Source organism: Lathyrus oleraceus, chromosome 5 (genome assembly GCF_024323335.1).
Source record: "Lathyrus oleraceus cultivar Zhongwan6 chromosome 5, CAAS_Psat_ZW6_1.0, whole genome shotgun sequence".
Lineage (NCBI taxonomy): Eukaryota > Viridiplantae > Streptophyta > Magnoliopsida > Fabales > Fabaceae > Lathyrus > Lathyrus oleraceus.
This window is the reverse complement of record NC_066583.1, coordinates 558,046,558-558,118,646: the sequence shown is the minus strand read 5'-3', so window position 1 is coordinate 558,118,646 and position 72,089 is coordinate 558,046,558. Positions and strand designations below refer to the sequence as shown.

Below are 72,089 nucleotides of genomic sequence, written 5' to 3'. Positions count from 1 at the left end.
ACAAGTAAAAAAAGTGAGGAGATTACAGTTGAGAATGATATGGATGCTATGCTGGAAAATGAGTATGTGGCTTGTGGAAAGAAGAAAGTGGCAGAAACTGCTCAGTTCGCGCCGCGATCTCCCTTCGCGCCGCGAAAACAGCAGAACCAGCAATTGATGGAAGAGCAGCAGTGTGAAGCGGAAATGAATAAGGAAATCGAACCAAGGAAGAAGAAGAAAGGAGAGAAAGGAGTGAAGGTCAGTCCAGTTCAGCATTTACCATATCCGCACGCACCATCAAAGAAGGATAATGCTAGACACTATGCACGGTTTATGGACATATTCAAACAACTTCAAATCAATATTCCATTTGCCGATGCATTAGAGCAAATGCCGCGGTATGCAAAGTTCATGAAGGATATTCTCACAAAGAAAAGAAGACATGTGGAAGACGAAACCATCTTGCTTGATGCACGTTGTAGTGCCATCATTCAAAAGACCCTCCCAAGAAAGGAATCTGATCCGGGCCGAGTCGTTTTACCGGTAACCATTGGAGATACCTATATTGGTAATGGCTTAATTGACTTGGGATCTAGCATCAATTTAATTCCCCTATCCATTGTCAAAAGATTGGGAAATATTGAGATCAAATCTACAAGGATGACTTTACAACTAGCTGACGAGTCTACCACTTCACCTTATGGAGTTGCTCAAGACATGTTAGTGAAGGTGGACAAATTCTTGTTTCCGGTAGATTTTATGATAGTAGACATGGATGAAGATCGTGAGGTTCCTATAATTCTTGGAAGACCATTCATGAAAACGGCCCGAATGATGATTGATATTGATGATGGACTAATGAAAGTGAGGGTGCAAGATGAAGAGGTAGCCTTCAATCTTTTTGAAGCCAAAAGGCATTTCAATGGTAAGTGTGAGTTTTTCCGAATCGATGCCACCAAGGAGGAACCAATGGAGATCGCAAACCAGGCTCATGTTTCTAACCCATCAGAGAAATCTCTTATCGGAGTCTACAAAGTTTCGACCCAAAATGAAGGAGAAGAGATGGAAGCAATGTTGCATGAACTAGAATCTCGTGGAGAACTTGTTTATCATGAAGAGACAAACGAAGGCTTGGATATGACAAAGGAAGTGGAAGAGCCAAAACTAGAGCCAAATTTGAAGTATTTGTTCTTGGGTGATGACTGTACTAAACTGGTGGTCGTTAGTAATACATTGTCCACAAAAGAGGAAGACAAATTGATTCAAGTGTTGAAAAAGAAGGAGGTTGTCAAACTATTGGAGGCCGGGATGATTTGTTCTATCTCCGATGGTGAATGGGTGAGTGTTGTGCAAGTAGTTCCGAAGACGGGTGGTATCAGATTTTATCGAAGGTTCATCAAGAACCTCTTGAAGACAACAAAGCTCTTGAGGAAGTTGCTCAACAAAGCCGGATCGTGAATACCGTTGAACCGTCGAGCTCTAAACGACGTTAAACAAAGCGCTTGTTGGGAGGCAACCCAACATTGTAAGTCTACATTCTAATTTTTTCTGCTGTGTGAGTTTCTGCTGTGTTAAATTTTGAAAAAAATTGGGTTCTGTTTTTTACAGTTCGCCCCGCGAACTGAATTCACAACTTCAGTTCGCGCCGCGAACAAAGTTCGCCCCGCGAACAGTGAATGGCAGAACTAATTTTTTGAAATTTCCTTCAGTTCGCCCCGCGAACTAAAAAAAAAACTTTTGTTTTATGTCATTTTCGTTTCATTCCTATTTTCACAAACTTAGGAGATTCTTTCAACAATCTCGTTGCTCCACTTCCAAACCTCTAAATTTCAAAACTTCTCCTCTTCATTCCCTTCCTAGGAGGATTTTGTTGATTATGATAAGTGGCCTGAGGGCAGGCCAAAATTGGGGGGGGGGGGGGGGGTGCAGGAGGTGGTGTAACCCATGGCGATGAGTTGAAGGAAGATTGAGGAGTTTGTTGAACTTTAGAGTTTGGCTTGATAATTGCATGAATACTTTTTGAGATGTAAGTGTGTTACAATCAAATTGGTTTACCAACATTTTTTGTTTAATTGTTCTTACTCTTAAGTCAAGCTTAAAGCAACCGAGAAATGATCGCAAAGAAAGAAGCATAGGACACCTCGAGTGGTGATGATAAGAAGTAGTGTCGGTATTTCAAGGTACACTTTATCGCTTTCTAGACTTAACATGAGTAGTTTGATGGTTTGTGCAAATTTCATATCATAAACTCATTTAAATGTATGTCATCTTTGAATCAAAATAGGACTTAACCATTTGTGAGGAAGCTTTCCATTGTACACTAAAAAGCGGGAAACCGAGCATTATTTTAACTCATTCTTATCATGCTAAATCATGCATCAATCCATTTTTGTGTAAAAATTTTGAAAATGATAGAGGCATTGTTTGTGAGAAAAACCACTTGACCTAAAAGTTTGAATCAACTAACCTTGTGAGGAATAATCCTTAGTTAAACCCCTTTGAGCTTATTTTAGGATTCATTTGATTGATCATTGTAAAATCAATTGAAAATTGTGGAATAAATGAATCCTAATTTCTTTCGTATCAGTTGAAACCTCAAACCGAGTTGTTTGCAAAATTTTGCCTTTTGCTTATGTCTAAGTAGGGAGCATTATTGAATAAATTTGGTTTTGGAATCTAAAGTTGGGGAGAGTAAAGTGAAAAGTTGATTAGAAACTTGGAAAAGTGAGTTTTTATGAAAGGGTGAAAATTTGAAAAGAAACAAGAAAAAGAAAATACCCTTGAAGCCATAGAGCAAAGAAAAAAAGTAAAGAAAAAAAATCAAAGAAAATGCTCATGGTTGTGTGGATGTAATAAGAAAAATAAAAAAAATAGGGATCAAAGAAAGGGAAATTGTGTAGAGTTGAATGTTTGGGAATGCTCCCCTAGGATAGGCAACTTTGTTGAATTCTCTTAATCATATCCTTTCTTGTAACCTAAGCCACATTACAACCTTTGAAAGACCTCTTGATTCTCATTTTTCACATGATTTGGTATTTGTTGTGATAACCGCATGATTTGAGTTGTTGTTGATTTAATTGCTTGGATGAGTGAAAGTAACCCTTCATGTTATTCATCATTATTATGATGTGTGTGTAAGTTTGATTCAATTTTGACATATTTGGCTTTGAATTCCTTGGAATGATTTTTGCACTCAACCATTTCTCTTATTCATGTTTTGTCGAGAATTGAGATAGGTGGATTGAGAAAGTGCCAAACACTTTTGAACCATTTGAAGGTCCTTGGTAAATCCTTGCTTCGATCTTTTGTGTCACTGCTTTGGTTGTGAGGGTGGAAACTTTTGTTTAGGGACAAACAAAATGCTAAGTTGGGGAGAGTTGTTAGGGACCAATTAGTACTACTTTTTATATCATTTTATTGGTCCCTTTTACCAAGTTTTGATGTAATTACACACTTTTTATTCTTATTAATTCGGATAAATGCAATTACGTTTAATTTATTTTGTTTTGAATAGTTATTTCACATTTCTATTAGTTTTGTAGAATTTTTGGATGAGAAAGCTTTGGATTGCAGCATCATTATTTGGAAGATTTTGGATGAAACTTGCAAAGCAAGGAAACTGAGCCAGCTTCAGTTCGCCCCGCGAACTAGATGAGACAGCATCAGTTCGCCCCGCGAACTTTGTTCGCGGGGCGAACTGAAGCTGCCTCAGTTTCCTTGCTTTGCAAGCTTCATCCAAAATCTTCCAAATTATGATGCTGCAATCCAAAGCTTTCTCATCCAAAAATTCTACAAAACTACTAGAAATGTGAAATAACTATTCAAAATAAAATAAATTAAACGTAATTGCATTTATCCGAATTAATAAGAATAAAAAGTGTGTAATTACATCAAAACTTGGTAAAAGGGACCAATAAAATGATATAAAAAGTAGTACTAATTGGTCCCTAACAGCCCGCTAACCGTATCACTAACGGCGATACCGATCGGTTGCTGTTGTTATTGTTGCTGCTATCAAACTGAATCACTACCCGCTCAGGGGTCTTAAACACTGGTACTATAACATTGACATCATTTATGTCCCTTGACTGTTGAATCTGGATTACGTTCTCATTCATTAACCTCTGGATATCTCTCTTGACGATTGAACACCCACGGGGGTTCACACTGCAGATTGCACAACAGTCGTGGTCGTGTTCACAATCACTAATCGTACACAGGGTCTTGTGCATTTCTACCAAAGATCGACGAATACGCCGCACATCAAACACTAGGAAACTCCCTAGACAACCATTTACCATATTAATAGAGGGATTACCATGAGCAAGTAATGGGTTAGCTTTTACATTCGGCGCATGGTCCTCAAAGAACACCATCTCACTCTTCACTAGCTTCTGGACCTCGTATTTCAACGGGTAGCAATTCTTGATATCATGACCAGGAGCCCCTTGATGAAAGGCACAGCGAAGTTCTGGCTTGTACCACCATGGAAGTGATTCTGGAATTTGCGGTGGATTTCTTGGTTGGAGTAGGTTCTTGAGAACCAAATACGGATATAACTCGGCATAGGTCATAGTGTTGGTGTAAGCCCTAGAGGCCAATACTTTTGGTACTTGTATCGAATTATTTATTAATTAATAAAAAGGCTTTTTCTTTATTATGGTTGATTAATAAAGTCCCTGGAATAGATAGTCCGTTTAATGTATTAAGTGTGACTGAATCATGAGAGCACATTAAACATAAGGACACTATTCTTAAAGTATCCGTAATCGAGCTTTAGTGTGAAGTGGGATAACATTAAAGCATTAAGACTATTATGTTTGTAGACTGATGATCACATCTCATGGATCATGGATAAAGAGTTATCAAGTCTTAAACATAGGTATGAATATTATGAGTAATATTTACACCGGATTGACCCGCTATGAGAATACTATATAGAAAGTTATGCAAAGTGTCATAAGTTATTCTCATGGTGATAATGGTGTATACCACTCTTCGACCTGAAACCATTATGGATCCTAGATGTAGAGTCGAGTGTTTTGTTGTTGATCTAACGTTGTCCGTAACTGGATAACCATAAAGACAGTTGATGGGTACTCCACGAAGCATGCTGAGGGACATGAGTGTCCTAGATGGAATTTGCCCATCCTGCGTAACAGGATAAATGTCTATGGGCCCAATATTGAACTGGACAAGGATGACACGGTCTATACCTTGTGTTCAATATAGACATAAGGGCAAAGGGGTAATTATACACATAATTATTATCACAGGAGGTTTTGTCAGATCACATGACATTTTCGTGTCTTGGGTAGCAGTGATGTGTTGCTAGATACCGCTCACTGTTTATTATGTTAAATGCGTGATTTAATATAATTGCCAACGTCGCGAAAACCTACAGGGTCACACACAAAGGAGGGATTGATGAGAGATAGATTAATTAAGGAATACCGTAATGAATGGTGCCCTTAAGTAGAATACGAAATATGGTAAGGTACCAATTACTTAAGTGATTTTGGCATATTATGAGATATGGGCAAAATGCACTTAAGTGGGCTTTTTGGCTTGAAGCCCACACAAGTGGTTCTATAAATAGAACTCTTGTGCAGAAGCATTGTATGGGAATACAACACAACTAAAGAGTTGAAATTTCGTATCTCTCTTTCTCTCACTCAAAGCCTTCATTCATAACAGCTAGTACTGCGATTGAAGGAATCCGTTCGTGTGGACTGAGTAGAGACGTTGTCATCGTTCAATGTTCGTGATCGCTCCGTGGATTTGTATCCAAGGTTTTGATCGTTACAAGAGATATGCACCAAAGGTTTGAATTTCCACAAGAGGTAACGATTCTATCACTGATCATGCCATTCGTAAGGATCACTAAATGGAGAAATTTTAAATTCCGCTGCGCCTTGGATGGCAATTCTCCTTCAGTGGTATCAGAGCCACTTACGAAACCATGAATTTGATAACTGTTTTTTGTTCTGTATTAATATGATTAAAGACAGAATGAATCAAAGATTAAATTGAGATCGATCAAGTCATATATGTGATATATGTAATCCTGATGCAAAATACATTATATATGATATAATGTTCTCGTTTCGTTCATTCAAACACTCAATGGTTGTTTTCCTTTGAGCGATCAATGGTCATTTGCTTCTTGATCCGACATTAGTATGGTGAAGCAATGACGTGTTGATCAATCATACTGAATCAACAATCGAGATGTGTTTGACGGTCTGAAATTGGTGCATCAGGGTTAGTGACGGCACAAGGGTTGTGTTGTCAGAGAGTTATGCGATTGAGGTTATGACTGCACAAGAGTTGTGCTTTCTGAACACCTTTTGGAACAGTGTTAACCGGTTAACGCAATACGAAATAAAAAATTTGAGATTTTCAAACAGTGTTAACCGATTAACGCTTTTGGTTAACCGGTTAACGCAAGGCGGAAAACAGTTTTCCAAGAGATTTTCAAACAGTGTTAACCGGTTAACGCAAGGCAGAAAATAATTTTCTAATAGTTTTTTTAAACAGTGTTAACCGGTTAACGCATATGGTTAACCGGTTAACGCAAGGCAAAATTCACCCATTCGGCTAACTCAGTGCTTTAAAAGTATCAAGTGTTGATGCGAAAAGCGACATTGATTTTAAATGAATTGTTCATTAAAATGTGGTGATCGGTCGTCGAGATTTAATTTGATTTTAATTAATTAAAGGAATTAATAATAATAATAATAAAGTGTTTATTATTGTCTTGTGGTGATCGGTTATGGCCTTAGTTTTCCTTTATTCTGATTTGGGTTTTAAAATACGACCTGCGTGTCGTGCCTCTCTCTTAATCTCCCAAATGTAACTTCTTTTCTCATCTCACTCCCTCGTATGTAAAACGAGTTTCTTTATGTAATGTAATGATATGAAGAAATCAAAGAAGTCAGTGCCAAAGGAGGACAACCTTGAAGATCTTGCTTGGAGAAGCTTAGATCATTGTTAGGTTAGCTTAGGTTCTCTCATTGGCTTGGGAGAACAATTGCGCTAGGGGCCATAACTGTTTCATTATGTATGTATGCATGTTGATGCATGTGAATGTATGTTGATGCATGTGAGAGACGGTTTATATGATAAACAAGCCGGTGAGATCAAAAAAATTGCAATTCCCTCAAATTAAATATTAAGTTTATGCTTTCCAAGTTTTAACACTCATCAAGACTAGTAATGGATAATGTAGGTTTCGCCTACACGAGGTGCATGTTCTATATTAGTAAGGTGCGATGGGATGATTGTAATATCCAACTGTTAAAACAATGGGTCAAACTTAACTAAACAAATTATAATAAGATTATATATGTTTAGAAGCAAGAGTTGGGAATAATCCATATGATGGATTGGAATAAGGAGTTATTCACCCAACTGAAATTTTCGAGAGTTATATGAGATACAATTGGAAGGAGTTCCTACCTAAATAACCTAGTTTTGTGTAATCCGCCTACGCGGACTTAGAACGAAGTGAAATATGGATCTCGACCCACTAGAAAATCTTCCAACGGGATTTTCCGAATTAGATGATGAGGGTCATTTGTTTTGAGTAAAATAGTGGGAGCATATTTAATTAAAGGCCTAATTAAATATGTCAATGATACTTATATTTTCATTAATCCTTGTGTAGATTACCATGACAACAAACACCTCTAACAACATCTTGCGATCAACCCTTGACAAGGAAAAATTGTCTGGGACAAATTTCCTGGATTGGTACCGAAACCTGAGGATTATCCTCAAACATGATAGAGGGAAAGGCAAGGAAGTTGCCAAACCCAAACCCACTAGTGCTGCTTTAAAGCCTAGTGGAGGCATAGAAAAAGAAGGCACCTGCTTCCATTACGGTAAGACCGGACACTGGAAGAGGAACTACCCAAAGTACCTGGAAGATAGGAAGAATGGAGTAGAGACTCCAACTTCAGGTATTTTTGTTATTGAAATTAATTTATCTACTTCTGCATCATGGGTATTAGATACTGGATGCGGTTCTCACATTTGTACAAATGTGCAAGGACTAAAAAGGAGTAGAAAATTGGCAAAAGGTGAAGTCGACCTACGAGTTGGTAATGGAGCAAAGGTTGCTGCCTTAGCCGTAGGAACTTATGAATTGACTTTACCTAGTGGTTTAATAATTCAGTTAGAGAACTGTTATTATGTACCTGCAATTAGCAGGAATATTATTTCCGTTTCTTGTTTGGACAAGTTCGGTTTTTCATTCATAATAAAGAACAATTGTTGTTCAATTTATTTGAATGATATATTCTATGCCACTGCTCAAATGAACAATGGATTATATGTTCTTGATCTTGAAATGTCAATTTATAACATTAATACTAAAAGGATGAAACCCAATGAGTTAAATCCAGCTTACCTTTGGCATTGTCGATTAGGCCACATAAATGAGAAACGCATTTCCAAACTCCATAAAGATGGACTGTTGGACTCTTTTGATTATGAATCATATGAGACATGTAGATCTTGTTTAATTGGAAAGATGACAAAGTCTCCATTCACAGGAAAAGGTGAAAGAGCTAATGATCTTTTGGCCCTCATACATACTGATGTATGTGGACCACTGAACATACCAGCTAGAGGAGGTTTTCAGTACTTCATCACATTCACTGATGATTTCAGTAGATACGGTTATGTGTATTTAATGAAACACAAATCAGAGTCCTTTGAAAAGTTTAAGGAATTCAAGAATGAAGTACAAAACCAACTAGGTAAGAATATTAAAACCCTTCGATCAGATCGAGGTGGTGAGTATTTAAGCCTAGAGTTTGATGACCATCTGAAAGAGTGTGGGATCCTATCCCAACTTACTCCTCCTGGAACACCCCAATGGAATGGTGTATCTGAGAGAAGAAATCGAACCCTGTTGGACATGGTCCGATCCATGATGAGTCACGCCGATCTTCCAAGCTCCTTTTGGGGACATGCGCTATTGACATCAGCTTACACACTTAACTGTGTTCCATCCAAAAAGGTTGATAAGACACCATATGAGATATGGAGTGGTAAGAGACCACATATGTCTTACATGAAGATTTGGGGTTACGAAGTTTATATGAAACGATAAATTTCAACTAAGCTTGAGCTCAAATCTGACATATGCTTATTTGTGGGGTATCCTAAAGAAACAAGAGGGTATTACTTCTACAATCCTTCCGAGGGCAAAGTGTTTGTCGCTCGAACTGGAGTTTTCCTAGAAAAAGATTTTATTTCCAAAGGAACCAGTGGGAGGAAAGTAGAGCTTGAAGAAATTCAAGAATCATAAAGCATCGATACACCTATAGAGGAATTAGAGCAGGAAACACAAGTGGTTGTGGAAAAGCAACCTGCTCAAGTAGAACAAGACCAGCGTAGGTCAAGCAGGATACGTCACCTACCCGAGAGATATGGATATCTCATAACATATCAAGGTGATGTATTACTCATGGATCAAGATGAGCCTGTGACCTACCAAGAGGTCATAACTAGTCCTGAGTCTGAGAAGTGGCTAGAAGCCATGAAATCTGAAATGGATTCCATGTACACAAACCAAGTTTGGACCTTGGTAGAGCCTCCTGTAGGAGTTAATCCTATAGGATGCAAGTGGGTCTTCAAAAAGAAGACTGACATGGATGGTAAGGTACATACCTATAAGGCAAGACTGGTTGCAAAAGGATATAAACAAATTCATGGTGTTGACTATGATGAAACCTTTTCACCAGTTGCAATGCTTAAATCTGTTCGGATTTTACTTGCTATCGCTGCATATCATGATTATGAAATGTGGCAGATGGATGTCAAAACTGCTTTCCTTAATGGAAATCTTCTTGAGGGTGTGTACATGACACAGCCTGAAAGATTTGACATACCAGAAGAAGCCCAAAAGATATGTAAGCTACAAAGATCAATCTATGGATTGAAGCAAGCTTCCAGAAGTTGGAATCTTCATTTTGATGAAACGGTAAAACAATATGAATTCATCAAGAACGAAGATGAGCCTTGTGTCTACAAGAAGGTTAGTGGGAGCATGATCGTTTTCCTGGTATTATATGTAGATGACATATTACTCATTCGAAACGATGTCCCTACCCTGTAACAAGTAAAGACTTGGTTGGGGAAATGTTTTTCTATGAAGGACCTAGGTGAAGCAGTCTATATATTAGGAATCAGAATCTATAAAGATAGATCACGAAAACTGCTTGGCCTAAGTCAGAGTACATACATAGACAAAGTGTTGAGACGCTTTAATATGCATGATTCCAAGAAAGGATTCATACCTATGCAACATGGCATATGTCTATCAAAAACATAATCCCCTTCAACTAAGGAAGAAAGGGATCGCATGAATAAGATTCCATATGCATCTGTAATAGGATCTATCATGTATGCCATGTTATGTACTCGACCAGATGTCTCGTATGCTTTATGTGCAACGAGTAGGTACCAATATGATCCTGGTGATGCCCATTGGGTAGTTGTCAAGAATATCCTTAAGTACTTGAGAATGACTAAGGACTCATTCTTGATATATGGAGGTCAGGAAGAGTTGGCTGTAATTGGTTACACCGATGCTAGCTTCCAGACAGATAAGGATGACTTTAGATCACAATCTGGTTATGTGTTTTGCTTGAACGGTGGCGCTGTGAGCTGGAAAAGTTCAGAGTCAGATACAGTTGCTGATTCTACAACCGAGGCCGAGTATATTGCTGCCTCAAGTGCAGCAAAGGAAGTTGTTTGGATAAAAAAGTTCATTAGTGAACTTGGCATAGTCCCTAGCATTGTGGATCCCATTGGTCTCTATTGTGATAACAATGGTGCTATCGCACAAGCTAAGGAGCCTAAATCTCACCAACGATCCAAACATATACTTAGGCGTTATCATATCATTCGAGAGATAATAGATAGAGGAGATGTGAAAATATGTAGAGTACCTACACTTGACAATATTGGTGACCCACTAACAAAGCCTCTTCCGCAGCAGAAGCATGATGGCCATACTAGATCAATGGGCATTAGGGGTATGCCTGATTGGCTCTAGTGCTAGTGGGAGATTGTTGGTGTAAGCCCTAGAGGCCAATACTTTTGGTACTTGTATCGAATTATTTATTAATTAATAAAAAGGCTTTTTCTTTATTATGGTTGATTAATAAAGTCCCTGGAATAGATAGTTTGTTTAATGTATTAAGTGTGACTTAATCATGAGAGCACATTAAACATAAGGACACTATTCTTAAAGTATCCGTAGTCGAGCTTTAGTGTGAAGTGGGATAACATTAAAGCATTAAGACTATTATGTTTGTAGACTGATGATCACATGTCATGGATCATGGATAAAGAGTTATCAAGTCTTAAACATAGGTATGAATATTAGGAGTAATATTTATACCGGATTGACCCGCTATGAGAATACTATATAGAAAGTTATGCAAAGTGTCATAAGTTATTCTCATGGTGATAATGGTGTATACCACTCTTCGACCTGAAACAACTATGGATCCTAGATGTAGAGTCGAGTGTTTTATTGTTGATCTAACGTTGTCCGTAACTGGATAACCATAAAGACAGTTGATGGATACTCCACGAAGCATGCTGAGGGACATGAGTGTCCTAGATGGAATTTGCCCATCCTGCGTAACAGGATAAATGTCTATGGGCCCAATATTGAACTGGACAAGGATGACACGGTCTATACCTTGTGTTCAATATAGACATAAGGGCAAAGGGGTAATTATACACATAATTATTATCACAGGAGGTTTTGTCAGATCACATGACATTTTCGTGTCTTGGGTAGCAGTGATGTGTTGCTAGATACCACTCACTGTTTATTATGTTAAATGCGTGATTTAATATAATTGCCAACGTCGCGAAAACCTACAGGGTCACACACAAAGGACGGATTGATGAGAGATAGAGTAATTAAGGAATACCGTAATGTATGGTGCCCTTAAGTAGAATACGAAATATGGTAAGGTACCAAATACTTAAGTGATTTTGGCATATTATGAGATATGGGCAAAATGCACTTAAATGGGCTTTTTGGCTTGAAGCCCACACAAGTGGTTCTATAAATAGAACTCTTGCGCAGAAGCATTGTATGGGAATACAACACAACTGAAGAGTTGGAATTTCGTATCTCTCTTTCTCTCACTCAAAGCCTTCATTCATAACAGCTAGCACTGCGATTGAAGGAATCCGTTCGTGTGGACTGAGTAGAGACGTTGTCATCGTTCAACGTTCGTGATCGCTCTGTGGATTTGTATCCAAGGTTTTGATCGTTACAAGAGATCTGCACCAAAGGTTTGAATCGCCAAAAGAGGTAACGATTCTATCACTGATCATGCCCATTCGTAAGGATCACTAAATGGAGAAATTTTAAATTCCGTTGCGCCTTGGATGGCAATTCTCCTTCACCTAGGAATAGGGTCAAAAGAGACATTCTTCCTCTCGAAACTCTATTGTTGTTATTGATTATTGTTGGTGTTGTTGTAGTTGTTTTTTCTTTGTTGTTGACATTGTTGTTGAACTAGTACTGATTGATTATTGAAAAATACTGGAATAACGGATGATACTTGATGATGTTGCTGACGTGGTTGCGGATTTCTTCTAATATGAGGCCTCCTCTGCCTCCCTGCTGACACTACATTGGTTTCACCTTCCTTCATCCTAGAGAAACTATTACCATACTTCTTTCTCGAAGATACCTCTTCCTTAGACAAACGTCCCTCACGGACATCCTCTTCTAATCTCATCCCTTATTTACCATTTCGAAAAAAAATTACTAGGGGCACTAGCAATCATTCGTTCGTAATAATAAAACAAACTCAGGGTCTTGAGGAAAATCTTGGTCATCTCTTTTTCTTCCAACGGAGGATTGATCTGAGCAGCAAGCTCTCTCCACCTCTGGGCATACTCTTTAAATGTATCTTTGTCCTTCTGAGACATCGACCTTAGCTGGTCTCTATTATGCGCCATATCAATGTTGTATTTGTACTGTTACACAAAGGCTTCACCCAAATCATTGAACGTGTGAATACTTGCACTATCCAATCCCATGTACCACCTCAGAGTAGCACCAATCAGACTGTCCTGAAAGTAGTGAATCAATAATTGATTATTATCAGTTTGCGTTGACATTTTCCTGGCATACATGATGAGATGGCTAAGCGGGCAAGTATTTCCCTTATACTTTTCAAAGTTAGGGACTTTGAACTTCATCAGGATCTTGACATTCGACACTAGGAAGAGCTCAACAGCACTCTTACCAAATAAATCTTTTCCCCTCAAGGTCTTCAACTCCTTTCGTAGCTCAAGGAATTGGTCTTTCATCTCATCCATCTTCTCATAAACATTTGGACCCTCAGACGGCTCGGAATGGTAGATGGTGTCTTCAACACGAGGCAGAGTGTGAACAACTGGAGGCGGCACAACATGACCGGGCTAGATGTCGGCATGGAAGCAAAGGTAGGCACAAAACCTTCAGGCACAAAGTTCGGCGGTATTCCCCACGGGAATCTGGCATGCATAGCAGGCGCAAACTGAGTGGCAGGCACGGTTGAAGTAACAACTTCTGAGATAACAGTTCTCTGAGGAGGAGGAGTTGCAGGCATTGGGGAAGACTGACTTTGAGCAGCTAGAATAGACTCCATCATGGCAGTCAAGTGAGAAATCTCGTCCTTCAGCTCTCGGTTCTCTTATTCCAAGTGTTCCATGATTCTCGGATGATTGGCGAGAGTATTGTATCGATGAGTCAGCTTGGCTGAAGCACAGAAGAACAACCAATAAGACATCTGGCGAAAGAAAAAACTGTTATGCAAATGATGCATGAAATGCGATGCTTTTATTGTTTTTATTTCAAGGAACATACTATTTTATTTACAAATATATAATAATAACAATTGTAACAATTTGATTGACCATAAAAATCTCTTTTATTCATGTAATTTAGAAAGATTACACTGAGTACAATTTCATAAACCAAAATACAAATACAAGAGAAAAGGAGACTAGTCATCCTAAGGATCCCCTAACAACGGTGTCAGATGATCTGGCTGCAGGCGCGTACTTCCTTCGGATGCGTCGGATCTCGGACTCAAAAGAAGTCTTCATCTGATCCTTCTCAAGGACAAGCTGATCAACAATCTTCTTCCAAGCACTGGAAGGCTGAGGCATACTAGAGAAAGATGGACCCTCTGGTTCTCTCTGTGTCTTCACTGCTCAGTCTTCAAGAAGTTCGATAAGTGCATCTTTCTCCTTAGACTCAAGCTGCAACTCCTCATGCTTTCTGCTTAAAGCATGGAACCACTCTTTCCACATATCCTTCTCTTGCTCCATCTTGGAGAATGCGTCTTCCAACTCCTCTACATCTTGGTTAGGGATAGTTGATGACTCAACCATAACCATAGACATAGGTCTCTCACAAGCATATGGCATCTTCAACTCCAAAGCTCTCTTCTTCACCCAAAGAGTGTAAGCTTCCAAAGCTACACAGTTGCATGGACCAAGCTCGGATATTCCTTTCCTATGCACATTATACCAAGCGTGAATCATCTTCTACTTCAAAAGTTAGGGATATTTATCCTCTTGATATAAAATACCTTCTAATTGAGTGTTATTAGGTTTGTCTCTCAAGGGGAACCCAAGTTGACGACGAGCCAAAGTAGGGTTATAGTTAATTCCTCCTTGTGTACCAATGAGAGGCACATTAGAGAATTCACCACAATTATCAATAATCTTCAAGCTACTCGATGAAGAATCATACCAAACTATATCATCATTAGTGAGAGACATAAGTCTCTGAGACCACCGTAGACATTGTTTGTTCTCCACAAAAACAGGCGTCTGAGACAAGTGCGAAATAAACCACTTGTACAGAAAAGGAACACAACACACAATAGTTCCACCACCTTTAGAATTTCTTAAATGCAAATAGAAGTACATATCACCTAACAGGGTAGGCACATGATTCCCAATCAAGAAGATTCTAATGGCTTTAACATCAACAAAACCATCAATGTTAGGGAACAAAGTTAAACCATAGATGAGCAACACAATGATAGCTTCAAAAGCATCCACACTACCGGCTTGAGCAAAGGCAGAAGCTTTCCCTATGAGAAATTTAGAAGTCAACCCAAATATTCCACCTTTCTTCACCCAATGAGCCTTAATCTCATACTTCTTCAAATGAAGAGCTTCAGCTATAATATGAGATCTGAGAATCCCTTCCAATCCACTAAAAGGCACCTTATCAGAAACAGGTATCCCCAAGATATGGGCATACTCCTCTAACGTAGGCACGAGCTGATAATCAGGAAAAGTGAAGCAACGGTAGAGAGGATCATAAAACTGAACCAACACACTCAAAAGTCCCTCGACCATATCAGCAGATAACACAGATAGAAACTTCCTATGGCGTTGCTTGAAGTCCAAGGGATCTAATACAAAAGATGATAGCTTCCTTAACTCTTTCAAATCCGGACATCTGAAATTGTACTTCTTAGTGTTCCTTCGTCCATAATCCATGGTCTGAAAATATTTGCAAATAAAACCTCAGTTCCTTGAAGCTATTTTTCGTGTGATGACTGTTATGATGCGCATGTATGCATTAATACAACAATCACAAGTAAGGGATCACGCACAAGGAAAACAAACAAAGGTCAATGGATGAATCAAGTTATTGTCAAGATCAATCATCCATTTTGGTGGATTATGGCTTTTACCTTATCAATACCCAAGTTCCATTGATATTGACAAGACTTAATTGGATCAACCAAGAATCAAGGGTTTGTTGTGAGTCACGAGCATGAAGTCAGGTTAAGAACCATCCGAAAGGAGTTTACTAAGGATAAAACATATAGATCATGTTCTAAAAAGTTCCCAGAGTCTTAATTCCATCTATCGGATATTATAGGTTAGGATGACTGACTCATCAACCCATAATATTCTCAAGAGAAACTCGTCTGAGTGTAGTATTGTATAACAACTGTTATCAAGTCCACACCTGAACAGTCTCCGCACTACGTCCTAAATAGGCCAATATGGGTTAAATGTTCTACGGTCCTCAGCTTCTCGGACCCCAAATCAGAGAAAGTAATGCCTAACCACAAATAACTTGTGTGACATTCATAACTCCAAAAGGGTCTCCACTGAGTAGATGGGTCTCAAGCCAACTTGTTAAGGACTACTCCACACAAGTCGAACATGACTATACCATCCTCTCATCTTAATTGCACTCAAGTTCGGGTTAGAACTTATCTCACCATTCAGAGATCACCAAACACAACAAGCAGATTATATCATATAAACAAATATACAAACATCAAATACACAATTATATACATACAAAAAGTAGGCTAAATCCACTGGAGACTACTCCCCAGCAGAGTCGCCACTTAATTTCTGTAGCGGTAAATTCATGACCATTAAGTTATGGATAAACTTAACGTTAATTAAACCAGAGTCGCCACCGCGCTTTTATTGTTTCCAAAGGAAAAGGGAAAAGTACAAACAAAACCCAAAGATAAGAAGTTTTCAAATCAAAACTAATAAAATGCCATCGATTTCAGGTAAGGGGGTTGGTTACACAAAGGGAATGTGTTAGCACCCAAAGTGTCATAGGTACTCCTAGGGAGCCCTTTTTTATGTGTGTATGTGTTTTGGCATAAAAGATGTTTGCAATAAATAGAGTGGGGGATGAGAAAATAATTTATTAATTATATTTTTTGTGTTTTACAAGACCTTCGGACTTGTGCCTACGTACCAACATAAAAATGAGGGATCAAAACCTCGTAGTTCGTGGTATCAATTTCAAAGTGGGTGAATTGCTTTTAACAAAAATTTAAGTTTAAAAGAGGCACAAAAGGCCTAAAAGAGTTTGAATGAGTGTTAGCTCTTTTTTTCTTTTGAAAGTTTAAGTCAATATAGTTAAGTTCATTTACAAGTTTAATTAAGAAAAAGAGTTAAAAAATGCAATGGCATAAGGCCAAAGTTTCTAATTTGCAATAAAGTCTAAGTTTAAAAATCACAAGCAAAAAAGGTTTTAAAAGAGGGGAGATATTTGAAATTTAAGAAGTGGGAGGAGATTAAGAGACTAATCCTAAGTAAAAATTTAAAAGTTGATAGTTGAAAAGATCTGACCAATGGGATGTAATCCAATAGACAAGAATGTCATATAGAACCCATTTTTCCTTTGGACTTTGGAATCAAGCAATATTAATACACAAGTAGAAAGATGAAGAGCAAGGCATCAAATAAAGATATCCACATCCAAGTTAGCAACTCCATAGTATTCTTCATAATCTCTCATACATCAGATGACATACTCCTTGAATGGCTCAGAAATAGGCATTGGACAGAGGTTCAAAGTAACATTTGCATCAAGACCATATAGAAGATGAAATCAAAAGGGATCTCAATACTTGCATCAGATGAAAGTTCAATTCACAATGACTTGGCTTCAAAAAAGTTGGCATTGGCCAAGTCCTTTTGCATATGAAGTATTGCATAATTCTAAGTCCAAGTCTCAGATCAAATCCAACAGTCCACACAAACATTTTTAAGAGTTTTTGTTATTTATTATGTACATTGAGGTCCTAAGACCACAAACACAAAACAAAATACATAAATAAGTATATACAATCACAATATATTCATAATACATGGCTCAAGTGAGCAAAGTATAAATGACATTAAAATAAACAAGTTAAATGATATGAATAATGGCAAATGATAAAAGGGCTTGAATTTAAAATGCATAAGATAAATGACTTGAAATTAAAAGTTAGTCAAATGTTAGTTGATTAGATGTTAGTATTGTTTTTGCTTTTCAATTGTTTAAGTCATTCTTTGGAGAACACCCAACCCTCTATTCACAAGCATGGATCCAAGAACCAAGACATCTTCCAAAGGAAGGAAAAAAGGTCAAGTTTCCACACAATACGATGAAAAGGGGGAGACTTACAATCTCACTTACTAGAATGTTATGCTTTTAGAGTCAAAATTTAGCGCTATGTTAAGCAATCGTAATTGAACTTATGTAGAAGTCACAACTATCTGAGGTCGGGCAATAGAAATTTTAATGTTAATGCATGTTAGAGATATGGTATAATGAACCATACTCCTAAAACATATCACACTTTAAAAAAAGATGACAAAAGGGTGGACCTAATCTCATCCATACTTATATTGGTTTATGAACCAATTAGCCTTAGGATATAGAGATATCATTGGTCAATGAAATGGATGGGATAGAATGGGGTTGAAGATGAAGAGGGAGGGGAAATGAGACAAACATAAATTGGTCATGGGAGGAATTTTATCAAATTAAAATTATTCATTCATTTTGGGAGATGAAATGTATATTTCATCAATCCCCTAAATCCAATGATTTTAATCCAACAAAGTCAAATCAACCTTGACCAAGGCCCAAACACAATAGTTAAACTTCACAAGTCAATAAAAATAGCTCAACACAATTTATTCACAATTAAACAATTAAAAATCAATTTAAAATGCATTAAATTAAATTATGTTTGATCAAAAACCTAAATTCTCTATAAAACACCAAATAAATGGCCAAGATATTTATCCTAGGTCAATGAAGGTCAAAGGACCTTAGACAAAAAATTTCATAATTTTTGGAAAGTCAAAAGTATTTTTAAACAATTAAAAGTATGCACAAAAACAATTAAATCATGAAAAATATTAATGTTGATCCAAAAAATAATTGTAATTTAGAAAATAAAAGAGAATTTTTTTTGAAATTTTTTGGTGAAAGTCCCATATTTTTTGGATCAATATTAAAATTAATATGAATTAATAAAAATAAAGCAATTAAAATGAAAATTAAGAAAATCAAAAATACGTAGACCATCTGATCTCCCTCATTAATTGAGGTGGAAAATCAAATGGTCTAAAGCGCGTGTTCCATGTGGTCATCAGTCAACTGCGCAGCACGCATGGTAATCACAATCAACGCTCAAGATTAAAACAATTTGAATGGATCATGTGGTTCAGAGACTTGCCAATACATCGCCGGAGCCAGAGCTCCGGTCTTCTTCTCTGGTGGACCTCACCGGACTGGTCCACCTTCAACCATCACCAAAATGAAAACGCAAGACATGGATTCAAATAAAAAATGCTCAGGAGCTCGAATCTAGCCTCAATTTTGTCTAACTCCAAGTATATAGGAAGATACAGGGAGTTGAATTTTGAGGAGCATGATCTGAGTTGCTTCGATTTAACCTCTAAGCAACTCAATCGTGTTGCCTACATTGGTAGGACTTCAGACAACCAAAAATCAACAAGAATAGTGGAGAAATAAGAGAGAATCGAAGAGTGGAAAAATCTAGAAAATCACCTTCAATGGAGCTTCAGATTGGCACGATCTTGCTCTCAATTATGCTTGGCCTTGCTTCAGATGCTTGATGGAATAGAAATGGATCAAGGAAAGGGATGGACTCTTGGAGTTTCAATCTCAAAACAATTGGAGATTTGAAACTCAATTTTCAAAGAAAATCTTCAAGCTTATCCTTTAATGGTGAGGGTTTAGGGTTGCTGAATCAAAGCTTATGCATGAGGTCCTTATTTATGAGCAAGAGAGCTTCTATTTATAGGCCAATGAGATTGATAATTGCACACTTCCATTTTTGGCAAAACTTGAAAATCTCTCTTGCATGCTTGCATGGGCGTGTGATAGGTCCATCAAGTGATGCACCAAGGTCCAAAATTGAGTGTAAGCCATGCTGAAATCATGTTGTCAAGCCATGCATTCGTGTATGAAAAGTGGAACTTGATATTATCCAAATGGTCCTTCAACTTTAACCCATGCGCAAGTTATTCATCCTTTGTCCAAATGAGATGATTTTGGACTTTTTGGAAAGGCTAGATCGAGAGAAACAACTTTCATGTTGAATAGTTTTTCATTTGAAGCTTGGATCATGATAAATTTTGAGGTGGAAGTTTGGAAAATCAAACATATCAAAAAAAATTCTAAGTATCAAGCCATATGTTCACTTCTTCCACCTTGAATAACGTTTCCTATGGACTTTAAATGAGAAAAGTTCCTTCATCAAAGTTGTAGCTATTTCAAATCCTTTAAATAAGGTCATAAATTTGACCTCATTTGGATTTTGGATGAAGTAGTTATGCATTTTAGAAGATGAGGAAAATCACTTGTTCAATGGTATTGGCCCAAAATGACCTATAATGTTTCTTCTCGGCACATGTATTTGCAAGTTGAATTTGGACTTCCTCCAAACATAAAAGTTGAAGTAGACATCTTGAATTTTATCATGTAATTTTAATGGACTTCATATCATACACAATTAGCAAGTTATGATCTTGGGAAGTTGACCTCCAAATTAGGGTTTAGACAAAATGACCTATAATCTTTCACCATAAAAAATGACTTTCCAAGAAAAACGAGCTCTTGACCTCAACATGAAAGTTGTTTGGAATGTCATTTAGAGTAACTTTTCTCTTGGAATAATTTTCATATGATAAAAATTGTAGGAGATAGGGTCAAGGGAACCCCAGTTTTGGCCAGTTGAATTCCTCTGGTCAACCACCATGAACCAACTTGCTAGCTTGATATTCTCTTGACTTTTGAGACTCATGGAGGATCATATATGTATAAGATGATGAAATGTGAAGTATCCCTTGAAATATTTGACCAATTGGTGAAGAAACTTGTTGAAGAAATCACACAAGATACCCAGATGAATTAGGGCTTCCAAGGCAAACACGCTTCAAACTCTTGATGATTTATTGATAAAAATGACATGTGAAGATCATGGGGATCCATATATGATACTTAGAGCCATGGTAAACCATTTCTTGATTGAGCTCCTTGCATTGAGGGTCTTGAACCCTAGATATGAGCTTGATAGATCAAAGGTGAGCATACACACTACCTACAAAAGCAGTTAAACTATACAATGACATATTTTTGGTATTTTGGTTAGTAAATAAAGAAAAATGAAGTATGATACAATCAAATGTGTTTGGTGATCTCTCCCAATGCAAACCCAATGAATGAGGGGTAAGGAGGATGCCAAAGTGTGATCCCAATGTTAATACATATGATGAGAATAGCATGAGGGATCTTAGGATCAAAATTGGTGTCTTACAGGTGATCATTGCAGATTTTAACTTGATCAATAGCCTGTTTATCAAGTAAGTTGCTATTAAGATTCTCATGTGCCTGCAGTGAATCTTGTCTAGCTTGCTGAATTTGTATCTGAATGTCAGTCACACTTTTAATCAAAGGCTTGATGGATGGTTGTAATCTATGTAGTTTCCTCCACACTCTATACATTGAAGATCCTCTAACATTTTCTTTCCAGATTCGAGCAACAATCTGTAAGTAAGAAGGGTATTGAGTAATAAAATTAAGGAATTTGAAGATGGTCCTTCTGTATAGGACCTGTGTGTGTGCCCTAAATCTCATTGGGGCGTGGTCAGAAGTTCTAGGGGCCATCACTTCCGCAATGGAATTATGATATGTTTGGAACCATTGCACATTCCCAATCATCCTGTCAATTCTAGAATATATGGTGTTCTGGCTACTTTTGTTTGACCAAGTGTAGTAATAACCTTTGGTCAAAGCTTCATACAGGCCCAGATTATGCATCATATCAGCAAGGTCTTTAAACTCATTGTCTTGAATTGGGTTCCCTCCAATCATGTCCTTACTAGTCAAGACATTATTATAGTCCCATATGATAATCCAAGGATAGGTCATGTTCTCCCATATTCTCTCAATATCATCCCAAAGGGATTTTCTCTGCTTATGTTTATTATAAGCATATATGACAGTCACCATGTGTATGAGGTTATGATCAAGTCCACATACTCAACACGTATAAGTTGAGTCGTTGTCTGCATGATTTTGATGTTCACAAAGTTTTGATTCCATATCAGCCAAATTCTCCCATTATTATGATCCATATAATTTTTGGCATATGTCCATTTATTTCCAAAGCAATTTCTGATTTTCTCTGCATTATTATTCTTTACTCTAGTTTCTAGTAAAGCAATGATAGGCACTTGGAACTCGGAGCAAGAGGAGTAAATATCTTTATGCCTAGCCTCCTTATTCATACCCCTCACATTCCATGTAACAATCATGGGTTATGGGAAGGGTCCCCTATAAGACATTCTCCAATCTTTAGGGGATTGAAACTATTTTGATCGAACATACCTTGTTCAAGCACATGGGTTTCCATTCAGTTACCATGGGGTTTTTGCCTTTGTCTCTTCTTCCTTTTGTCACCACTATCCAGTTTTCTGTAGGCACGTTCCTATCAGGACTATTAGCTTTATTGGCTACATGGGTATAACTCTCTTTTGTTTCAGGGTGTGTAGCTTTTGGCCTTCATATCTTTTCATTTTTCTGTATTGGAGTTGCTTTCTTAAGGGCACAATCATGTCATATCTTCAAGCAATTTTGACAATATCTAGGTTTCCATTCATATTCAATTTTTTGCTTCAACATTTTTCCATTATGATCCTTGATCCAAACATGGTCCCTAGGCATATTCGTTATGTCTACTTCTACCAGCACCCTGGCATAGGATATCCTAAGTTTCCTTGTCGTGCATTCACACTAGCTATCTTTGATATACTATTTTCACCCCATAAGTTGCAGTGGGAGGTGTGGAATTGCAGTCCATAAGGGGAGAACACACATCATATCCTCTTTTGTCTCAAACTCAGTTGACCAATTTCTTAGAAATAATGGAATTCCAAGGATGAAGTATGGTCCTTGTCCCATAAAGTTATCTCTCTCTTCCATTATTTTGAATATAACAATGACTTATCCTGTGACGTTGTAGTAGAGGTCTGGTAATGCTACAAAGTTCCAAGTTTTTTCCATAAATTTTTTCACTCTATTCATTGAAAGCGCTTCACCCAATGCATATAGAATCATAGTTGTTTCCCATAATTTCAACTCCTCCTCTATATCAGTTTCATCAATGAGGATTTCAATTTCCCCATTCACCAGAGTTGGAGCCACATATTCAACGACTAGGCCTCGATTATAGTCATTGTTCCTTTGGATTATCTCCACCCAGGGTTTTCCACCTAGGGGTTCCACATGCATTTTCTCAAATAAGTTCTCTACATTATTTCCATCTGGACTCTCACGCCTTTTTTCAAACAGTTTTTCAGCATTCTTTAGAACTGGATTCTCTATATCAATCATCTTCACAGTAGTGTCATCATATTCATTCTTCTAAAAATTCCCTATCATATAACCCGACTCCTGCAGATTTTCCATCGAAGCTCCATTTTCACTTTCCGTCGGGGTTTCATTCGCATTACTTCCACATGTTTCTTCTTCAACAATCGCTTGAGTGATGATTTTCCTTTCCATAGCTCTTGAACATGCCACCACATGTTTCTTCTGTCGGCCGACATGTCTTTTGGCCATGTTAGGTTGTGCGTCGAATATCGTTAAACCACTGCGTGGAGCTATTTTTTTGGTATGGACAACCCTTAGTTTTTCACTCTCACATTGAGGATTTTTTACGTTAAAACATTGGTATTCTCATATGCCTTTATATGTTTGATTTACTACCATATATTTGTTATTTATCTCATAAGTTTTTATAAGGTTGGGAAATTTTATTTCCGTTGCGTATTTTTTTTTATTGTGTGTTAATTTCTCTTCATATTAGCTTAAGTGGTATAGTTGCTTTTTAACTTTGTCTCCTTTTGTTGGTGGACGTTTGATGGGTGGTTATTCCCTCCATCTTCTTGTACATTATGTGCTCATTGTTATATTGTCGATCTTATAATCTTGATGTAGTATTAGATCGAACTTCAGTCTCGACAGGGTTAGGTTTAGGATTCGACAAGGTCGAATGTGCTTGTTATAGTTGAAGTTTGTTTAAGCATGCAATAGTCAGAGATAACTTATGTATTATGTTATGTAGTACTTATGTATGTCATGTATACGTGTTATCTTCATACATAACATATATATGCTAGTAGTCTATAAATAGGTTGCTCTCTCACTTGTTAGAAGAGAGGTTGGTTGTTATTTTATTTCACTTGTAATCATTTAACACTCATTGAAAAAGTGAATGCAATAACTGAGTTTTCTCTCTCTTTGAAAAGTGAATGGTTTTTTCTTACTTGATCAAGAAAAATTCTTTCTCTCATATTTACTTTGTTCTTGACATCGATTATCTCAACAAGCTGGTGTCGTGAGCGTGGATCAAGATGTCTTCAACAAAGTATGAGATTGAGAAATTTATCGAGAAAAAATGATTGGATCATGGGCCATGAACCCAGTTACGATAGCGCGTCAATGCATACTCAAGACTAATAAGAAATGCAAGAATTTATTAGGAAATCTGGTGATGGTGATGTTTTCATAATCCATAAACACCTAGATGAATCGACTGCAAGCGCGACGAGTTAGGGTAGATAGGGGGTGGAACCGGTGGCCAATATGACCAACTCAATCGTTCTCATTAGTGTTAAAAATATTATCGTTTGTAAAAGTAATTTAAATTAAATATTAATATTTTATATTTTTTAAATAATTTATTATTTTAATTTAAAAAAATATACATGAATGCAAACTATTTCACTTTAAACATGACCCTTAATTGAATTGGTTAGACCAATAAATTGACGACACTCTTATTCTTAAATAGAGTCGTCATTTCATCTTATAACATTTCTACATTTCAATTTTTTTTATTTAAAAATAAATTACTTTAAGAATTATGAAATAAAATTAAAAAATATGATTATTTCCAAAAAAAAATCAGAAATTTATATATATCCTCATAAAGTTATTTTTAAAAAGTAAAGAAACAAACTTTCCCATAACTTGTTTTGTCATCATAATCGGTGAGCTATGGTTGTCTTACTACTATTTGTCGGTTTTCCTTTTTGTGGAGATATACATTTGTTTGTACCAAAAGCGCAATCTTATAGACACCTAGCTTCTTCTAATTAATTGACTCCAATCATTGCGAACAACAGATTGTAACAAGCAACTGTTTATGGCCTAAACATTAATATTCACTTTTGATCCTGTTTACATTTTAAGGTTATGTTGAAACAATTACAATTTAAATATAGTTACATTGCTCATTGAAGAAATTTGACAGAGAGTATTTATTTGTATATTTTTCAATATTTAGTGTGGTTGGTAGTGACAAGTGTAACATTGAAAGCAACAAGAGTGATTATTCTTTGCTGCTCATTTACTCACTCACTCACACTTTACCTGTGAATGACACCGACAACTTAATCCAATATAGAAAGTGAAACAACTCTCTTGGATCACAAGTTAACAAGAATGGACCTCTCAACCACACTCTTACATTTGGATCAGATTCAATTGGATTACCAAAAAACATGTGTTTATCTGTCATAAAAGAAACACAATGAAACAACATGTTCTGTTGGATTGGACCCACTAAGTAGCATCTTTATGTGTTCCATTCCATCACCATGTGAAGCATCATAATTCAAAGGGATGATGAACATAGACTTTTAAGGATCCGGTTTTAAGGTTTGGATTTCAACAACATTGTGAATCTAGTTATGGATCCAAGTTCTTGTCTTGATCATGCGCTTTTTCAACTCACACCAACAAGAACAAGGTTCTTTTTCGCAACTTTAGATCAATTGTAGGAAAAAGAAAAAGATTTGATTTTTTATTGTGGTTTTGACTTTTTGTGTTTTATGTTGAAGATGTGATTTGGTGATTGTTGCTGGTGGTGTGAGTGAAAGATTAGCTTCTGGGCTGTTAGAACCTTTTCTTTCTCACCTTAAATGTGCCAAAGATCAGATTTCAAAAGGGGGCTATTCCATCACACTACATCCAGTTGGTATATTTGCTCCATGGTTCACCAAAGCCACCCTGCAAAGGTTTTTTTTTGTTCTCTTTTGGTTTCTGTAACATTTGTTGTTTTTGATTAATTTGGTTGAAAGTAGAGCTTAGTTTTCACATTGTTAATCTAAAAAGTTCTACACCAACGCATATCACGGTCACTCCCTATGTAGCACTGACGCATCTGGAAAAAAAATATGTATGAGTCATTGTGTGACACCTACACTGATATTTATTCAGTTTTCAAATTATTATTGATGTTGCTGTGTCAGTGTCGGTGTCGTGTTTTGAGTGTCCGTGTTTCATAGATCACTTCAGAGAACCAAATTATGGAACGGATTCAGAGTTTCTAGAGTGTAGGCCCCATTTCCTGTGTTGGTCTTGATCCTTTACGGTCCCTCCCAGTTGGCTGCGAGTTTCCCGTCTATGGAGTTCGTGTCGGCTCGTCTCAGAACGGATGAGTCAAATCTGTAACTTTAGAAATAGTTACGGTTAAAACTGTGGTGGGGGTTTTCTATAAAAACAGATCAATAATGTGTATTTGTTTTGGTTCATTTTATATAGGTTTGTTAGATTTGTAAGCACTCCAGAAGTTCTAGAGAGGTTTGTGACCATAGAAAAGGAGATTGTGCAGATTGAAGGTTCAGTTCAATCAAGTGAGGCAGAAGGTATGGATGAGAAACCATAATCACATTGGTACCTTAATCTTTCTTTTGATTGGATTAATTACACAAGTTCCAAGTGAATTAACAGGAAATCTGTCATATGCTGAAGGGCGTGTCAAAAGGTCGACTAATTCCTCCAATCAAGACGGACATGAAGAGAATTCGAGGTATATATTTGATGTTTTCCATGTATGTGCATACATCTTTGTAATAATTTTTCGTCGATGATTTATTGTAGGATTCGCCTTCAACGTGTTCTAGACAATCGTAAAGCTATGCTTTGTAAAGAACAAGCAATGGCCTATGCACGTGCTTTAGTTGCGGGATATTATCCAGAATCAATGGATGAGCTTATTTGTTTCGCCGATGCTTTTGGAGCTTCGCGTTTAAGGTCCGCGAGCATATTGGAGAATAGTAACATTCATCGATTAAAACAGTTTGTTTTGTCGTTTAATATAATTCCGTATCTCATGTAGGGAAGCTTGCTTGAATTTCTTAGAGCTATGCAAACAAAAGAATGAAGACAAGCTTTGGGTGGATGAGATCGCAGCCATGCAGGTGTCTTCTCAACCCGTGTTGCCTTACTTGCGAACATCTGGAATCGTACTTGCGGGTGAAGATGAGTCAACCCCAAGCCATGCCAGTTTGGACATTGGCCAAGGTATTCCTCCGTTACTACTAAGGATCTGGTTGGACAAACAACTTAATTAAGCTTTTATCATATACGTAATTACAAGTGTCAGTTTCAAATACAGACACTGACGCAGACACATCTTTTTTCAGAGGTGTCAGTGCTACATAGTATCTTAGAACAAAATTTGTTTTTGCAGATGATACCTTGCCAGCATCAGGTCAAACTCCGTCAACCGATGGAAGGGCTCAAATACCAAAGTCGTGGCCGAATCATCATCCGCAGTACATTCACAATTTTCAAGGTCATGCATTCCAACAAATGCCTCCATACCAAGGATATGTGTATCCTGGTATGCAGGTTCCTCCCTCTTCATATTTTCCGGGGAATATGCAATGGCCTCCAAACGAGGGTCGGTCTCACAATGATAAAACATCGTATAAGAAAAAGAAGAAGAAGAAAAACAAACAATCTCAAGTAGTGGAGCGCTCTGAAGAAGATGAATCAACTACATTGTCTGAGTCTAGCTACGAGAGTGATTCGGATGTTGATTCAAAGCAAAGCAAAAAGAACTCGTCAGCGGAGCGTATGCACAAAAAGAAGCATGGAAAGAAGTCCTCGCGGAAAGTAGTTATACGTAATATAAACTATATAACCTCTAAAGGAGATGGTGAAAAGGGTAGTGTCACAGACGGGAGTTTGTCGAACGAGGAAGAATTTATCAATGGAGATTCCTTGAAACACAAGGTAGAGGAAGCTGTTGCGTCTTTTGAGAAAAGAAACAAATCAAACCCACGTCACCATAAGAAACAACATACCGCAAAACACCTTGGCAGTGTAAATGATTCAACTGTTTCTGATTCCAATGGCATAAAAGACGGTAACAATTGGGATGCTTTCCAGAATCTTCTTTTGATAGACGAGGAAGATTCTACGCGTGATACAGAAAAACAGCCGATGAAGTTTGAGGAAGAGTATATGCTGAACAAAAATTTTGAAGATGGAAGGTCAAAGGAATTTAACAGCGAAGCAGGCTTTGCTAAAACTCGAGTAGTTTCAAATGATTCATTTGTTGTGACACAAAGGGAATTGAACAATGAGGGTCGAAATCGCGTTGAATACTTCAAGGAAGGGAAGGATGAACCTACATTTATGCAGAAAAATAAAAGTACCGAAGAGGATTTGATGTTTTCTCGGAGAAACGAAGAACCTGGTAGATATTATGTGTCTTCTTCAGCTACAGATGGTTTACCTTTAGAGAAAAACAAGAAAGACATTTTGGCTGACGACTCTTTCATGATTCAAGCTCGATCGTCGGAAACTAAATCTAATTCCCAATCAGTTGTTAACATAAGTTCGGTATCAGACATTGTCGGCACTACTGAATTCACAAACGGAACACAAGAAGGTTCACACAAGAAGTCTGAAACCTTAACTTCTCGCGAGCCGGATGATCTCCTGATGGTTCTTGATCGCGATTCAGCTGTGGAGCAGAATGCAACACCCTGGAGAATGGAAATGGATTATGAAAACAACATTGCATTATCTGAAGCAAATAAAAAGCCTTCTGACGTTGGAACCGATAGAAACCGTGCGTCTGATCATGAAGGCGCGGATAAGAAAACTAGTGGAGCAAAAAATGGGAAAATTTCAAGTAAAGATGCAAAGTCAAAGGCTCCAAATGCATCTCTTGGGAAAAGCAAGTCTGATATCATGTCAAGAAGTAGAACATTGCCGGGAAGCAGAACTACGGTTACGAAGAGCAAATCCGAGAAGGTAAACTAACAAGTAACAACGGTCTTTTCTCGACTTTTTCTTTTCTTAACATTATCTATAAGATAGTTGAGAATGTTATATTTTAACCTTTTTTTGTCACTTCAATTCATAGGAAGAAGAAACTAGAAAGAGACGGGAAGAGTTAATGATCCAACGACAGAAAAGAATCGCCGAAAGAAGTTCCTCGAAGAAGACTGGAACAGAAACTAAGAAAGGGAATCCTAAGATTCATCCATCTAACGAAGAGACTAAGAAATCGAACAAACCAGTCCTTAGGAGTTCCACCATCAATCGCCTCGCTACTGCCCGAGTAACTCAGCAGAAGGTTTCTCCGAGCCAACCAAAATCAAGTCCAGCCAAGAAACCTTCCTTGAAGGCAAATAAGGTGCCTTTGCAGAAGAAACAGCTCCCAAAAGAAGTCAAATCTTCGAATCCTAAAGCGAAAGTTCTATCCGACACTAACGCGAAGACTAAGATTGAAACAAAAGCCTCACTAGTGCTGCCTATCAAACCTGTTGCCGCGAAAGCTGTTGAACAAAACAACAACAATCATGATTTGAAAGTCATTGAAGAGGTATCCAAGGCATCACCAGAGAAACATCCAAGATCTTTGATTTCAGAAAGAGAAACCCCGCATGAAAATATGCGCCACCTTCGCACGAACTCGTCTTTGCCAAATCACGATCATCCGTCCGGAGGAAACCAGTCTAGAGGTGAAGAAGTATCAGACAAGTTACCTTCACTTCATGGTGATAACATGATCACAGCTTCTTCTACTGCTGCATTACCTACCAAACCATTAATAGATGAAAGTTATGTTACTCCACCTAAAGTCTCGGAGATACAAATTTCTACACCTCCGCCGAGTAACCAAGAATCAATCCACAACAGGAAGAAATGGATCAATGAGGAGGAGGACTCTTCAAAAGCGGCGAAAGGATTCCGTAAGCTTCTCTTCTTTGGAAGAAGGAGCTGAAGAACCTTTACTAAGGCTAGTTATGAGTTTTCTTTGATCAACAGAAAGTGTTTGGCATGTTGAATTATTTGTTGTTTTTGGACACACTCATTCATGTGGAAGATTGTAGATAGTTTTCAGATTCTCATAAATTTTTCTTGTTTCCTTGTATTGTAAATGGTATTGAAAGTTGTGATGTTTGCTTTCATGTTGGTGTTCTTTAACAATGTTGAAGTCAATTTTCTGTGAGTAGTAATTTTGTAATTGTGTGTTGTATCATGGAGTTTATTTTTATCCATTTTCTCAGTTTTAATTGGTTGTGAATTGTTTTTATTTATTTCAGTTTTTAAAGATTTGTATAGAAAATATAGTATTAGTATACAATTTGTTTTTCAATGTTTTTTTCGTGTATATTTGGATATTTGCAAAGAAAACAAACTGAAAATAAGTTGGCAATTTCATCCCTAGTTATTTGTGAGTTTGAAAAAAGTCAATGACCTTACAACTAGTCAGTTATTTTTATGAAGTGGCAATTACTTTAATTTTTTATTATTGTAAAATTAAATGTGGCATTGTTGATCATTATCCTCTTAAATAAAATAAAAAATTGTAATGGAACAAAAATCATAATATAATAAGTAAAATTATCATATTTACGAGAAATAAGAAATATAACTTTAACTTATATATAATAATCTATATTTTAAATTAAAAAAGTTTTGTTTAAAAGATGTTTCTAATATAAAACAAAAGAAAGGAAAATAATAGAAATATTAATGATTGAGAGTGCTGAGTTTAGTTAAAATTATTATGGTTATATATATATATATATATATATATATATATATATATATATATATATATATATATATATATTAATGATCAATTATATATATTGTATTCATCAATCCATATCATCAACTATATTATTACTAAAAGGATAAAAAAATCCATTATTTTCTGAAAGATAAGTGGTCAATAATTCCTTCTAATTAGGAGGGAATGATTGTCGTCACTCATGGTTATCCAAACTCTAGGCCCTAAGAAGTCTCTATAAATACTTCTCTTCCATAAGGGATGAAGGACGATTATTACACCCTAAGAGCATAGTGTTTGATCATAACACACCGGTACCCCTCATCAACTTATACATAAGCATATCTCCATCCACAGGGTTTCTCACCTCATGTGAGCAGAACTCCTAAAACGACCGTAAAACATTGTCATACATGGTTTTTCACCGTCATGGACAAATCCTAACCATCATACAATGTTATATACCTACTAAGGCCTCTGAGTTCCCTTACCCATGCAGGAGGAACACACATATGTAATTTTTTATCAATACAGTGGCGTCCACCGTGGGGTCCCGGTAAAACTAACTTGGGCCACATCATCTTCATAACCATCACCCCGCTCGTTGTCACCCTTCACTCCCGCACCTAACCATTTTCAATCATGGTTAGCAGTAAAGCTCCATCTATTATGCTAGAAGGTACCAACGGTAACAGTGATGCCGACACCCTGACGAAGATGCGTGTCACCATGGACGAATTACCCCGCCATAATCAGACGCTTGAAGAGGACATTCACAATATCAAGCAATGCCAATAGGAGTCTAATCCCCCGGAGGAGATGAAACTGTTGGATCCCTAACCATTCTCATACGAGATATATAGGTGTCTATTCCTGAGGGTTACGAACCTCCCTCCTTGGCCAAGTTTGATGGGCGCGGTGATTCCTACGATCATGTAGCCTCCATCAATACATATGTGTCTATCATAGGAACGTCCAACTCCCTAAAATGTAAGTTGTTATCTGGTACTTTCAAGGATCATGCCTTTCGATGGTATGTGGGTTTACCTCGTGCCTCCATCAACAGCTATCAGGAATTGGTAAAGAAGCTAGTATACTAGTTCGCTGTCAGTTGCCACAAGAAGATGTCTACCACAAGTTTGTTTAACATACGCCAGGATCCATTAGAGTCATTGAAGGACTACCTCGCCCATTTTAATGAGGCCACGATCAGGGTCATCCAAACAAACCAGTAAATGTTTGTAGGGGCATTCCAAAATGGACTCAATGTGGGGCGCTTTATTGAATCCCTCGTCCATAATCAGATGCTTTCATTGGCATAAGTGGTCATCCGAGCAAAGTGCTACATAAAAGGCAAGGAGAACAACGTTGAAAAGAAGGCGTGTGATCCCTATGAGTGTGTTCCCGACGTCGAAGGCTCACACCACCCAAGGAAAAACAATTATACCTTACCCGTAAATGACAAGATGGCATTCAAAAGGGTAGGTAAGACTGTAGAGAACTTCATGTCCCTTAACACTCGCTGCGAGCAGATTTTGCGTGAGGTTTTTCACCTGAACCACATCTCTACATTGCCTGCTCCTAAGGCAGATGTATTGGTTTATGATCCAGGAAGGCGGTGCAAGTTCCATAGAGTTAAAGGACACCTTATTGAAGACTACCACCAGCTCAACAAGGAATTGAGACACAAATAAAGGAAGGACACCTCAAGAAATATGTGAAGGGTGACTCCTCTCATTCGTCAGACAAGTCTAACCCGTGAAGGAGAGACTACGCTAGAAGCTCCAGACCTAACAAAGCCAAAAGGGCGAAGGTAGTAAAGATGCACGCCACACGCTTAAAAACATAACAAGAGGATTCTTTTGAGGCAGGGAAACCAACTCCGCTCGAAAAAGGTACGCTCGCCAGATCCTAAGTGTAGAAAACCTCATCGCGGTCAATACCGAAAGAGAGCGCCAAATGCCATACTCCATGATCGTCTTCTCGAAGAAAGATGTGGTTGACATACATCCTCATAATGACAACCTTATGGTCATTACTATCAAGTGTGAGGAATGGGAAATCAAAAGAGTTCTCATTTACCAAGGAAGTTATTTAGACATACTATACTGAGAGACGTTTGAAAGACTCATTGCCACCCATAAATGCGATCAATCAGTTGGATCCTCAAGGGGGATCCTTTCCACCCATAGAAGCAATCAATTTGTTGGATCCTCAGGTGGTATCCTTTCAGCCCATAGAAGCGATCAATTAGTTGGATCCTCAAGTTGGATGCTTGAAGCCCATAGAGGTGATCAATCAATTGGATATTCAAGTGGGATCCTTTCCACACATAGAGATAATCAATTCGTTGGATCCTCAATTGGGATCCTTTCCTCCCATATAGGTGATCAATTAGTTGGATCCTCAAGTGTGATCCTTGCCACCCATAGAGTCGTTCAATACGTTGGATCCTCAAGTGGGATCCTTGCCACCTTTAGAGGCGATCAATTAGATGCATACTCAAGTGAGATCTTTATTGTCCATAGAGGTGATCAATTAGTTGGATCCTCAAGTGGGATCCTTGTCGCTCATAGAGGCGATCAATTAGCTGGATCCTCAAGTGGGATCATTTCCGCCTATATAGGCAAACAATTTATCTTATAAAAAGATTAAAAAACAAAAATTTCAAACAAAAAAGGTTGATTGTTTTGATTTAAGTTATTTGAGTTTTGTATATATTTATTATTTCCTTTTGATTGTTTAACTAAATTGGAAGAAAAATACTACATGGGTGAAAGGTCCAGTCGTAGTCCCGAATGCTAGGCCCAAGTTGTAAGAGCTTGCAAGCCATAAGTGTTCGTCTTCCCTTCGAAACACTTGTAAATATTCAAACTCTTTTCTTAATAAAATTGGAAGAAAAAGATTACCTGGGTGAAAGGTTCAGACGTAGTCCCAAGTATTAGACCCAAGTTGTAAGAGCTTGCAAGTCATAAATATTCATCTTTCAACCCAAAAATGCATCCAACCAATCAAACTCTTTTCTTGCCACCGCGTGATTAACCTTCAAAACTTTTTCAAAAACGAAAGACATTTTATCTTAAGATGACGCAAAGAAATGTTTCATCCACGATCGTTGAGTTGAGATAAGTGACGTTTTCCCATGAATGTTGATACTTAGAAACCCATTCAATGTGATACAAACGTCTGCTCCTCGACTGTTTTGGGTAAAACAATGTTTTACGTCGATTAATACAAAATAGTTTTCATTAAAATCGACCAACAAACAAACATATTCTATCTAGAACTACGTAAACCTTGAGTTTTCTATTGCACCCGGAGATATGTAGGAGCAGAATTCAAAGTTTCGTCAGACACATTAATTAAAATCCATAAACATTTTCTCTTTTCTACCCTAACAAAAAAATAAACCTCTTTGTCCTACTCTTTTCCCTTTTAATAACTCGATAAGCCTAACATTTCTAAGCTAACACTAACACGCATAACTAATTAAACGGTTCCCGTTGAGTACAACGGACGTGAGGGGTGATAATACCTCCCCCTTGCGTAATCGACTCCCGAATCCTGATTTGGTTGCGACTACCAATATAATTGTATTTCTTTTAGGGGTTTTATAGATATTTTCCCTTTCCCTCTTTGGGAATAAATAAAGTTCGGTGGTGACTTTATTCAGTCCATCCTGCGAGTGTGCGACTGCGCTTCGCGAGAGTCGTGTTCTCATTTTTCGAGGTGTGACACCATCTATCAAGACATAAAACAATTAACATCAAGACACACACATCATTAATGATAACATCATCAACATAATTACATCATCAGTAATAGTGTCATCACCAACACAATGGCATCAACAACACAATGGAATCAATAACAATAAATACATAAGCAACAATATGACATCATCAACAATAATGTAATCAACAATAACAATGGCATCATCAACAACAATGACATCAACAACAACAAATACATAAGCATTAGTTGCATCATCAACACAATGACATCAACAACAACAACAACAAATACATAAACAACAACAACAAATACATAAACAACAATGGAAAATGATGGTACTATAGATGCATGGGGGAAAAGTTTACATACCAGAAACATGATGAATAAGTGAAAAAATGTTGTCAGAAGCTTTGAGTTCCTCCTCGATAACTAAACTGAAGGCTAGTCAAGAACGAAGAACACAGTGTCAGCTCCTTCCTCGTTGGTATGAAAGCACAAACGTTGGTTGAAAATGTTGTTGTTTCTTCAGGTTTGAAGATGGCGTTGTACATTTCGTTAGAGTTGAAACTGTTTTTTTTTTCCGTTAGGGTTGAAAATGGTGTTGCTTGGTTAGGGTTGAAAATTGCGTTGTTTCATCAGAGGTTGTTTCTTGATGGAAATGAAAATATGGAACTGAAGAGATAAGTTAGCTAGCTCTATTTAAAGTGATTAAATAATATCACCATAGTTGTTTATCAAACTCGTTGTGATGTATGATGAAATTTTATAAAAAAAGTGACAGATTTTAAGCAATTAAATATTTTAAAAAATAATAAAAAATATATTATAACGGTGTTTTTAGACAACCGTGGTGATATAAGATTTACATTAATGATATTTTATTTAAAAAAATGTCAGATTTTAAATAATTAAAATTTCAAAAAAAAAATAGAAAATATATCACAACAGTTAGTTTAAAGAACTGTAGTGATATAACTTTCTTTTTTTAAAATAAAAATGAAAGACAGTGCTAAAATACTGAAGACATTATGAATTAGCAGGCACTAAGAATCAAACTCATGAAACGTCAACTGATATTACTACGGTTGTTTTAAAAACCCGTGGTAATAAATTAATAATGTTTAATTAAAAATAAAAAATATATATAGGTGCCTGAATTTAGAGATATCACCACGGTCCTTCGAAGGACCGTAGTAATGGTGACGTCGTTGTATGTATTTTTTGTAGTAGTCGTAACCCATGTTTTGTCCTAAAAAGCAACCACATGCAACTTTGTCATAATCAATAAATTTTATCCTTTACAACTCCTTTGTAATGTGTTGTATACAATATGTTGATACGAAGCCATACAATCTAGAGTAAAATTGAGTGTTATACTGATGCTTAATATTGACAATACTTTTTTAAAATGATGTTCTGATTACACCTAATTGCAACTTCAACATGGTGTTCACGACATTCCAACTTTTGCACAAATCTCCACGACTAGTAGTCAACATATTTTTGAGTCTCCAATGAGCAAACCCAACCCTATAAAACAAAAATTGAGAAAGATGTAAAAAATAAACAGATAAGGTGTCAACCATGTTTGATGCACATAATCTGTAATAAAATCAAACTCTTAACAATGCACCAGTTTATTATCGTGTTTCCTAAATGAGTGGCTCTATTAGTTCATGCAGCAACAAACTTTTCTTTATAGTGTGTCAACCATGTCTAATGCACATACTTAACAAATAAAGAGATATTAACACATACTACCTGAAAATGTTTCAATTATTGTGAAAACTCATATTCGCTATCTGAATACATGACTTTGGTCCCTAGATCCATAACATGCTTTTACCTATTATATTCGAAAAACTTGCACTTCATACTAACATTTTCGAAATATGAAACACATACAACATACGAATTAAGGATGGGAACACAACTTTTGTGGCATTCATCAGGGCAAGTTCCCGGTCTCTCACCATGACTTTGGGAAGTAACTTTTCATATGTGAACAACTCATTCAACTTCTCCAGGGCCCATTTGAATTTTTCGTTCCTTTCATGTTCTAAATAGACAAATCCAACAGAAAACGTCAACTTCGTTGATGTAACATCAACAATCTCAAGTAGTGAGAGTTGGTACCTGTTTGTTTTGTACATGAAGTCAACAATCAACACAATATGAAATATATAAATCAGCTTCGCAGAATCAAGTTGTTTCACAACAATAACAATAGTGAAGATAAACGAAAATGTACATATTTGAAGAAGTCAATACTTATTTGTTTTGTAAGTACACTAAAAAATCAGTACCAAATGATATATGTTCAACAACTTCACAGAATCGGGATGTCTGCAGAATATATTAGTAGTAACATCTTATTTCTCCATGTTTTTGGTCTAGTACACGTATTTCTTACTATGAATTAGGTTCAACAGATGTTGCATTTCCGTCAATTGACCTCTCTTGCTTGTTCAGTATGTAGATCTTGCCTTATAGAACTGCGTAACGCTCGTCAGATTATCAAGATCTCTATCTTTTAAGACGACCACTATGTACCTCGGCGACATGTGGTAGTTTATCATATCATTCAGAAACAATTGTTCTTCGGGTCTCAGGCGACCTAATATATCATGACCCGCTAAATCATTATCTAGTTCATGATTGTGAACACCACATTTAACCGTTACCTTTCAACCACTGCCGCTTTACATAAATCTCAACATACATGGACATTTCAATTTTTTACTAAAAGTGCCTTCATACGATTTTTGGTTCTTATAGTTTCCTCCCCTCTCACAATCCATGATCAATTTGTCTTTCCTCCCTCTCTGTTCATTTGTCATAACAGAACGAATGACAACGACAATAATACCAAACAATTTCTCAATAGACTGTGTCCATGATAACATGTCGGTTTGGGTGAGAAATATTTGTCAATTAAAATATATAATGAAGGAATGGTTTACGCCAGAGCTATCAAAAATCGTTTAAATTTTTCACAAAATACACCAAAAAAAAATGAATCATTTATGCCATATATAACAAATAAAAGCGAAGTAATAAATACAATATCAATGATGAAAAACCGAATAAAGTCGGTTGAATATCCATCCATCTCATACGCGCATATGGATAGCATTTTAAAATTGAACTACCGAATTTTAGAGTTTGGTTGAAAAATCCAGTATACGAGTTTATAAATATCAGATAAATTACTAATAATTTACAAATGCGGAGCACTTTATGTGTTATCGAATTTTCCAAAAAAAAAGTAAAAATTCATATTAAATTTTTAAAAATTTGATAAAAACTCGTATCAAAATTTTAGAAATCCCAAAAAAAAATTGCAAAGATGATGGGAAATTAAGTACAAATTTATCCCTAATTTCTTATATAAACTACCGGATTTGTCTTGATTTACCGTTTTTGAGATAATGGTTTTTTTTACCTAAATATCAACGAAGTGTGTAAATAATAAGAGGGGCGTATCAGTAATTGGGGGTGCCAGTTAAAAAAATAAGAGTGAAAGAAAAAAAAAAGTCAGTTAAACGGGCATGTCGCCCCGTGTTTGTCACCCCCTATATATTAAGAGCTGATAACAACTCCCAAATACTTGGCACATACATAAGACAAGATCAATTCTGCCACCTAAAATCCCCTTTGCTCTCTTTTGCTTCTTTGCCCTAAAACTTTATCAATGGCTCGTCGTAGCTCCGGCGGTAACGTTTCCGTTCTTAATTCTGCTTTTAGCATTTTCGTTCTTGTTTCCCGTTATCTTCACAATACTCCCCCTATCATTTTTATGCTGTAATTTCGCCCACCATGCCTCTTCGTAGCTAGGGTTTTTTATGCTTTCGGCTTTCGTTAAATTGTTGAAGGAAATTGTAGATTTTCTTTCTTTTAGCCTGTATTTGCGAAATATTTGATCCGTTATTTGTTCTTATATTATCAGAAGTTTTGATTTTTTTTCTTTCTGTTAATTGCTTTTTACTTTGGTTGTTCTGTGGTTCAGACCGATCCACAAACAAACCCCCACATAACCTACAAAGGAATTTATTGGGTTGATTTAGGGCCATGGGTTAGGTTAAATCGGTTGTGAAATTACCAGAAGCTCGTATGGTGCTTCTAACCCAACCTCGTGTGTCTCTATCCACACGCATATTTAGGGCTCTTGGTTTAATGGACTCTAAAATCATCAATTCACTTTCTAGACATGTTTTTTGAAAACCTATTATTAGTTCCGGCTGACCTCGTGTCACTGTCACCGCGGCTAAGAGGTATTGTCTGCATTGAGTGTGAAAACCCTCGGGTGATGGAGTTTGTATATAAACATTAATACTATTCAATTGAGTCCATAAACATGCAACAAGTTATTGGTGAAATATTATCTCACCATTAATATTGCTGTATTTTTATTAAAGTGAAATTTTTCCAAGTTATGTGATCCTATTGAATTGTTTCTTACTGTAGGAAGATCTGCTCGTCCAGCTCCCCGAGCTGCACCAGCTCGCCCCGCTCCAGGTAAGCAATACAAGAGTATTTTAAACTTTGTTAAAACAGTATATTAGCTTTAAGAAGATACATTTCTTGTTATCCAAACAAGATATTGATTTTTTTTTTCAGTTGAGATATTGAGTGAGGGGTTCTCGTTGTTTCTAATAACACTGTCTCTAAATTTTGGTGCAGTCAACCATGCTCCTCCTCCGGCTAATGTTCAGAGTGGCGGTGGATCTATGCTTAGTGGTATTGGTTCAACCATAGCTCAAGGTATGTAAAGCAAACCAAAAGTTTTTTTTGCCGTATGGATCCATATCAACATTCATGCTCTTGTTTGGTTACTAAATTTCGTATATTTTGCAGGTATGGCTTTTGGCACTGGAAGTGCAGTGGCACATAGGGCTGTGGACGCCGTTATGGGTCCTCGCACTATTCAACATGAAACTGTAGCTAGTGAGGCTGCTGCTGCTGCTGCCCCTGCACCAACTGCCAGCTCTTTTGGTGGTGATGCATGCAATATTCATTCAAAGGCTTTCCAGGATGTATGCTTTTTCCCTAATTCTGTTATTTCCTGATAATTCCTTTTGTTTAAAATAATCAATACTAGTTTTTAGTAAATATTTAATATGCTGTTTAACATTGAATATATGTCTCAAAATAACATCTCAATCACATACCTTAAAAGATGTTTTGTTTATGAATGGGCTTCACTATGAGTCTGGCATTATTTATTTTTCAAGCACATAATGTTAATGAAATCTTAATACTTGCATTGCCTTGATTGTTTTAAATCAAGTATCGCTCATGTTCGTTGTGGATTTCCTAGTGTAATTTCTTATTTGTGTTGATGATGATCATGTTATATGGTTGCAGTGCCTGAACAATTACGGAAGTGAGATTAGCAAGTGTCAGTTTTACTTGGATATGCTATCAGAATGCAGAAAGAACTCTGGATCCTCATTGAGCATGTAACTGCCTTTGGCATTTTTTGGAGTATGCATGTGTACTCTCTCTAAGATGCTTACAACTAGGGAAAGAAATTAATTCAATAAATTCTATTTAACTGGTGACAAACTTTTAAAGTTGCGTCGAACTATTGTTTAATTTTTTATTGATACTTGACAGTTGATTAGTCTCAAATTTGTCTTTTGTTTTATTTTTGATTGATGCTTAAAAGTTGTTTAGTCTCAAATTGCTCCGTTTGTCAGCATGTTCGCATTTTCTAACTTTTATAACACATACACACTGATCTTTTGGGGGACTTGGATTCTCTCCTCATGTATTCTTCTACAACAACGAAATAAAATGTTGCAGGGAAAAATTAAAGAAATAAAATGTTGTAGAGAAAAATTGTGGTAGAAGATTCAAATATACATCTTTGTATTGATTTTGCTGCTTGTGTTTGTGTTATAAATAATTATGCAAGGGATGTTTAATTGTATATTGTTTCTTTTTCCAATAAGCTCCGAAAAATAAAAATAATAAAAGTAGTGGTTAGTTGATAAGATTACTTAGTTGATGTGTGATGATTGATTGCTATAATAGCTTAAAGCTGATGTTTTATTGATGAGTGATGACTTATAGTTTATAGATGATGACTTATGATTGTTATAATAGTTTATAGCTCATGGTTTATTATAGTTGAGGAGTGATGTTTCATAGTTTATAGCTGATGTCTTATGATTAATACATCATAAGATAATTGAAGTGTTTGTTAAAATTAGTCGATCAACTAGTTATTCAACTAGATATAACTAGATAATAAATGTAAAATGATATAAAAGAAACTTTCTTATGAACAGATTTTTTATTGTCGTATTCTGAGCGACGCCCTATTGTTTGGTTTATTTTATTTCAGAGATGTATCTTTGGAAATTTCTCATAGTTACATTTCATAAGACACAGACATCAATCTCAAATCCAAAAATAAAGATTTTCCAAATTGAAATTAAGATAAATAAATCAGGATTATATAGACGAGTTTAATATAAAATGTAACATTACACTTCAATATCCAGATGAACGCTTTAACATCATCAGAATGTCTTTGACCGATCTTTAAATCGTCGCTTCCAACTCTACTGGAGTTTTTGTTTTGAAACGGAAAAACGTATTCCACATAGCCCTTACATTTGCTTATGTCTTAAGCTCAAATTTGTTAAACTCAATCTTCCCTCTGTTGTCAATCGACGGTGAACGGTACTCGAGCTTCACAATTTTTCGATTGTCTCCGTAAGATAAGAGATAATGGATTTCGTCTTTGAAATCTTCGAGGGAGGTGAAGTCGTTGAGCTTGAACGTGTGCTCGAGTGTAAAGCTGGAGAACGAGACACTTGCGACATACCAGTCAATTTTAGTTGTGACATTTGAGACATTTTCAATTTGTATGAAATATAACATAAGAGCACATTGATTTATAGAAGCCATAAATTAATATGGACCACTCAATGGCTGACATGCTGATTCCAGAGATATATCTTCGGGACCGCACCCTATTATCTTGTTCCGGAGATGTATCTCTGAAACTTCTCCTAAATCAGTTTCAAGACAGAGCTTATGACAAAACATATTTTTTCATTTACAAAAAATACAAATGTTATGGGGAAGATAAAAAATGTATTAAGACAAAATATGAACAAATGATGAATATATAACACTTCATTTATATTAAGACACAATTACATACACTTATTTGTCTAGTAAAATAAGAAATTAAACTGAATCGAAACATATGTCGTCGGCTAAATTTATTGGTGGTACCCCATTGGACTTTTGTGCATATAATTCTCTTTCATTGTTGCTCAATTTATCAAAATCTTGCATCCTTTCTGCAAAATGATTCGTCAAGTCTCAACTTTTTTTGTTGAATGAGTCGTCCACTCCGAAGATGTAAGTGGTATAGGGCATCCCGGTTTCAAGTAAACTTGAACAAAATGACTTGATTTTGAAAGCCCAATACACATAATACGATCATTTAGATTTTGAGGTGGAACGTTGCGCAGTGGGAAAAAGGTTTCCGAAAAACTGTATCGTGTCAGATCAACACACACTCTATCATAAGCACATGCTATTAGGTGACACATGTCGAGAAAGCGCATCCATTTTGCCTCTGGTGTCGGACTGCTAAGGCAAGGAACAAGAGACTCATAAACGTCGTTGAAGTTTTCTTTCTTTTCGTAGAACCGTGTGTATGATTCTTTATGCGTCTTTAGCTCATGGATAATTTGATGGCAGACAAGTGTATGAATATATTCTTCTTTACCGAGTAAAGCCGAAACGGCTCGGTAATCGCGATTACCGTCCCCTTTAAAATTGACGATCCGCTCGAATTATTTGTGCATAAAAATCGGCATCTCGTCGATGAATGAAATCTTTGGCGGAGGTGGCGTCGGAGGTGGTTTGCTAATGCGAGCTCCTTTGACAACACTTTTTTTGAGATTTTGGATCTCACATTAAATCTCTAGTTTTTGTTTGCTGACATGTAACCACGCACCTTGAACAGACACTCACATTTTCTAGATCTATTGTCGTCTCTTTTAAAATTCCGGAGAGTAGTTCTATATTTCCCGCTTCTTTCGCACGTCATTGTCACAAAATCGCATCTTCTATCCGAACCATTATCGGACCTTCTGCTAAACACACCAAATCCAATTTTAGAGGCCTCCATACGAATCCATTAAAGCATTTGATCACGAGATTCAAATTCTTTCTTGTTTTTAAATTAGTTGCCAACATCTACCACCTTCACGACAACACCTTGGACATTTGGAGAAACAAGGATATAGTCAGAAGCCTCAAGAAGTCATTGACGGTTAGTCTTTGAGTTATAATTCCTTGAGAAACTAGGTATAGTCAGAATCTCTCAAGAAGACATTGATGATTAGTCTTTGTGTTTGTAATCAAGTATGGTTACAGTGGATTAAGTCTTTGTAATAAGGCGAAATCACCTTGGCGAGTGGACTAGAGGTAAATTCGTTAACAGCAAACCAGGATAAAAATATTTGTGTTTATTATTTTTATTCATAGTTCTCTACTTGTTGCCTTTGGTAGCAACATGTTTTCATTCTAGAAACCCAATTCGAACCCGTTTTCTTGTGTTTCTGTTACCTTCAGTATTTCAAATGAATTTTTTCTCTGGTGATAACAAAGACTATGACCAACTTTAATGCTTCAAGAATCTTCATCAATGGGGGAAGCTCATGCGACATCATGTATGCGAAATTTTTCCATAAGATTGGCCTAAAAAAGGAGAGGTTTTCACCTTATGCAGGCTCTGAGGTGCAAGCCTTCAATGGCATGGTGACCCACCCCTCGGATATATAGAGCCTATGGTTACTCTTGGAGAAGTTAGAAAGAGCAGGATGACATGCCTCTAGTTCTTGGTAGTTGTGAGGGAAAATATGCCTAGTCCTTATTTTAACGATGTCAAACCTCTCTAGTCGTTCACAACTTGTCTTTGGATAATATCATCATAGCATAGAAAGCATTCATCCTTTAACATGTTCAAAATATAGGTTCCATGTGTCCAAGCATATAGGAGCATATCTTATATTTGAGTCATGCACTTAATCATAGTAAATATCCTAGGTTCATAGGAGATCGGTTTAAATTGGTCATAATATGTTGCAAAACTCATTTTTGGAAGTTTAAGCTCTGTGAGTCGACTCATGACTCGGAGCAAAACCTTCGGGTCCGAACAGGTCGAGTCACAAGTCGACTCATTCTTGGAAAACCTGAATGAGTTGGCTCATCCACTCCTTAGGTCGACTCATTTCCCACTTTCTTTTGAACCATATTGCCACGGGTCCGAACAGGTCGAGTCATAGGTCGACTCAACCCTGTAATAAACTCTGTTTGAGTCGACTCATCCCCTGTTTGAGTCGACTCGTCGCCTGTTTTACTTAATTTTCTACTGTGTAACTTTGTAAAAAAATTCTGTTATGTTAGTTATTTGTCCATACATCATATAAATATTCAAATGTCTCTTCTTCAACAATTGAACAAGAAAAGTGAAAGATATAAACCAAAGTGCTCATCATCTTCATTCTTCATTGCATTTATCAATAATCACACATAATAATCTTTGTTGAGCATTGTGCATTGCAGCTGTGATAATGTTCAAATAAGATTGGATTATCTTAGTTTGGGTTGAGACTTTGTGTGGGTTTTTCTTGAATAGAACCCTTGAGGTTTTGTCCTCCAAGAATTGGGGGTTTTTTGCACTAACCTTTGCTTCACAGGTTCAACCGAGTGAAAAGTTTGAAGAAAGGAAGGTTCGGTCAAACAAGTAGCGGTAAACGGAGGATTGTGAAGAAAGCTTAGGGTTCAAGCGACTTGCGTTCGAAATCAGCCGAGCTGAAGTTTTGGAGAATGAGGTGTTCTTCCAATAAGGTAGCGGTAACCGGAGGTTTATTCGAAGTGCTTGAAGAACTTGGTTCAACTCGAATCAATGGGAGAGAATAAAATAGGATCTGCAACAACTCTAGGGGTTGATCGCTAGTGATAATTTGTTCTCTTGTATTGACTTTACAACGTGTTAATAAAAACATCTCAATTCTAGATTTAGAATTGAGGGCAGACGTACCCTAAGCGAGGACGATAGGGGAACTGCCTCAACAAATCCGGTTTTGTTCTCTATATCTCTTAACTCTTTAAATTCTGCATTAATTATATTTTGTGTGAAATTAATCGTAAAATCAATATCGCTTGATTGGTGTGCATAGCAACTGTTCGATAAATTGTTGCAATCACTTTGATTGCAACTGAGTAAAATTTTGCACATTCAATTTGAGTGAAATTGATACTTGGTGTGAACTGCACACCAAGTGTTCGACAAAATTAATTTCGCACAAACTTAGTAATATTTTCCTTGATCTTTTATTATGTTAAGCATTATTAGAGGTAACGATATCAAGGATCATAGTAGTTAATTGATTGATTTAGATAGGGGTCGATATTCTCTATCTTAAGTAATTCCGTTCAGTTTCACGTATATCCGATCTTTCCATTAACGGATCGTTTAGACGATTACAATCTAGGGTGCTTCCGCAATCGTTGAAAACATTTTTAAAAAGCGGTAAATTTCAAAACTGATATATTCAACCCCCCTTCTAGATCGGTACTATCGTCTAACAAGTGGTATCACGAGCGTGGTTCATCTAGGGTTTCGCATATAAATTTTTAGAAAATGAGTAACGATCCTAAACGGGCATACAATAGGGTGCATATTTTTACCGGTGAAAACTATAGTTATTGGAAAGATTGTATGTGTAACCATATCAACTCTATTGATAGGAAAGTATCGAAAGTCATCTAAGATGGTCCTATGGAAATAACCATGAGCAATGCAGATGGCTTTGTTGTACCTAAACCTGAAGCACAATGGAATGAAGAAGATAAGAAAAAAGTATAGCTACGATTGGAAAGCTAGAAATATGCTCATTGTCGCTTTAGGTGTTGATGAGTACTATAGGGTTTCCCATTGTACTAGTGCTAAAGCTATGTGGGACTCATTGCAAATTACCCATGAGGGAACCAATGATGTCAAACTAGCTAGAATCAACACCTAACTCAAGAATTTGACCTTTTTCATATGGAATATGGGAAAACCATTGCCGATATGCAAAAGAGATTTTCTCATATAATCAATCGGTTAAATGCTCTTGGTAGAAATACCCCTAATGATGTTGCTACTAATAAAATCTTAAGATGTCTTAACAGGGATTGGCTACCAAAAGTCACCTTGATCAACGAAGCCAATGATCTAAGAACATTGGACATGACGACATTGTTCGACAAGCTTCAAGAGCATGAGCAAGAGCTCATGAATCTTGAGAAACATGAGAAGAATCAAAAGAAGGAGAAGAAGGAGAAGAAGGAGAAAGACAAGGACACCGAAAGGAAGTCTATTACGTTAAAGGCTTCAAGATATAAGTCATCCACCAATGATGTGTGTGAAATTAAGTCAAGTGATGATGACAAAGATTTGAATGAAGACATGGGGTTGTTCATTAGGAGGTACAACCGATACCTTAGAAAAAATGAAGTCCAACATTCGGACAAAAATCTTGTCAACTATAGAAGACAATCAAAATTTCCGAATCGAGAGGAAGGCAAGACAAACAAGTCAAAAGGATCATGCTTCAATTGCAGAAAGGCCGGTCACTATAAGCCAGAGTGTCCCTTATTGAAGAAAGACAAAGGAAAAGACAAATGCCATAACAAACCAAGCAAACCTATAAGAGAATACATTGCATGGGAGAGCGATAGCGAGCCCTCAAGCGATGACAACTCAAGTGACGAAGAAGAAATTGTCAATCTTTGTCTTACAGCTCATCAATGGAAGAAAAAGAATGTTGCCTAGGAAGCTTTCAAACGCTTGGCCTCTAATAAGAAAACTTCCAGTCATTTAGAAAAGAAGATTTCTGATTCCAAAAAGGAATTAGAAACTCTTAAGAAATCTATGATATAGGATACTAAAGGCAAAATGGAAGACGATAAAGGATTTTGGTTTAGATGGGGTGGATGTGAAACTTGTCATATTTGGCAAAGAGAGGTTAGAACTCTCCAAGCTAAATTAGACAAGGCTTTACAACCTAAAGTTACCTTTGCTATTGATCAATCACACATTATAAGCAATATGAATAATCCTTATAAAAAATACACTTATGTGGTTAAGGATCAAGTTAGCAAAAGCAACTTTCATCCGAACTTAAATTGTCTATATTGTTGCAAAAAGGGACATACTATTGCTAAATGTCGATTTAGGAGATTTCTAGTTCCTAAAGGCATTTTTCAATGGTTGCCCAAATGCAACCAAAGTTTCACTCACACACTAGGACCCAATGAAAATTGGGTACCTCTTTCCCTTGTTTAAATGTGTAGGTGGAATATCTTGAGGATGCGGAGAGAACATGGGTTCTCGATAGTGGATGCTCAAGACACATGACGGGTGACTCTTCCTTATTCTTTGACTTTGTGGCTAAGAAGAAAGGGTGTATGACCTACGATGACAATAACAAGGGAGCTATACTCGGAAAAGGTAGTGTAGGTAATCCCTCCTATACTACTATCTCACACGTCCTTTTAGTTAAAGGCCTTAAGCAGAATCTCATTAGTATTAGCCAATTATGTGACAAAGGGTATAAAGTCTCGTTTTCAAAAGATTGTTGCATGATTGAACATAATGATAATAAGAATGATGTGCTTAAGGGATGGAGGGAAAATAATTTATACATGCTTAACTTGAATGAAGTATCCTCGACAAGCGCTAAATGTCTCGTCTCCATGAGTGAAGACTCGTGGCTTTGGCATAGGCGATTAGCGCATGTAAAATTTGACTTGCTTAATAAAGTTGTCTCAAAAGATCTAGTAGTTGGTCTTCCCAAAATCAAATTTTCAAAAGATCACTTATGTGAGGCGTGCCAAATGGAAAGCAAATAAGGATCTCGTTTAAATCTAAAAATATTGTTTCCACAACGAGACCCCTTGAACTTCTCCATATGGACCTCTTCGGGCCATCTAGAATTAAAAGTCTAGGTGGAAACTAATATTGTTTTGTCATAGTGGACGATTACTCTAGATTTTGTTGGACTATCTTCTTAGCAAGTAAAAGCGACACTTTTTCTGCTTTTGAGAAATTTGCCAAGATGTCTCAAAACAAATTGAACACTAGCATAGTTACTATTCAAAGTGATCACGGAGGTGAATTTGAAAACCATCTCTTTGAGCAATTTTGTGAAACAAACGGCATTGGTCATAATTTTTCTGCTCCAAGAACTCCACAATAAAATGGAGTTGTGGAACGTAAAAACCGAATTTTATAAGAACTTGTAAGAATTATGATCAATGAAAGCAACCTTCCTAAATATTTTTTGGGTGATGCCATAAACACGGCATACTATGTACTAAATAGGATACCCATTCGTCCTATTCTAAACAAAACCCCTTATGAATTGCTAAAGGGAAGGAAGTCAAATGTTTCACATCTTCATGTCTTTGGATGTAAGTGCTTTGTATTAAACAATGATAAAGGAAACCTTGGTAAATTTGACTCAAAAGATGATGAAGGTATCTTTCTCGAATACTCTCAATCTAGTAATGCATATAAAGTATACAACAAAAGGTTACTTATTGTTGAAGAATCCATGCATGTTTTCTTTGATGAGTCTCATCCGAAAACTGTCAGAGAAGGTAATATTGTTAATGGTGCAGGTGTTCCTTCGGAGGACATAATAAAAGATCAAGAAGAAAATCGTGTTGACACCCATGCGGAAAAAGCTGAGGAGGAGCCGAATCTTAATTCCGAAAAGAAAGAGGAGGATCATTCCATCAATAATAATGATCTTCCTTTGGAATGGAAATCTTACAAGGATCATCCCATTGATAATATTCTAGGAGATATCTCAAAGGGAGTTACAACACGGTCTAAGATAAGTAACTTTTGTTATCACTTCACCTTTGTCTCTCAAAATGAGCCTAAAAACTCCAAAGACGCATTACTCGATGAAAATTGGTTTCTAGCTATGCAAGAGGAACTTAATCAATTTAAAAGAAATGAGGTGTGGGATCTTGTTCCCCCTCCGCGAGACCATCGAGTAATCGACATTAAATGGGTGTTTAGGAACAAGTTAGACGAAAACGGAGTCATAACTCGCAACAAGGCTCACCTTGTTGCTCAAGGGTATAACCAAGAGGAAGGCATAGACTACGAGGGAACTTATGCTCCGGTTTCCCAACTCGAGGATATATGCCTTTTGCTTGCCTATGTTTGTCCTCAAAATTTCAAGTTGTTTCAAATGGATGTCAAGAGCGCCTTCCTTAACGGTCACATAAATGAAGAGGTCTATGTATCTCAACCTCCCGGATTTGAAAACCATGAGCATCCAAACAATGTTTATAAGCTCAAGAGGGCTTTGTACGGCCTCAAACAATCCCCTAAGGCGTGGTATGCGCGTCTTAGCAAATTCATACTAGAGCAAGGATTCTCAAGAGGGAAGGTTGATACTACCCTTTTTATTAGGCGTCAAGGAAAACACTCTATCTTAGTTCAACTTTATGTAGATGGAATTATTTTTGGATCTACTAACATTAATTTGGTAAAGGAGTTCTCTAAGTTAATGCAGGGAGAATTCAAAATGAGCATGATGGGGGAGCTAAATTACTTCCTCAGGCTTCAAATAAAGCAACTTGAAGGAGGAACTTTCGTGAGCCAAACAAAGTATTATAATGAGCTACTTAAACGCTTCGATATGGCAAACTCCAAAGTGATCGACACTTCAATGCCTACAGCTGTTAACATGGATCGAGATGAAAATGGTAAGACCGTAGATATCATAAGGCATAGAGGTATGATCGGATCTCTCATATATCTTACCGCATCTCGACCAGACATTATGTTTAGTGTATGTATGTGTGCTAGGTATCAATCATGTCCCAAAGAATCACATTTAAAAGTCGTCAAACGCATACTTAGATACCTCTGTGGTACTTCAAAGTATGGGTTTTGATTCTCTAAGGGAAGTGATTGCTCTTTGGTTGGTTACTCTGATTCTGACTTTTCCGGTTGCAAATCGAATAGGAAAAGCACCAGCGGCACTTGTCATTTTTATTCAAATTCCTTGGTAAGTTGGCACAGCAAAAAGCAAGTTTCAGTTGCTTTGTCAACCGTCGAGGCGGAATACGTTGTTGCGGGTAATTGTTGCGCTCAAATTTTGTGGCTCAAACAATAATTACTCAACTTTGATGTTCAACTTGAACGTATTCCCATTTTTTGTGACAACACAAGTGCCATAAATCTAACCAAAAACCCTATACTATATTCGTGCACTAAACATATTGAAATTCGACATCACTTCCTTAGGGATCATGTTGAGAAAGGTGATGTTGTCTTCGAGCATGTTGATAGCAAAATCAACTTGCCTATATTTTCACAAAACCACTTACGACAGAGCCTTTCTTCCACATCTGTAGGGAACTTGGTGTTCTCTATATCTCGAATCACGTTTATATATATATATATATATATATATATATATATATATATATATATATATATATATATATATATATATATATATATATATATATATATATATATATATATATATATATATATCATGCTTGTCCATTCCGTGATTCATAAGTGAGGGCTACATGAAGGCATTTGTCGTCTATCACCATTGGAGGTAATATCGTTCCTATCCATTTGACTTATATTGATCAATTATGTATGTATAGATACTTGTTAAATTTTGATATTCATGATTGATTGATTTGAACTAAGTATGATCCATGTCTATGCTTGAATTATGCTTGAACTTGCTTAGGTATCTCATTTATCATGCATTCTACGTTAAGAAAATTAGTTTGATACCCATATCATCTAACTAGTAACACGGGTCCCAACAGGTCGACTGAATGAGTCGACTCATCACTCTATGCGTTTTCCTCGAGCCCCAACAGGTCGATCTGTGAGTCGACTCATCAATCTATGTGTTCTCCTCAGGTCCCAACAGGTCGACCTATGTATCGACTCATTAATCTTTGTTTTCTTTATGGGTCCCAACAGGTCGACCCATGTGTCGACCCATCACTAAAAATTCAATCCCAGTATTTTCCTCGGGTCCCAACAGGTTGACCTATGCGTCGACTCATCGCTACCCAGATCTACTCTTTGGGATTTCAAACATCAATGTGTCGACTCATCACACGTGTGAGTCGACTCTTTGTTGCCTAATACTGGGACTTCATTTATTTCGGGTCCCACTACATTGACCCATGAGTCGACTCTTCGTTGCTTAGGTCAGCGCATATACCCTTAAAATCTGGTCGACTCAGTTCTCAAGAAATCTCTTTTCCTGCATAATTAATTATGTTAGTCACTCTATCTTCTACCTCTCTCCACCATTATCCTCCACACAAAAACCCTAAAAACCTCTCACCAATAACACTCAAATGGCCTCAAGAGCATCTGGCAAGAGATCTGCTAGAGGACCCTCTTCTCACACCGGGAATGCACCATCTCGATCACATGTTCCGGTAACCGCTTTATCCTTACTCTCTGATGATCTTGCTGAAATCTATGATAAGAAGTTCAAAAGAAGAACTTCTATAAAGAAATACGTTTACTCACCGTTAGTGGCTGGACGCATGGCATTCCAAATGTTGTTGAACATATTAGTTTTCAAGGAATGGATTTATTCTTAAACTGCATCACTGAGTACAATGAGTATTTAGTTAAATTGTTTTATATCGGCGTGGCTGAAAAATTCGAGGGCTTTAGGTTTACATGCAATATTGGCAATAATACTATTGAAGTGAACGGTGACGTGTGGAAATATCTATTTGAGATATCTCCATTATCGTCTCCAAATGACCTCAAGATTATCGACAGTGTGTATGCACCCGACTATGATTTTAGGACTGCCTTAAACCAAATGTTGAGGAAACCGTTTGCTCCAGAAGTTGTTCAGAGCACTTTATTCCCTACTAATATGACTACGGGTCAGTTGAAGCCTCTTGACAGAATTTTACACTGGATTGTGACGCATATTCTGCGTCCTAAACAAGGCGGTTACTCCCGTGTGGACAAGGCCGAAGTACACCTGGTGTTTGTACTGAAACACAAAATAAAAGTAAATTGGTCGCACTACGTTGCAAGTAGGATCTTTGCTCTGAAAGAGCCAGGTAGAGGCACTGCTCTCTGTTATCCCTCATTCATTCAAAGTGTACCTCACAGAGCAAATGTTTCAGTTCAAGGAATTCCATACAAATCCATAATTGTACATCAAGAATTTTGTCAGAAGACTTTGAGTTTGATGGGTTACACTTGGGATCACTCAACGCGACTATACAAAACTCGTCAACCAGTTCCAGGCACTAATGCTCGGCTTGTGGAAGATATTAAAGATGATGATGATGATGATAATGATGATGATGATGATGATAATGATGAATAAGGTGAAGAAGAGGAAGGAAATAATGAAGTCCACTCTCAACCTATGGAGCACGACCATCAAGTCACTGACCATGGTGGTTGGCTTGGTCCTACTCCCGGACAACATCCGTCCAATAATCAAGGATGGGGTGAATGGAAACACACAGGATGTACCAACAATCGTTCATCCTATATGCCCACACCCTCTTCTCCACCTGAAAACTCTGAAGTAATGGAAATGTTAAGAACCATACAAATCCAGCAGCAAAACTTCACTACACTTCAAGAGGAGAGGTTCGCAGCCTTGCAGGAACAAATTCAGAGTCAAGGTGACAATTTTGCATCCTTTTCTTCCATCCAAGAGGAATGGTATGCGGACCTAAGAAGTCAAATCCAAACTCATAATGACAATTTCAACTCCTTTTCCTCTACCACACTTCAAAGGATTGAAGGCTCAAATCGCATTCTCGCAGGCTCCGTAAACACACTGAACACGAACGTCATTGAATTAACCAGCCTCTATGAAGAAGAAAGACTTGCGCGTCCACCTTCTGGTTATAAAGGCAGACATGAACCGTTTCGTGGACGACGACCTTAGATGATCGTTCAATTCAACGCATTTCAATTTTCCCTATTGTAATACCCCAAAATTTACCCTTCATTTTTCTTGGAAGCTTGGGATTATGTTTCACATTTCATTAGCATCATACTAGGTCATACTCATTGCGTACTGCATTAGTGACTTGGGAAATCAGGTTTTGATTGACCACTCCTTAACCAGAGGGAGCCCACACAAAGCAAGACTGAGAATTGAACTTCATTCTCCAAAAATACAAGTCTCAAGGTGGTCCAGGTATCTTATGGTGGTCTACAATTCATCAATGGAGGATTCAGAGCTCCCAGAGTGTGCATCTGGATTTAATCAAAAATTAGGGTTTCATGGCTACCTGCAACAGGCAATGTTTGGTGGGAAGAAAAGGGGGCTCATTCATGTCATGATTAGAAAGGCATCTTGGCCTAGGAAGATTCATAATTATCTCAGGAAGATCCATTGGCAATCAGTGCAATCAGTTCCTGATCATTTTGCCCTAAAACTAGGGTTTGGCATAAAATCAGTTTATTTCTGATTACTTGGGTGAAACTCTTTTCTATGGCCCTCCATATGTCCACAAGGGTCTACATACAAAAAATCAGCTCTTCATTTGAGCCAGAGGTGCTTCAATTGATCAATGGAGTCGGGAATCAGACAGTTTGGGAAAAGTCAACTGTGGGGCCAGAAAAGTCAACTCCTGACATTTTGAAAGTGGAATCTCAAAATTCATGCCTAAGGAAGCCTACATGTGAAATTTGATCAAGGTTGGATCATGGATTCATCATTTAATCAGGAGTTGGAAATAGTTGACTTTCCATTTAAGGCAAGTTTTCATGGTTGTTGCACCCACTTTAAGCCCATTTTCCATCAATATGCAAGCTCCATTTGAAAATTTATCCAACATGAAAGTTGTTCCTCTTGTTCCAAGATTTCTAGATATATAAAGTTTGTTCCATTTGGATTAGAATTGAGAAAGTTATGCTTGGTCAAAGTGAGACATTATTTTAGGACACTTAGAAAATTTTCTAAGTCCAAAATCTGCAAGATTTGTCAAGACTTATGGGCCAGTTTTCTTGCATTTCAAGGCATCTTTTGAAAATACTTTGTTCATGACAATTGTACCTTTCCATGTCCTATTTCACACCTTTTTGGAATCATACCATTTGGATCATTGGTTTGGGAGATGCGCTCATCTAAGGTTGGCATCATGGACTGAATTTTTAGGCAGCATTTAGGCCAAACTGGCCCAACCATTTTGCAGATGATGAAACATGATTTCATGGCCATTTTTACCTCTTTCCACTCATAATTTCAACTTGTGTTCAACATAAAAAATGTTAAGCTTCATGCCCTCTTCCTACTGTTTGCATTGCCTTGCCATTTGGTCATGTATTCTTCAAGATACAACTCAAAGTCACCCTGTTGGACTGTTTTTGTGCTGCAGCCAGACCCCAAAATCGACCAGCCCTTTCTTTACCTCATTTGGCCATGTACCTTTTATGTCCACTAACTTAAGTTTTGCCACAATTAGAGTTTTCTTTCACACCTCACTTTTTGCACATTAGGCACATGACCCAAAACAGACCATTTTGCAAGCCCATTAAGGCATTAGACCTACATATATAAAGCTTCTAAACCCTAATCTGAAGTGGTGGTGGCTGCAAAACTTCGGAGCAAGAAAGCAAAAGCAAGGTCAAGAGCTGTTTTTTTCCATTCCTTTTCCATTGCACAAGCACCAAGAGCAGCCCCTTTCTTCTTCCATTCCTCCACTATCAAGAGGCAGTGGATTGTTTTCCACTAGGTAAGCTTTCACTCTTTCTTCCATGGACATGAATAACTTCTTATGCTCACCATTATGCTATGCTTATCACTGTTTTTTTCATACCATTACCATGCCATTCCATGCTTGCTTTATATAACCAACAATATGCCATGCTTGTCCATGAAGCCCTCACCATGAGGCATTGTTTTTGAGCTTGAGTTCATGCTGTTATTTTCCACCCATATCCGTGTTCATTTGCTTGTCTTGTTGCTCACTTTTCCTTATGCTAAAGTCACTATTTTTAATGAAACAAGACACCATTGTGTTCTACTCATTTCGCACTTGAACTTTGCTTTTTATATCATCTCATTTGGTGAACCATAGCGTGAGAAATGTTGGTTGGAAGATTGAGGGAGCACACTGCGTTTTTCACGTGTTTTAGCTGCATGGGCCTAGGGTTTGGTTTGCATGAAAGAGACAATGAGGTGTCACGCTGCAAAGCCCTTGGATCACGCGTCTGTCTCTTAATCTCATCCGTCCAACCGTTTTTTGGCATTTAGTGACTTAAGTGAACATGGACCGATTGATACAAGTGACATGTTTTTATTTTAAATAAATGTTATTTCATTTCAAAAGTGTCACGCGCTAAACCTTGTTGGACTGGGCTTCATGCGCTTGCTGTTCCCACCTCCCACATTCATGGCCCATGATTCATTCCACTTCATTTTTATTTTCTTTTCTTAATTCTTATTCTTTATTTTCTGTTTTGCTTTTTATTAATAAAAATATTTTATTCATTCATAAAAATACCAAAAAATACTTTTCACATTTCTTAATGTTTTATTTAATTTTATTTAATTTTTATTTTCATATTTATTTAGTGTTAATATTTTATTTCAAGTGGATCTTTTTAACACACATATTTTTATTAATTTTATTTTCATGACTTAGAATTATTTTTAACTTCTGATTTTTGGGATGAGGGTTGATCAATGTCTCATGGTCAACCTGACCTTTTATTGGAATTTTATTTCCCATTTTCAATTTATTTTGGATTTATTTTTGACCTAGTTTGCTTGGTTGACTTTTCATTTGACTTCTGTTTTATTTCAATTAATTTATACACTAATTCTCATAATTTTTAAAATCTTTTTGGGGGATGATGATGTCCTGATCCCACCTTAGTTAGTTTAATTTTTCATAATTTTCTTGATTAATTTGCTATTTATTTGGTATTTTTTAAGTTGACTTGACTTTTCAGTTGACTTTTCCATGATTGATGTTTGACTTAGGGATTGCTTATGGCAATTGAAGAGATCTTTTTATCCTCCCTTGTTCATCTCATATGCCATGTATTAGAGGCCTTTCATCTTGATTTCATTTGATCCTTGCATTATTTACCGATTAAATTATTTAGTGATCCTTTGTGTGCATAGTTTCATCTGTCTGATTCATCTGATATTTTTTATACTTGTTTCTTTCATCCATGCTTCTATTGTTTGATTGCTTAACATGTTTATACTTCTCATTCATTTTTTAATGCTTCACTATTTCATTCTTTGATTATTTGATTTGATCATATACTTGATTACTTATCTGATTGTTTGATGACTGTGGCCTACTTGTATGATGTATGAGGCATATATTTTTATTGTTTGATTGCCATGAACAATCCTCATTCATAACAAATGTACCCCTCTCCCATGAAGTGTATAATGTTTATTCTTTCATTCTTTATTCATCTGTTAATACAAGAATTAAAATGAACATCCGATAACCATTTCAAAATAAGATCAAAAGCTCGATCCAACGTCGAGTAATCATTTTCAAAACTTAACAGAACCAACACGTATTCATCCATTCCTTTTGTAAGTCGATTGCTTCATGCATCGCCATTTCTCTTGTAAGTCAATTGCTTCAGGCATCGCCATCTACCTCTTGTAAGTCGATTGCTTCAGGCATCGCCATCTACCCTCATCCTCTCTCTGCTCCATCCGTCAACTTTTGTTCCGTTTAGGTAGCACCCATTAGGTAGAACCCTTTGTATGATAACATAGGTAGAATTCCCATATTCTTTTGTATGATAACATAGGTAGAATTCACATATTCTTTGCATGCTAACATAAGTAGATACTCCCATTTGTAAATCCTAACACATAGGTTCACATTGCATGATAACTCTATGGCAGAGCTTCCCCATTTTTAGACCTTCCGTGCATCTCCGATCTTGTGGCATGTCAGTCCGTTCTATCGCAAAGAGGTAACTGCCTAAGACTTGATTCAGCGAGCTGCGACACCTATTGCTAGGACGTGAACACATTGCCCACTCTCCTTTGACACAATTGGTGTCCTCTTTTGTAAGTCCATGTTCAGATGGCAATCCTTAACCCCAAGTTAGCCGAACTACGACAACTCTAATTCTCATTCCAGATGAGATACGTAGGCACGAGATGCGATGTCTTGTCGTGTTTGACTGACAACTAACAACTAATCCTTGTTTGCTTTCGCCCTTGTTGCGATTCTTTTCTCTCGCCCTCGTTGTGATCGAGACCTTCCCTTTCTCTTGCCCTTGTTCCCGTAGTTGGCTGAACTACGTTTTGCTCTGATTCTCATTCCAGATGAGATACGTAGGCATAATACACGATGTCTTAGCGAGCACACATTTCTTTCACCCATAGGTAGCCGAGCTACGAAGACACTGATTCTCATACTCAGATGAGATACGTATGCAGTGGATGCGACATCCGTGCGAGTCATTTTATTTTGACCTTTCTTTTAGTAAATAGTACATTAGATATTACACACACCCTTTAGACGAGAACAACAAGAGTGGATCCCGTAGAGTACTACGGATGCGTAGGGGTGCTAATACCTTCCCTTCGCATAATCGATTCCCGAACCCAAGATTTGGTTGCGAGACCTTGTCTTTTCCTTTTCTTTCTCCAGGTTTTCTTCGAGCGTTTCCTTTCCCTCCTTTGGGATAAATAACGCACGGTGGCGACTCTTCTGTCATTTCTTTTTTTCGCCGGTTGTTTTTTCGCATTCTCTTTTTTAGGTTGCGACACCTATGTGTGCATGTTATTCTAGATACTTATTTATCTTAATGTATTCGTTGAACACTTATTGTAATATTATTTATGTACTGGTTCTTTCACCGTGAGATAATTATGCCTATACTTCTTCCATTAACTACATGGTTTGTGTATGGCTGTTAATGACAATGTGTTGCAAAGTCGCTGACTAAGTGATTCTGCACATTTTTTTACTTCATGTTGATCGTTTCCTTGCCTCTTTTTGATGTTGTCAAAGAGGGAGAAAGAAATGGAAACAAACATTAGCAGATGGATAATATAGCAGGAGCAAACATTAGCAAATGGATAATATAGCAGGATGTTCAAAGGCTTGCATAAAATCAGTGGGAGGATATCCATCAAAGTACGCATTTGTGCCAAAGTTTGCCAGCATCAAAAATGGGGAGCATGAGAGGGAAAATATGCCTAGTTCTTATTTTAATGATTTCAAACCTCTCTAGTCGCCTACAACTTGTCTTTGGATAATATCATCATAGGATAGAAAGCATTCATCCTTTAACATGTTCAAAATATAGGTTTCGTGTGTGTCGCATTGCGCGAAAAACCGGCGGGAAACAAGAACAACAGAGCCGCCACCGTGCGTTATTTATCCCAAAAGAGGGAAAGGAAACGCTCAGAGTAAACCTGGAAAAAGCATGGTCTCACGACCAAAGAGAATGGGATCGGGAGTCGGTTATGCGAAGGGAAGGTATTAGCACCCCTACGCATCTGTCGTACTCGACGGGATCCACGCACAATAGGAAGGGAAATGGTTGCTACAACACTGCTCAAATAAACATCTATACAGGCTGAAGGAGACACAAGAAAACAAACAAGACTGACTCGGCAGGATATCGCATCCTGGGCCTACTTAGTCTATCAAGCATAGACATCAGAGTCAAAGTAGTTCGAACTGGGGAAACGACACATGCTCGCTAGGATGTCGCATCCTATGCATACGTATCTCCTTTGGACGAAGGAGAATCAGAGCATTCGTAGCTCGGCTAACACGCACACAAACAAACACAGGCAAAGGCAAACGTGGAGCCTGAATGCCAATCACTGGACTTACATCAGCATCCGAACCAACAAACCCACACTAGAACCCGAATGCCACTCGATGGACTTACATCAGCTTCCAAGCACACAACAACACAAAACAAAGACACAGGCGCCCGGAGAGATCTGCTCATCTCCTGCCTACGTACCTCATCTGGTATGAGGATCAGGGCGACGTAGTTCCCCTACGAAGGGACACAGGACTAGCCTAACCAGATGACAGGGGGAAACACAACTAGGGAGACTAACTCGAGCCTAGATGTTATCATGCAAATTCATCCCTAAGTCAAGGTTTCTAGCTAACTTGCACAGGAAGCAAGCCTATCCTATTCAATACAAGCAAACAGTAAATCAAGCATTCACAAGTAGCACACACTATATGCACACAAATGGGGCTCAATCAAAGGGTAAGACTGCAAGAGCAAGTCATCTGTACAAGGGTATGGTTAGCTCTTAACCTTGCCATTGAGGGGCTAAGGTGAAGCAGATGAAAGGTGAGTGAAGATAAGACTTCACAGCTCTTATCCCTGGCCAGGGAGAGCTATAGACAATGAAGTGTGGGTCCAGAAAGGAGGAACCCTTCTACACTCGAGACTCTGACACAACTGTACATTGTACAAGATCTTGGGTTTGTGTCCCAATGCATCAACACAGTGGTGTGAGCAGAGGGACGACTCAACAGAATAGCGGGGGATAGATTGCATATCCCTTGGGTTTCGCCAATTGCCTCATTGAGGTCTTTACCTGCTTGGCACAAAAGTAAACAATCACAAACATCGCCTCTTAAGGAGGACTTCAGACAGGTGCCTGGCCAAGTAACAGGCCAGGTCTTCCAGACTACATGGAGACAAGGATGTTATACCTCAGTGCAAATTGCTTATCAAGCAAAGCAAAGCAATATTAGCAACTAATGTACCTGAAATCAATCAAATATCATCAGTATACCAATCACAGAACTAAACAGCAAATGGTTCACAATTAGCTATACACAGACAAACACAAACCAATGCACCAAAGTGCAAGCAACTCAAAGGAGCCAAACATCCTACAAAACAAAACAAGTTAGTGTACAATGTCAAATGATATCTCAATCAAATGTGAATCCACCTCCTTAAGGTATTTTGCCTTTTAACCTGAAAATCACTTTCAAACATGAGATACAAGACCACTAGGACAAGCCTAGGGTCTAGAAGAAGTGAAAAAGTCAAAACAGCAAGTGAAACATGATCAAAATCAAGATTAACCAAATACAAAGAGAATCCAATTGGTCTCACATCTAAACTACGCACCAAATTTATTTCATGCACAAATTAGATCAAGCTAGGCAAATGTGAATCATATAGGAGCAAACAGAATGATATCACTCAAACAAATACCTAAACAGCTCAATAAATTCCACAAAAATTCCAGCCTAAATAGGACACATTCAATGAACTACATATCAATTTTCATGCCATTTGGACAACAGGAAGTAGGTCAATGAAAATCATAAAGTCAGCAGAAATCCAAGCAAGCCCACACATGGTAGCAAAATAAGCATCAACTTAAATCAAATGAAAAACAGGGAGAACAATCAAGAAATGAATGGGACCAAATCCAAAGTGACAATGAACATGTTATGAATCACTCCATCAAATTTCACATTCATATGATATGGTATGAGCATTTCACAAGACATAGAAGTCAATCACTCAAACAAAACCCTAAAATGTCTAAACAGCAAGCAAAAATCCCAATCAAATAGAAAATGGCTTAACAAGTCCTACAAAAAATCATGGTGAGACTAGACATATACAAGACACAGCATGCAAAATTTGAGATCAATTGGAAAAGCCTAGGCATGTCAAATAAAATCATGAAGTTGACCTATCCTAGTGTGACACAAATTGTCACACTCAACTTGCACACATCATATCTACCTAACCAGAGATCCAAAATTCACAAACCATACATCAAAATAACCAGCAAGGAGTCAAGAATCATCATGTGAAATTTCATTCAATTTGGATAATGTATGAGTATTTCATGTTAAAAATGGTGAAACATACAAAAAATACACACAAGTCAAAGATCAATAGGCAAAGTCAAAAATCCACCAAGCACAACTTGAGTTATCATGCCTATAAAAAACTAGATGAAATTATGAATCTAACAAAAAAAGTCCCATTAAATTTGGATTAGAATTGAATTTGTTTGGATTTTTTGAAGTTTTGAAATATTTATTAAAGTGAATTATGAAATGAATTAAGTCTGTGGCATTTTTGTAATAATCTCCAGCCAGGCCAAAACGCTGCGTGTAGCATTAATGCAGTGTCAGCTTCCTATTGGCCAAAACAGGTGGGAAACACGTTTTTGAAAACGCTATGCACTGAAGCGGATCTACAAGCGAAATTTCCAGATTTTCTCAGCTTCTTCACGTGTTCAAAAAGTTCATCACCTCCAAATTCGGTTTCGCTCAAATCTCAACCAAAATTCACAAATCTTATATGGATAGAAAGGTCTAAGTATGTACATTATGAATATCATCATCAAATCATCCAGAAGTTCATGTACAAGGCGAATCGAACGAAAGAAATTTCGACATGCAATCTTAAACTTCAGATTTCTCTATGAATTCTCAACGAAAATGCGCGATCCAAATTGCACAACACTCTACATGATGAGATCTATAAGACGCATAGCCTGATTTCATGAGTTTTGAATTTCGAAATCCAACCTTGTAAATATGCAGTCGTGGAATTTGCGCGTTTTAAGATCCAAAAAGCCAAAACAGCAGTTGAATGATGATGTAGAAGTGGAATGTAAGAGTTCTTGCAGCTCGATTATGCTCCAGGTAGTCGATTCTTCAAACTGCCATGGATGGAGGAGTGTTCAACAGCTGAAGTTCTTGCACGATTTTGCTCCAATTGATGCAAACAGTTCTTGCCAATTACCTACACATGAAGATTCACACAAGAATTTGCAAGAACAATGGTGAAATATTGATGAATTGAGAAAAAAAAGTTTATGAAAAAATGGAGAAAAAGTGAGAGAATTCTTGAGTTTTCTGTTATGGATCTGAAAAAATGATTAGTGCTTAAGCAATGCAGTTACAATTATCTATTTATACCACTTCCTAATCCAAAATTAATTAAGATTAAGCAAATGGAAAAGTTTAGTGTAATATGCATTTTCAAGCTTTGGCCAAAATGCCCTCTCTTAAACCAGCTGATTTTTCTGTCCAAACTTGGTTCAAACAAGTCACAAATGCCATTTAGAAGGTGTTGCAAAAAGTCCCATTTCAAAATTCCAAGTATTTCTCAAATTGGACCATTTTGCCCTTGGATTTTAATTAGTGCACTTGAAAATTGACCTTTTTATGTGAAGGCTTTTGGCAAAATGTGATGATGGATTATGAAAGTACACATTAAATGTGATTTGCTAAAAGAAAAACCATCCAATTTGGCCACTCCATGTGAAAGTTATGGCACTTTGATTTCGAGCATTTTCTGAAAATGATTGGACCATATCTTGCTAACCACGCATGGGAATTTCAAGTTCTTGGACTTTTTGGAATGGTGAGATCAAGATCTTTAACTTTCATGTTGGACAAAATTCCATTTGAATCTTGTATGATGAAGTAATTTTGGGGAGAAAAACTTTCCATTTTGGGCAGCTGAAATTACAGGTCACCTGCTATTTTTGGAAACTCTTGGTATGACCTCCAAATCTTCAACCTTGGTCTTTGATATGTCAAATGAGACTTATATGGACATGAATGAGGCCTTTCAAACCATCTCACACCTTCCAAACCATACAATCAGGCACAGTTGACCACAGTTGACTTTCTAGGGTTTCTGAAGAAATTCAGCTTGACTATTGAGCTTTGATCATCCAATCTTTGGCAAAACCACTTCAAAATGATCCTTAGACCATATGAACTTGATAAATCAACCATAGGGCTTTGTTCCAATGAAAATAGCACATGCTTGCTTGTTTGACCTTATCTCCTGACCAGTTTGACCTAATTTGTCAGTGGGCTTGCACTTGGGCAAATGGCTATGCAATGCTATGCAATGGACCATGTTATGTTAATGACCTAATATGAAATGAATGTACAAAAGGTAGGGTGCAAATTTGAGGTGCTACATCTGCCCCTATTCAATCAACTGGGAACCCGAACGGATGAGAGCAACGGCTGTCAGACTTTCAGGGTAAACAGGGATTGAATACCAAGAACCGTAGAAATTTGCACACTGCTGGGATTTGCCTTTTTTCTGTTTTTGTCTTCGTTAGAGGTACAACCACATCCAGACATCGACACACGATAAATGGGAACAGAAATCTCAACTAGATGCCGACGGACAACTAGGAAAAACTCAACGTTTACCAAGACTAACGGAGAGGTAAATCAACTCTACTGGGGATAACCAGGAAAGGATACAACCATACGTCAGCGGACGTAATGGGAAAAACTCGACGTTTACCAAAACCAACGGAGAGGTAAATCAGCTGGGACGACCAGGAAAAACTCGACGTTTATCGAAACCAACGGAGAGGTAGCCAGACATCATCGGATGAATGGGAAGACTCGACCAGACGTCATCGGACGAAAGGGAGACGCTCGACGTTTATCGACACCAACGAAGAAGGAGAAAACTCAACCAGACGCCAACGGACGAAAGGGAGACTCAACGTTTATCGACACCAACGGAGAAGGAGAAAACTCAACCAGACGTCATCGGACGAAAGGGAGACTCAACGTTTATCGACACCAACGGAGAAGGAGAAAACTCAACCAGACGTCATCGGACGAAAGGGAGACTCAACGTTTATCGACACCAACGGAGAAGGAGAAAACTCAACCAGACGTCATCGGACGAAAGGGAGACTCAACGTTTATCGACACCAACGGAGAAGGAGAAAACTCAACCAGACGCCAACGGACGAAAGGGAGACTCAACGTTTATCGACACCAACGGAGAAGGAGAAAACTCAACCAGATGCCAACGGACGAAAGGGAGACTCAACGTTTATCGACACCAACGGAGAAGGAGAAAACTCAACCAGACGCCAACGGACGAAAGGGAGACCACAACCGGACACCAAATAGGACGTCTACTGGGGATTCTGGCTGGGAAATCAACCAGACATTAATGAATGAATGGGAATAGGGTACACAATCAGACGTCATCGGACGAATGAGAAAAACTCAACGTTTATCGAAACCAACGGAGAGGTAAATCCGCATGGGGAAAGGTACAACTAGACGTCATAGGACGACTAGGAAAAACTCGACGTTTATCGACACCAACGGAGAGAAGGAAACTCTGAGGGGAATCATCTGGCATTACCAAATGATCTACGGGGAACAAGCAACTAGACGTCATCGGACGCATAGGAAAAACTCGACGTTTATCGACACCAACGGAGAGGAGGATCAACTGGGGACGACCCTGTGGGGAAAGATATCAACTATACGCCAACGGACGCACAGGAAAAACTCGACATTTATCGACACCAACGGAGAGGAGGACTCTTCTGGGGAGAAAGACGATGCTACGAACATCGAAAGATGATGTTTACCGACACCAAAGAAGACCAGACACTTACGCATGACTGGGAAAGCACCGAAAGATGGTGTTTACCGACACCAAAGAAGACCAGACAATACGCATGACTGGAAATCACCGAAAGATGGTGTTTACCGACACCAAAGAAGACCAGACACTACGCATGACTGGAAATCACCGAAAGATGGTGTTTACCGACACCAAAGAAGACCAGACACTACGCATGACTGGAAAAGCACCGAAAGATGGTGTTTACCGACACCAAAGAAACAACACACGCGGGTGCTGACAGGATACTGACATCTACATGCATGGGCAAGGCTACACACTTGCAGGGGATCTCACTGGGGAACAAGGTCACGACAGTGAGCAAACAGGAAGGAACACCACGAACACCGGGTTGTAGTTATGAGACGGGTGACCGACCAAACGTGAATTGGTTTGTGTTCCAAAATACTCAACATCCTGAAGAGGGCTAGAAAAGCGATCTTGTTAAAGGATGGACATTCGATTCCGAACAAAGGAATACGAATCTTACTCAACTGGGGAGAGCAATCAAAAGACTGACCAGAGAGTGCATGAGACATATTATCTATAGCCGTCGAAACGTAGATAACATACTCGCATGGAAGATTATCCATAACCGGGTTGGTTGTTAAATGGATAAACGACCGACATCATCCTGAAGAGAGCGAAAGCAAACTTGTTAAAGGATGGACATTCGATTCCGAACAAAGGAATACGAATCTTACTCAACTGGGGAGGACGACTTCGACCCAAGAGCGCATGAGACATATTATCTATAGCCGTCGAAACGTAGATAACATACTCGCATGGAAGATTATCCATAACCGGGTGGGTTGTTAAATGGATAAATCAACCGACATCATCCTGAAGAGTGCAAAGGCAAACTTGTTAAAGGATGGACATTCGATTCCACAAGGAATACGAATCTTACTCTGCTGGAGAAAACAATCAAAAGACTGCCCAGAGAGTTCATGAGATATATTATCTATAGCCGTCGAAACGTAGATAATAGACTCGCATGGAAGATTATCCATAACCGGATTGGAGGTTGTTAGATGGATAGATCGACCGAAAAGAAAGGCATCGGGGTACCAGGACTAGGTATGCAGGGATGACCAATCAAAAGGACAGGGAATACCCGCTGGGGATAAAGTTGCTTAATCAAAGCAAATATCCGAAAGGAAAGGAATATCAATATCGAAAACTGGATAATGATAACCACAAAGAGGGGATTACATCTACCGGTTAATAGGCAGAAAACCACGGAAAACAGTAACCGTCATCAATCAGGATGAGCACAAAGGGTTAACTCCACCAAGGGGAGAACGTGGGATTTTACAACTACCGGGTTGTAGGTAGAAAACCACAAAGATAGGACTTACAACTACCGGTTTGCAGGTAGAGGCCAACAAACAGAATGAACCACAAAGGTTACCTCTGCTAGGGGATGAAAGTGGGATTTTACAACTACCGGCTTGTAGGTAGAAAACCACGACGATAGGACTTACAGCTACCGGTTTGTAGGTAGAGGCCAACAAACAGTCTGAACCACAAAGGTTACCTCCGCTAGGGGATGAAAGTGGGATTTTACAACTACCAAGAGTAGGTAGAAAACCACAAAGATAGGACTTACAACTACCGGTTTGTAGGTAGAGGCCCAAATTCCACTGAGGACGAGATGAATGAGTGCCGGTTAGTGAGCAACTATTCATTTATGCCCCAGGGAAGCACAAGAGACAGCCACAAGGAAGCCAATTCATGATCGATCCGAAAAGGCAAACTGAACCAAGACATCCTAATGAGGAAAGAACTCAATAGGGAAAACCCATCCCAAGGGGAGGGAACGGAAACAACCGTCATCCACGAGGATCTAACTCAGTGGGGGAACACAGAAGGAAATGGTAGACACTTTCTGCTTAAGGGATAGACTCTACATGGAGAGATCAGGCACACCCACATCTGCTAGGGGAATTGTACTGCTGGAGATACCCACTCGACTAAGGAGTCGCTTGCTGAGAAAACACCAACCTCTCAACCATGCTGGGGAACCCAACTCTGAAGCCGATCCAATGGCGCGATGCTAAGCTCTTTCCAACAACCCAATCTCGGCTGGTCACCACTGCCTAGGGCTAATGGACATGTTTGCAATGTTGATGCATGAGTTTTTTTTTGTTTTACACAATGCCCCATGATCATGGAAATGCTATGCACTAATGATGCAATATGCTATGCTTGTCTAAATGATGGATGCATAAAAATACGTCCCCTCCAGAGACAACACCGGGGAACTCCAGGAACTGTGCTGAGGATCTCCTTGCCACGTCAATTTCCACCCTGCTGGGGAAAGACAATCCTCGTTGGGGATGACCTCCATCGAACCCGAACTGCTTGGCGATTACCCTGCTTGTCTCTACCGGGGATGGTTTGCCCCGAACCCTATCCGCTTGGGGATCTTGTTGAGGGAAAACCATCAACACAACTTCTGCTGGGAAGACAGCTTCAGACTTGGAAAACAATCACAACTCCGCTGGGGATATGGTAACCTTCAGGCTTGCTGAGGAGGCACCGATCTCGAATCTGCTAGGGAGATGACACTCTCAAACCCATTGGGGAAATACGGCCTATCGGACATGGTCCGCCCTTCGATTCGTCGAACACTGGTGTTCACCATCCTACCGCAGTGTTGACTTTCCACTTTTGAGAACTCCCAGGCTCATCTGGACTTTTCTGATTCATCCCACGAGGATCGAATTCCTGGGATTCATACAAACTTCCCGGTCCTCAGACTTTGAAGAGTCTTCTTGATTAACTTTCCAGGATCGTCGTCGTAATCCTTTACCGTCCTTTCACTGTTCTTCTATCCCTTGCCCATGGTTGGACTCTGTGGGGATTTCTTTTTTTCGAAAGGTTCCATATCACTATTTGCCAGCGAATGAAGATATCTAACGGTACCTGCACAAGAGATTGTTAGATAAAAGTGTGCCCCAGGCGTGCCAACGCTTTAACATCTTGGTCACTCAAGCTTCCGAATAAGATTTCCAGATTTCAATCTTATAAGCATGCATCGGAAGGGACCTCTATGTTTCGAAATGCAAATATTCTTTATCAAAATAAACGGATGTTTTCGTAATCAAAGCGGTAATGACACAAAAACAAAATTTATTTGACTGAACACACACTTTATTGACCGACACAAAAAAGGTGGCTCAGAACTGAGCAACAGGAGGCAAACCCTGGAAAGAGGTGATTGCGCACAAAAGGAAAAAATCTATCCTAATGGCAATGTGAAATCGTGATCTCATCGGGTTCCAACTCGGTTACACCCCATATGTCCTCAAGACTTTCCGCACTTTCGGCCTTCTGAACAAGACGCTTCCAATCGATCTCTGTCGGAGATTAGCTATGATGTCTTAACCAAAGCACAAACGATCATGCTAGACGCAGTTGTTCGTTTCAATCCCTCTTTTGCCTGGACCTCCCTTTCGGGTTTCAGTCCACCGGGATACCCTTTTTTGCCCAAGTCGCCCTTGTGGGGTTTTCGACTTGCCGGGTGTACAGCTTTTTATTATCCCTAACTTTTGCCCGAACCTTTTCTCTTTTTTCTTGGTTCGCCGGGATGCCCCTTTTTTGCCTGGACTCTTTTATTCTTTTTGTCCAGCGGGTCTTTCTTTTTTTTCACGAAGTATCTTCTAACTGCGTCCGCATTCACAGGGAATGGAAAATCTTCATCATTCGTGGTCATCAACGACAAGGCTCTGTCAAAGAAAACCTTCTTGACCACGAATGGACATTCATGACTGTTTATCCACTTGCCCCACGATCGTTGAGGAGGAAGGATCCTTTTCAACACCATATCTCTCATGATACCCACGAGGTCTCACTTCTTAGTTAACAACACGCTTCATTCACTGGGTACAACTGCCCCTTGATAAGTAACTGTCAACCCTTTTCTCCTCGGGCTCAACGCGTCATACCGAGTCCTCATCCACTCGCCCTTTTCTAACTTCTCATCCATCCGGACTCTCCACAATGAGATCTAGCCTTCAGCAGGCAATATCACTTCCATCCCGTACTGAATGAGGAAAGCGCTGCCCCAATAGATGCACGTACCGAAGTACGACACTCAGGATACCAACTTCGTATTCAGCCACCATCGCTGGCGCTTTCAACTGTTATCGGGGAAGCACTAGCCCATTCACTTTAAACTCTCCCCATCAGACATCAGAATCCGTTCGGATTCAGGGTCAGGCCCCTCCTCCGGGATCGGTCACTCTCAATCTTTCGATTTGAGTACCTCGAGATGTCCTCATCAGGGACCTCAAACTTCCTTGGTTGAGAATCATCAATGGGTTGCTGGGATAATCCTACAGTACTCCTCTCTTGATTGCTTTCTGGGAGATATACTGAATATCGGATTCAGTCGACACCATTTGCCCTCTCGCAACCCGTCCGTTCAATGCTAGCTCCTCAAGCACATACTTGATCAGATCCATTTTGGACATCCACAAGGTGGTATGAACCAGCATACTGTCTCAGTCGGCGAGCAGCCTATGCCAAAGTACACCAAGTTTTCTCGAACAGTGAGTGTATTGTTTCACAGTCGATAAACTTTTTGCTTAGGTAAATTGCATGCTCTTTTCGACAAGACCAGTCATGCTGACCCAATACGCCTCATAGACCCCTTGAGGGCTGTCAAGTACCAGATTAACAGTTGTTTCTTCCAAGGAAGGTATCAGAATCAGAGATTCCTGCTACTCATTTTTCTTTCCATGCCCCTTGGCAGTCATCATTCTACCTGACCATTTGATTTCTTTCTTCTTTATTTGTTTTTGGTTCAGGCGTTTCTAGTTTTTTTTTTTTGCAGGATCGACCTCGATTCCTCTTATCCGCTCACAACAAGCCTCTGTAGCTTGACGGACAGCACTCCATAAGTGCACTGATTCGAACTCAACGGTATGAGTTATCTCTACCTGTCAAACCACTGGATCAAGTCCACCGGATGCCCCTCTTCTACTTGGGACTTTGTCATCATGTCATCAACATGGCATTCGCTTTCACGATGAGTCATATCATGAAACAAAGTCACCATAGCCTTTTGATCCGTGGCACCGGCCTTCTTCTTCATCCTATAACAAGAAGGTACTTTTTGGTGTGATGGACATTGTTTACTCCATATCATCTGGCGACAATTCCACTTGATTTTGGCCAGAAAGCCATCCCTGAAGGTAAACACCGAGAATTGAGTTGTACTATCAACCAATACATCCATGTGAAGTACCGGGAATTCATCTCTCGAACTGGCTCTATTCACGTCTCGATAGCCCACACACATTCTCATCTTTTAGCACCGGTTTCTGCTTCACTGGAGGACAGTCTTCTCTCCATGGTAGCTCGTGCCCCACAACATGGGTATTCCACCCTGGTGTATCTTGATGCAACCAGGTGAAGATATCAACCTGCTCTTTCAACAGGGCTACCATTCTGTTCTCGACTCGCCTCTGAAGCGGCCTCAACTTTCATTTCCCTTCTGACCTCGGCGGTACTTGGGATGACAATCTTGACTCGCTCCTCGTGCAGTTGAATCACCTTCTCCTCTTGTTTCAACGTCCTGGCTAATTCCAGCAGATCACAATCTTCTTCGCCTTATTCTTCGGCATGATAGATCGGAGTGTCGAAGTCATACAGAGGTGTAACCAAATTGTTATCGATGAGATCAGGATGGTAATCACTTTTGAGGTCGGAACCAAATGAATCAAAAACAAAGAGAATAAAAAACATTGCCATTTTTATTTTTATTTTTTTAAAACTGCAAAAAAGTGAAAAACAGGGAACACCGCTTTAATCACAAAACATCCATTTATTACTGATGCAAAATGTTGCACAATGAAACACATGAGATGGCCCTTACAATGGACCAGTACGTTTCGGGCAAAACGTATGGCTTTCATGCAAACAAAATTAACACAGAAAAACTACTCTTCCGGATGAGCGACAATGATGCTTTTGGAGGCCTTCCAGTTGCCTGGTACGCACGACTTTATCCACAGCTCTAGCTCGCGGTCGCGGTCGATCTCTTCACTCACTGAACAAGCCTGATCAGAATTCAGCATTCCTGCACTGACGAAGATGTACGGTGGACGACGTCCTCTGTTTGGTCTAGACGACTCTTGATCTGGATAATCGATCCCAAACATGTCTGCCTTCACCACTATGTCAATGATCCTTCCCCAACCTCGGGCCTCTTTGTTCTTCACCACCTCTAGAGCTTGCTTATAAGAAGAAATGGACAGCGTCTTCTCTTTCTCAGTAACAACAGCATTTTCCACCTTGATGGTTTTAATTGCTTGACTGGGTGTTTCAACTTTTTCACTGTCCATTTCTACTTCCTTCATCCTCTAGGTCGGATTTCCCATCAATACATGCCCCTCGGTGGCGACGGCCGCACAACAATTATTAACAACAGGGAAAACTCCATCCTGCATCAGAGGTTTTGGGACCACAACCATGGGAACCTTTAACTGATCTTCCTCAGTCATCTCTATTCCTTTCTTGACCTTTTTCACCATCTTCATCTTTACAGGACCCTTCCTGGGTACAGGGTTGACATCCCCATTCATGATTTGTGCCAAGCTGATGATCTTTGAGTCCACCATGTCCTGGACGACATGCTTGAAAGCCCTACAACCCTCAACACTGTGACCGGGTGCCTCAGAATGGAACTCGCACCTGGCATTCTCATCATAGTGTGCAGGCCTCTTCTGTTGTGCTATGGGAATCAAAATCCTTGGCCGGACTAACCCCAAATCCCTCAATCTCCTGAACAAAAGGGTGTAGGTCACAGGTGGTTCCTCGAACTGACGCTCCTCCTTTTTCTTCTTCACCTGGCTCCTAGCTCTCGGTGCCTTCTGTTGAGGTGGTGGTTGTTGCGGTGGTACAAGTGGATTACCAACAGGAACGGTTACAGCAGCAACATAAGGATGATAACGATCCTTACTGCGTTCTTTCTTTGCTGGCACACCGCTTGACTCAACCTCTTTTTTGAGCGGACCACTACCAGAGATTTTCTTTGCTACAGAGTCAGAGGGATTTGTCACTTCGGATGATGGAGCTTTTCCCTGAACTTTCTCCTTGATCATCCAGCCCTCAATCCTTTCCAATCGCTCGGCCATGGCTTTCTGCCCCAAGGCAAGCCCTTGCACAACACTAAACAAATCCCTCACCATCTCTTTCAGTTCGAGGATGTCGGCGTTGGGAAGATCCATCAGTTCGGATTTGTTGCCCCTAGCAGGATGCCTGAGCAGACGAGCTATGCGCACCGGTTGACACCTACAAAACAGCAAATGGGTTAGTATGACTCACACATGCAATGTCTATCCGTACTAGGAAAATTTTGTCCTTGGATTCCGGTTTCATCGAGACAGATAAAATTTCATCAACAACATTCTGACATTTGGATGTCTCTCAACCTGAGTCTCAATCAAAAAAAAGTGGACCCTGAGTACGGCTAGACATGGGTGGAATGTAGATGAATGCGAAATGAGACCGATGCAAATGCATGAATGCAGGTCACTGTGCCATCAGGTCGTCTGAAGACCCGTTCTCTGAACCAGTCACAGTCAACTGAGTCACCATAGATCCGACTTGGGGAGTTCCGAAATAAACGGAACTGGAGATTACATCACCATCATCACAGAAATATCCACTGAGCGGATGACAGCCGGATCCTCTGAACAGGTACTCTCAAATTCAACCCTGGGATCCGAAATAAACGGAGCCCGCTGATAAACCACGGACAGAACTCCGGCGTCCCAGAAATAAATGTCCATACTTCACAGTCACCATCAGCACCAAGAGTCACCAACAAGTCACCAACAAATCAGCAACAGTACCTATAATAATCATCCCCTCCCCACTCACGGGTGTCATCTAGGCCAGGGTAAGGTCGAGAGAAACGCAGGATAAACAACCCTTTCAAGAATATCATCCTGTGCACACCAGATGTATGCACCGATAATACCCCATCAGAGTCTGAACTGCTCGTGATATCAATGTTCCGCTAAGTGGCGTACACCACCCGCTTCCCATGATTCACTCTATTCCTAGGTTTCCTAGATTGCACTCATAGCCTGGGTATTGGGTCTTTTACC

At 38.4% G+C, this 72,089-nt stretch overlaps 2 protein-coding genes across 3 annotated transcripts; both read left to right on the top strand.

The window, feature by feature from the left end:
• Positions 1 to 25,170: 25,170 nt before the first annotated feature.
• On the top strand, positions 25,171 to 30,210 carry LOC127086385 (COP1-interacting protein 7). 2 transcript variants are annotated; one of them, XM_051027145.1, is made up of 8 exons: positions 25,171 to 25,640; positions 25,732 to 25,908; positions 26,435 to 26,538; positions 26,645 to 26,702; positions 26,774 to 26,926; positions 27,012 to 27,196; positions 27,366 to 28,942; positions 29,055 to 30,210. In XM_051027145.1, exons 1-8 carry the CDS (start codon positions 25,582 to 25,584, stop codon positions 29,916 to 29,918), a joined length of 3,177 nt encoding a protein of 1,058 aa, XP_050883102.1. In that variant the 5' UTR covers positions 25,171 to 25,581; the 3' UTR covers positions 29,919 to 30,210. The 2 variants fall into 2 exon arrangements, with proteins under 2 accessions (XP_050883102.1, XP_050883101.1); XM_051027144.1 differs by having other exon boundaries at positions 26,624 to 26,702.
• A 7,788-nt stretch (positions 30,211 to 37,998) lies between these two features.
• On the top strand, positions 37,999 to 40,134 carry LOC127086384 (uncharacterized). Its single transcript, XM_051027143.1, has 5 exons — positions 37,999 to 38,164; positions 38,916 to 38,966; positions 39,132 to 39,212; positions 39,306 to 39,484; positions 39,816 to 40,134. The coding sequence occupies exons 1-5, from the start codon at positions 38,143 to 38,145 to the stop codon at positions 39,912 to 39,914; spliced, it is 432 nt and encodes a 143-aa protein (XP_050883100.1). The 5' UTR covers positions 37,999 to 38,142; the 3' UTR covers positions 39,915 to 40,134.
• Positions 40,135 to 72,089: the final 31,955 nt, after the last annotated feature.

Bases quoted from the DNA above. Each gene is read 5' to 3' on its own strand.
- LOC127086385 (XM_051027144.1), top strand. From the start codon at position 25,582: ATGGATCCAAGTTCTTGTCTTGATCATGCGCTTTTTCAACTCACACCA. The intron at 26,927-27,011 runs GTCCGCGAGCAT...TATCTCATGTAG, and splicing joins TTTGGAGCTTCGCGTTTAAG to GGAAGCTTGCTTGAATTTCT. The intron at 28,943-29,054 runs GTAAACTAACAA...TTCAATTCATAG, and splicing joins CGAAGAGCAAATCCGAGAAG to GAAGAAGAAACTAGAAAGAG.
- LOC127086384 (XM_051027143.1), top strand. From the start codon at position 38,143: ATGGCTCGTCGTAGCTCCGGCG. The intron at 38,165-38,915 runs GTAACGTTTCCG...TTCTTACTGTAG, and splicing joins GGCTCGTCGTAGCTCCGGCG to GAAGATCTGCTCGTCCAGCT. The intron at 38,967-39,131 runs GTAAGCAATACA...ATTTTGGTGCAG, and splicing joins ACCAGCTCGCCCCGCTCCAG to TCAACCATGCTCCTCCTCCG.